This window comes from Schistocerca americana, chromosome X (genome assembly GCF_021461395.2).
Source record: "Schistocerca americana isolate TAMUIC-IGC-003095 chromosome X, iqSchAmer2.1, whole genome shotgun sequence".
In the NCBI taxonomy this organism is placed as follows: domain Eukaryota; kingdom Metazoa; phylum Arthropoda; class Insecta; order Orthoptera; family Acrididae; genus Schistocerca; species Schistocerca americana.
This window is the reverse complement of record NC_060130.1, coordinates 375,236,061-375,308,149: the sequence shown is the minus strand read 5'-3', so window position 1 is coordinate 375,308,149 and position 72,089 is coordinate 375,236,061.

Genomic DNA, 72,089 nt, shown 5'->3' with positions numbered 1-72,089 from the left:
TCGTATTCCAATGGGGAGCCTCTCTGCCACCAAAACTGACATCTGATCTACCCAGCTGGGTAAGAAAAAAAGTCAGAATACTGGAATAACGTGCAGCCTGTACCCATACACGTATCAGCACCATATCTTAAGATACACCCATAAATTAACAAAGAGACAGGCTTAACAGCACCAGCAATTTCGCGAGGTGGTACGTCCTCCACATGTCTCTCAGCTCGCCAGCCTTGCTGCGCGCACACAGAGGTGTCACTAGCGTTGACAAGGTGTGCCAGATAGCACACAAATCTTGTGTAGTACGTTATCTTTCCAATTTAGTGATAACCAAATCACATAAACTGTAAGTATCATGACATTCATGTGCGTAATAAATCCATTGATCGAATTAGAAAAACTTCGATATGCACGCAAACTGCAGAATAGTAGTTGGTTATATGCTTTTCTGATGACGCTGCATCACAATGCACACGAAATGTGTGCGCTTCAGTCTGATTGTAATTCAGCCATACGTGTACGTAAACAATGGACTGCTTTACATCGCCACATTAGGAAAAAATAGGCCTCCATCATATTTCCTCGTGATTAGACGTTAAATCTATTCTCACACCACGAAAATTCTAAACGCGCTACGTATGTGATAAATAATTATAGATCGGATGGAACGTGGCGGTCCGCAGCTCGTGGTCGTGCGGTAGCGTTCTCGCTTCCTGCGCCCGGGCTCCCGGGTTCGATTCCCGGCGGGGTCAGGGATTTTCTCTCCCTCATGATGACTGGGTGTTGTGTGATGTCCTTAGGTTAGTTAGGTTTAAGTAGTTCTAAGTTCTGGGGGACTGATGACCATAGCTGTTAAGTCCCATAGTGCTCAGAGCCATTTGAACCATTTTCGAACATGGCGGGGTAATCACAGTTTTTTTTTTTTTTTAATGCGTGTTGACATTTGCATAGCGTGGTGGACCTGTAGCACATTTACCTGCTGTAGCATTGTAGCACGATTCTAACACATCAAAAAGTAACGTCATGGTCATGTGACCAGCTTCTAACCTCTTAATAGATAGTACGGTAAGTCCGTTCGACACATTCATCCCTATATCTTTGCCAGCAAGAGAGTCACGTTTCTAGAGATGTACAACTTTTGTTTGCATTCCTCTTAATAATTTTTGTCCTTATCCTTAACACTACCAAAGAATAACCTGTGAAAAGTAGTGCTTTTAGCAACCGTAGTTACAAGAAATAATGTTTTTCAGGCTACATAACTATGGACGCGGTGTCAAATGTAACCAGCCATAAAAAGTAGTGGAGTAGACAAAAACTGGTAGAATTAACTGCATGAGATTAAAATAATACTATTAGGGGCACTATATCCACTATAAAGAAGGACAAAGTTTTAATATCCACCAAAGAGTCGGTGCATTTTATTAAAAAAAAATTAAAAAAAAAAGTGAAGTAACATACTCTGACGCCGAAGTTTGTGTGACGTCATAGCATATTTCACGAAATGGTGGTAAATATACTTTGACGTTACGGTGTGTGTGTGTGTGTGTGTGTGTGTGTGTGTGTGTGTGTGTATGTGAATTCTACAAGAAATTTTAGTCCTATAGGGTAACCTAAAAATTTAAGTCAATATTAGCATTATTAACGCCTTTTGTATCCAACAGAAAAGTACTGAATATTCTCTGTACGCACTCCACAAATATTGAGATTGTGTGACGCATATACATTAAATGCGAATGTGGGTTAGCAATCGCATATCTTAAAATGTTTGTTTGACACATAAACTGATTAGGCAGCTCACAGTTTTGCTGTCTCGAGACACGAATTTCTATTCAAGCCCCGGCTTGTCACGAAGAACATTCCGTCGACTGCCGTGGGTAACCCAGCGCCAACGCGCTCCTAGCCTCAATTAAGTGACATCAGACCCCTGTATATATAATTTAACTGTTAGTCCGACAACCCCTCTAGGAAAATTGTGTGTGACTGCTGAAAAATGGTCGGCAATATGACTGTACTTAATGAATTCGCTTCTAGCAGCAAAAGTAATTGATATTTTTCTGTAATCACGTTGCAAATTTCGAGACTATTACTACGCGTTCCCAAACGTATAAACCAGTGGAAAGCCTCTTGAAACACACCTACACTGCCAACGTATTGAACAGTTACCGTTAACAGCAAAGCAGCCACCAGGCTTGGCTAGCATAAATTTCACCCGGTGCTCTGCACATAGTTATTAGTCAGTCTTATGACCGTAAATCCACGTAAACAGCAAGCTGACGGCGGTTGCGGTAAGTTTTCCGATTCAGATCCCATACCACTTAGGTTTCTTTCAAGATACAATGGTGAAATATGTTCATATTTAACAATCATATACAGCCAGTCTCTCAATGGAGGATCTGTAACTAAAGATTGGAGAGTTGTTCATTATACACGAGGGAATCACTGAATCAAATTTGCAGTAAGAATTCGGAACATATTCCGTGATCGAAAATGATAAAACATCTCGAAGAAAGCGGCACATCGTCAGAAGATGGTCTGAAAAGCTGCTGCCGTAAATGCTGTGTTTATTTTTCTTCTTCTAACGTCCAAAAGCTGACATTACACATTGAACAAAGGAGTAGACGATAGAATAGAACACGTCAAGCAAGTTTGTATGGGTAAATTGCTCAGTAAGCATACTGACCTATCTTAAAAACTTCCCATGCCTCTTGAACAGTTTACACGTATGCCGCCTTCCCTGGTTTAAGGTAGGCCATAAGATGCATGGAATGTATCCGTCTCTCTAAAGAACACTATTACAGACATGGATTTGAAGCATCATCAGAATGCGAGTCCGTTGTGCTAAACACTGCACCACTTGCTTTGTCACAGACATGAGTTCCGTGCGTGAACCTCCAGAAATAAACCATAAGTCTGTAGGATGGAACTCCACTAGATATTTGCTTCGAAGAAGCATACTCTCACTATCTCTTGGGAGAGGGGGAGGGGGCGCTAACAGAAAAGGCGCTCTGCTGATTCAAATTATTGGCCGAGGCATAAAACCAAATGCAAACCGTGTGGTATTTTGAGTCCAAATATTGCAGCAACGAAATTCGCTTTACCATCCTCCATACAGCTCAGATTCCGCAGCAAGTAAGCAAATTATACTAACCAAATGTAGTAAGTGTAAATCTTATTGTTTTTTTAATCCGATATGGAGTTTTCCATTGAATATTATCTTTGTCAGCCAAAAATCAATTCCCATGGCTGACTGGAAAAAATTATTGCAGTGACAGTGAAGAACCATAGAGCGCTTCTAAACCCGTATTCAAAAAAAAAGCATAAAGCAGTCCAACATTACAATCTTAAACGGTTCTTGATACAAAATATATAATGCACTACGAACTGCAGTACCACATAACAAAAGCAGGGCATTGTAAAAGTAATTTCGACATACAGATGTTGCTTGATCGTCACCTCAAATAAACCATGTTACACAGTCTTTGTTAAATCAGTCACATAGCAATCCCACTAAACTGAGTAACTATAAAATAAATAACATAGATTATACACTGACGCGCCAAAGAAACTAGTCTAGTCACTCTTATTCAAATACAGAGATACACTGTGTGATCAAAAGTATCCGAACACTTGCCTGAAAATGACTTATAAGTTCGTGGCGCCCTCCATCATTAATGCTGGAATACGATGTGTTGGCCCACCCTTACTTAGCCTTGACGACAGCTTCCACTCTCGCAGGCATACGTTCATTCAGGTGCTGGAAGGTTTCTTGGGGAATGGCAGCCCATTCTTCATGGATTGCTGCACTGCGGAGAGGTATCGATGTCGGTCGGTGAGGTCTGGCACGAAGTCGGAGTTCCAAAACATCCAAAAGGTGTTCTATAGGATTCAGGTCAGGACTCTGTGCAGGCCAGACCATTACAGGGAGGTAATTGTCATGTAACCACTCCGAAACATGCCGTGCATTATGAACAGGTGCTCGATCGTGTTGAAAGATGCCGTCCCCACCCCCAAATTGCTCTTCAACAGTGGAAAGCAAGAAGATGCTTAAAACATCAATGTAGGCTTGTGCTGTGATAGTGCCACGCAAAACAACAAGGGGTGCAAGCCCCCTCCATGAAAAACAAGACCATACCATAACATCACCGCCTCCGGATTTTACTGTTGGCACTACACACGCCGGCAGATGACGTTCACCGGGAATTCGCCATACCCACACCCTGGCATCGGATCGCCACACTGTGCACCGTGATTCGTCACTCCACACAACGTTTTTCCACTTTTCAGTCGTCCAATGTTTACGCTCCTTACACCAAACGAGGCGTCGTTTGGCATTTACCAGCGTGATGTGTGGCTTATGAGCAGCCACTCGATCATGATATCCACGTTTTCTCATCTCTCGTCTAACTTTCATAGTACTTGTAGTGGATCCTGATGCAGTTTGGAATTCCTGTGTGATGATCTGGATAGATGACTGCCTATTACACTTTACGACCCTCTTCAACCGTCGGCGGTCTCTGTCAGTCAACAGACGAGGTCGGCCTGTACGCTTTTGTGCTGTACGTGTTCCTTCACGTTTCCACTTCATTATCACATCGGAAACAGTGAACCTATAGATGTTTAGGAGTGTGGAAATATCGCGTACAGACGTATGACACAAGTGACACCCAATCGCCTGACCACGTTCGAAGTCCGTGAGTTCCGCGGAGCGCCCCATTCTGCTCACTGACGATGTCTAATGACTGCTGAGGTCGCTGATATGGAGTTCCTGGCAGTAGGTGGCAGCACAATGCACCTAATATGAAAATCGTATGTTTTTGTGAGTGTCCGGATACTTTGGATCACATAGTGTATGTAAGCAGGCAGAATACGGCGTTGCGGTCGGAAACACCTAAGACCATAAGTGTGTGGCGCAGTTGTCAGATCGGTTTGCTGCTGCTACATTGGCAGGTTATCCAGATTTAAGTGAGTTTGAACGTCGTGCTGTAGCCGGCGCACAAGCGATAGGACACAGCATCTCCGAGGTAGCGAAGAAGTCGGGATTTTGCCGTACGATCATTTCACGAGTGTACCGTAAATATCAGGAATCCGATAAAACATCAGATCTCCGACATCACTGCGGCCGGAAAAAGATCCTGCAAGAATGGGTCCAACGACGACAAGAGAATCGTTCAGCATGACGGAAGTGCAACCCTTCCGCAGGGGACTGTTCAAGGTCGTGGAGGCTCTGTAACGGTGTGGGGCGTGTGTACTTGGGATGATATGGGACCCCAGATCCGTCTAGATACGACTCTGACAGATGACACGTATGTAAGCATCCTGTCTGATCACCTACATCCATTCATGTCCTTTGTGCATTCCGACGAACTTGGGCAATTCGAGCGGGACAATTCGACACCCCATAGGTCCAGAATTGCTGCCGAGTGGCTCCAGGAACACTCTTCTGAGTTTAAACACTTCCGCTGGCCACCAAACTCCCCAGACATTAACACTACTGAGCATATCTGTGATTCCTTGGAACGCGATCTTCAGAAGAGATCTCCACCCCCTCGTACTCTTATGGATTACTGAGCGTGGTGGCGCAGTGGTTAGCACACTGGCCTCACATTCCAGAGGACGATGGTTCAATCCCGTATCCGACCATCCTGATTTAGGTTTTCCGTGATTTCCCTAAATCGCTTCAGGCAAATGCCGGGACGGTTCCTCTGAAAGGGCACGGCCAATTTCCTTCCCCATCCCTCCCTAATCCTATGAGACCGATGACCTCGCTGTTTGGTCTCTTCCACCAAATCAACCCCAATCTTAGGGATTTATGGACAGCCCTGCAGGATTCATAGTGTCAGTTCCCTCCAGAACTACTTCAGACGTTAATCGAGTCCATGCCACGTCGTCCTGCGGCACTTCTGTGTACTCGCGGGGGCCTTACATGATATTAGGCAAGGGCACCAGTTTCTTTGGCTCTTCAGTGTGTTGAACTGCAGATGTTTAAGATTCGTGAATACACTCTGAAGCTACAAGAATGTCCCCAGCAGCCTGCTACCAATACTCCATTGCTGACCATTAAATATGTGAATTCATGTACTGTCCCAACCTCCATGCTCTGCAAAGATACACCTGACCATACATGCGATGTCTGCTCGGCACGATCTCTGATGGACAACTGTAAGCAGCAAAGGCCGCTTTGCCACGCGAAATAGCTCGCGTGATCGAGTTCTCGAAATTTCGCGAATGCAAACAACTAGAAATACTGAGTACACTACACTCGCAGTAGCACGAAATCGCGCATATGCGCCGACTGTTTTCGTACTATCGCGCAGCCGTAATTTTTTCTTTTCAGGACGTGAAAGATGATGAAATATGGGGTATCTGCAAGCTGACTGAAGAAGATCACGAGTAGTGTGATCTAATTTACCTTAATTATACGTATGTGCGCTGACTGCATCCGCATTATCGCGTGGGAACGAGGGTAGAGGGTAGGTGGGGGGGTCTTTGAACAGCATAGTAACACAGAAAACGTTGAGCACGCACGGTGACCGCATTATCATCAGCAGCATGAACCAAATGGATAGATGAAGTCTGACAGTAGCTAATTGTTAATCCTTTTTCTTGTTAACAAAGTCAATTTTTCTTGAGAATGGTAGCTGATGTATTCTACCACAGAGAACTATTATATGCAATCAATAACGTTATGCATTTCTCTCTTTATACGTAAGTTTTTGTTACTATTGGTACAGTCTCTGATCTGGTGCTGGAATTTAAAGGCAGTACAAGAGAGATGAATGGTTGGCTCTATCCAATAAGATGCACTCTGTGTAGTTTGAATAGTCATCATACCCTGGAATGCCATCGGTTTATGTCTGGGTAGTGATTGCTCTCCAGACAAGAAAGAACTGGAGAGTTTACAATGTATGATTGTGGGTAAATAAATATATATCCTATAAAATATGGTTCTTTCTTTTTTTTAACCACACGAGTGCTTGAAGTAGAAATGTAATGTCTATAGGTGATGATGCTCAGACTAATTCCAGAGCGCAGGTAGGCGCATTGTCTACGAGATTACTTAATGCAGCAACGTAGTCTGGTATTATCACCAATATTTTACTTAATATTGTACAGAGCTCGTGGTGACAGGTCAAGAAATCAGTTTATGCCTAGGATAGATGTACAACGTCGCTATAGAGCCTTTTCTAACATGTTAATAGACATCAATTCGAATCTATGTTACAGCCATAGACAGCAGACAGAGCAACGTATAATCTGTGTACTGAATGTGTAACATACAACAACAAAAAGTAATTAATGTAAAGCAATGAAATTTCGGGAATGCATTTGTCAAGGTAATATATTTAAGTGATTAACTTTCCAAGATCACAGGTTAATACTAGTGCGATATAAGCCATTGCAAATGTGAAATGCTGGTACATTAATGATCGGTGTAACCATCAGGACGTTGAATGGAAGCATGCAAACATGCATCCATTGTGTTGTACAGGTGCCAGATGTAGGATGGAGTTCCATGCCCGTTGCGCTTAGCCAGTCAATAGAGAGACGGTTAAAGCTGTTTGTGGATGACGCTGGAGTTGTCGTCAGAAGATGTTTCATATGTGCTCGATTGGAGATAGATCTGGTGATCGAGTGGACCAAGGCAACCCGTCGACACTCTGTGGAGCGTGTTGGGTTGCAACAGCTGTATGTGGGCGAGCGTTATCCTGTTGGAAAACACCCTCTGGAACGCTGTTCATGAATGGAGTCATAAGTCGAAACACAAGATTTATGTACAAATTTACAGTCAGCGTTCGTGAGATAATCACGAGAGTGCTCCTACTGTCATACGAAACTGCAACCAGACTATAATTTCAGATGTGGGTCCAGTGGAGCGGCCAGCATATTTAATAATGTGTACAATGATGTGAGCTGATAGCATTATTTTCATTGGACGAATTGCATGTATTTCTGAAGAAGACGAGGTTACATCCGCCGAAACCATGGTTTAAGGTTGAATAAAATAACTTTTTTTACAACTGATTGGCTGCTTTGGATTCATTTAATTTAACAATCAGTTCTGTCCCTACCTGCAAATCTTCTGGCCTAGAGCATTAGGGGAGCTCAATTTTAAGCTTTATTTCCCTCCACGACACAACTGTTACAACACTCCACATCTGTCTGGGTGTACTCTAGCAGCCCTTCTGTAACGTGTTCCTGTGGAATGTTCGTGTGGAATTTAAAGTTTACAACTTTTGCAGTAAAAGAAATACCTGCGATACCCATCATTTTCGATCCAATCTGTAATTATAGACCAAATTATACTTACAGGGACAGGATTTTAATAATACTTACAAAGCATATTTTGTGCAGACATACACTTTTTAAATATAACAATGCCTATTGACATTAACAAACTAAGAGTAGGGTAAATTAGAATGTTAATGGTGTTTGTTGCAGGTTTCTAGTGCGAGTCATTTACGAAATATCGTATTTTGAAAAGTTCCCACTCCGACATTTGCACACACTAAAGAACAGTACAAGTGCATACAATAGTTATGTGAATTCTGACCAGTAACGAGACAACTGACTATCACAACTGACCACCGGCAGCGGCGATACGCGCCTCCAGTCTGGTATGGAACGACTGCTGCACACGTTCGAGCATTTCAGCGGAGATGTCAGAGCAGACCGCAGTAATACGTCGTTACATATCATCGGGTTTAGTTGGTATGTCTATGTTAAAAGCTTCTTTCAGCTTCCCCTACACAAAAAAACTACATGCGTCAAATCCAGAGAACATGCCGGCCAATGTACGGGTCCTCTGCATCCAATCCAGCGATTTGGAAACAATTCGTGAAGAGATGCTGTAGTACGTCGTGCACTATAGGCTGGGCAACCATCATGTTGGTACCAAAGGTTCCGCCCAGTCTGCAGAGGACCGTCTTCTTGCACCCCTGGAAGATGGTGTGTTAGGAGGCCGTGATAATTGTGGGCGTTCAGTTTTCCGTCTATGAAACACGTGCATATGAGCTGATGGTTCACTATCCTACTCGACACGTCTACACTCGCTGTTGACGCTGACGATGCTGACGTTCCACCTGACGAAACCAACGGGGATTGTCAACAGACCAATAGTGCATGTTTCCACGGTTTACCTGGCTATGACTGGTAAATGTGGTTTCATCACTAAACAATACATCTGGAGAATTTTGTGTGAATGCCTATGTACAGACGTTAACACGATTCTCATAATGGTTTCCATTGAGCTCTGGATGGAGAGAGATGTGACATGGATGTCACCAATATCGATGAAGAATGCGTAGGACACTTGCTTGATTCATGCCACTTCCTCGTGCGTTTGCGCGGGAGATAATGTGCGGATCAACTACAATTTAGCAAGTCCCCATCTTCTGTCACCACTTGTTTCCTTGTACTACGTTTTCTGCGTGTTAGCTACCACTTTCAGGTAACATATTGAAGAGGTTGATAAACAATTACCGCATACACCACACAAGAACGTGCTGCATCCTTCCTATATTCTTCGTATATCATGCGCATGTCGGCTTTTCCTGCGTTGGTATATCCCATCGTCCACTCGCAACCTACTACTTGGAGTGTCACGAGCTAACTGACCAGAAAGTCGTAGTGCACTCAAGGAACACACACGCACACTGTAAGCAAACGCCGGCCGGGGTGGCCGAGCGGTTCTAGGCGCTACAGTCTGGAACCGCGCGACCGCAGGGTCTAATTCTGCCTCGGGCAGGACGGTATGATGTCCTTAGGTTGGTTAGGTTTAAGTAGTTCTAAGTTCTAGGGGACTCATGACCTCAGAAGTTAAGTCCCATAGTGCTCAGAGTCATTTAAATCCATTTGTAACCAAACATAACGACATCCTACCAAGCAACTACGGTGGTTGAATGGCACAAACAAATGTTGGTGTGGAAGCTTTTCAAAATACTATATCTCGTAAACGACTAGCACTAGACTCCTGCAATGAACACCACTGAAATTCTGATTTATCCTACTTTTAAGTTGTTGATTTCAATAGGCATTGTTCCATTTAAAAAAAGTGTATGTTTGCACAAAAATACACTTTCTAAGCATTGTTATAATCTGATATTCATAGCGGGTCTCCAGCTCGAACTTAAAGTGATCTTAACGCAATATTTCGGTGGTCGACCTGGCCGCCATCTTCAGGTGAGTAAGTCGTTATCGTAAGCCCACGCATACAGACCGATTCTTCATGCATCAAGTTGTCATTCATCGTACCAAGGCAAAAGGGTCCTGCGTACACTGGTGAAACGAGCTTAATGCCATCCCATATGAAGATAGTTTGACACAAGAACAGGATCATCCAAAAGCAGTGTTCAAACAGAATTGTTATACCAACAATCAGATCCGTCGTGCTCTACAGATTATACCTTCGCGGAAACCAACAGAAGATACAAGCAAATCGGTGGCGTTCCTATCCTTTCACGGGAAGCATGTCTTCAAAAATCGGAAGGATTTTAAAGAGATTTGATATTAAATGTCTATTTTGTCCGCCATCTAAGAATAGAGTGCTGTTTGGCTCAGTGAAGGATGATTTTTCTGCCATTGCGAGAAAGTTTACATTGGACAAACTATTCTTACGGTCCAGGGTCGATGCGTGGAGAACCATCTCCATACGCATTTATTTCAACCAAAAAATTTGTGGTCGCTGAACATTTTTTTACTGAAGGACATAAAATATTGCATCATGGGACACAAATGGTTGTCCTTGCGTCGCGTTATTTGGCCTTTGTAGTGAAAGAAGCTTTTGAAATGCAGCTGCCTGACAATGTTATAAACATAGATAAGAAATATCCTTTAACTAATAGTTGGAATCCTGTTTTGTTGGACATTAAAACACAACGGTCTTCGTTTCGGTCCTCAAAAGGTGTCAACAGTGTTTGATATGGATGTATCCTTTCCATGAGTTTTACTACCGGTGCGCTATCGTGCTTTGTTCTAGAGGGTAGTTAGTTCGCTCACGAGCAGTGGACGCACAGGTGGTGTATAAAGGAGCCGCCGCTGTGGTTCGATTTCAGTTCCAGAGTTAGTGCGACGGCATACTTACCTGAAGATGGCGGCCAGGTGGACCGCTGAAATATTGTGTCACGATGACGTCATGTTCCGGCTGGAGACCCAATATGAATATCATGAATTACTATGCCGGGAAAGTTTACGGAGACACATTATTATAATCTGTTTATGGGCTAACAGTACGATCCCCTGACTAACAATCCATTCTGCGGAAACCGCACGTAAATAGCGATTTCCATTTCCACAGTATTTGCGGTGCAAGTTTTAGGAATTTCACCCTGTATACTTCTTTCTTAGCTTGTGTAGCAGTTGGTGGTGGTGGTGGTGGTGGTCCTGTGCGTGGGTGTGTGTGTGTGTGTGTGTGTGTGTGTGTGTGTGTGCGCTCGTGCGGGCGCGCGTGCGCGCTTACAGAAAATATCATGACATCTTTATTTTATAATGACTGTACTTCGTGCGCCACTCGCAAATGGATATGAGCGAAATAGGTATTTCTCCGTACTTTGCGGCGAGGTCGTGTCTGTGCGGGCGGTGGTAGCTGGGTGCTGAGTAGCACGATATACGTCTATGAACCTAATTGCGAAAATCGAATTCATCCTGAATTTGCATCGATAGACGCAGCTGTGAGGGGGGCTGTGTGGCATCCTGGTGCTGCACAGTCCCTCTCTATAGTAATTTACAGGTATGGGTTAAGATATGCTACTGACATTACATGGATGTAGGACGCTCATTACTGCAGTACAGTGACCTTTTATTTTCCTTTTTTTTTCATTCTACCCATGTGGGGAAGGCCAGCTGGCAGTTTTGGCGGGTGAGTCCTACGGATTTCGCTTGGGTGCAAAGTGACATGGCGAATCACATTGTAAAAGTGGATGCTGGTCGTGCTTTCAGATAACGCCTCGACTCTTTGGCGGGTGGTAAATGTTTGTTTTTCTTTACAGTGAGGGCAGTGTGCCTAATTGTAGTTTGTTAACGTTAGGCGGTTACTATTTTGCGCTTGCATTTTGGTCTATTCCACCACTGTTTTACTATTGGTTACGCTCGACAAGAATAAAATGTGGTCGTGATAACGTCATTATTACACTACTGGCCATTAAAATTCCTACACAAAGAAGAAATGCAGATGACAAACAGGTATTCATTGGACAAACATATTATACTAGAACTGACATGTGATTATATTTTCACGCAATTTGGGTGCATAGATCCTGAGAAATTAGTACCCAGAACAACCACCTCTGGCCGTAATAACGGCCTTGATACACATGGGCTTTGAGTCAAACAGAGCTTGGATGGCGTGTACAGGTACAGCTGCCCATGCAGCTTCAACACGATATCACAGTTCATCAAGAGTAGTGACTGGCGTATTGTACGAGCCAGTTACTCGGCCACCATTGATCAGACATTTTCAATTAGTGAGAGATCTGGAGAATGTGCATGCCAGGGCAGCAGTCGAACATTTTCTGTACCCAGAAAGGCCCGTACAGGACCTTCAACATGCGGTCTTCCATTATCCTGCTGAAATGTAGGGCTTCGCAGGGATCGAATGAAAGGTAGACCCACGGGTCGTAACACATCTGAAATGCAACGTCCACTGTTCAAAGTGCCGTCAATGCGAACAAGAGGTGACCGAGACATGTAACCAATGGCACCCCATACCATCACGCCGGGTGATACGCTAGTATGGCGATGACGAATAAACGCTACCAATGTGCGTTCACCGCGATGTCGCCAAACACGAATGCGACCATCATGATGCTGTAAACAGAACCTGGATTCTTCCGAAAACATGACGTTTTGCCATTCGTGCACCCAGGTTCGTCGTTGAGTACACCATCGCAAGCGGTCCTGTCTGTGATGCAGCGGCAAGGGTAACCGCAGCCATGGTCTCCGAGCTGATAGTCCATGCTACTGCAGACGTCGTCGAACTGTTCGTGCAGATGGTTGTTGTCTTGCAAACGTCCCCATCTGTTGACTTAGGGATCGAGAAATCGGTTGGAAACCATCCTCATGTCAGCACGTTGTAGGTGTCGCCACCGGAGCCAACCTTGTGTGAATTCTCTGAAAAGCTAATCATTTGCGTATCACAGCATCTTCTTCCTGTCGGTTAAATTTCGCGTCTGTAGCACGTCATCTTCGTGGTGTAGCAATTTTAATGGCCAGTAGTGTATTATTAATTATGTTCTGTCTGCATACAGCTTTAATAAAATACGCTGAGTCTAACAAATGCGACACAGAAGTGCTATATTAAAGCAACAGAAACATATTCCTTCCAAAAAAACCTACAAGCAGTCTTAATCCAGCCGTGCTGCCTTTCCTATATAAATAATGTCGTAGTCTGCTTCTGGAATTATCAGGAGATACAGATATTTCTCCTCAGTAAAAAGTTACAGGTTTATTCAGGTTACAAGAGCCCACAATGGAGACAAACATGAAAGATACTGCTGAAATTCTTTATCAAAAGCCATTACTTTCCCAGAAAAGAAATGTTCTGCAAGGTCTTATTGAAACTTTCGTTAGTAATCGAAAGAATGTGATGTCCTTACAGGAAGACGATGGTGTGTGCTGCTTAGTGTATTTTAAGAAGTCTGTTGTGAGAACTTACGGGAACCCCTGACCCAATGTCAATAACACATCTTTTCGTAGTAGTGAAGGGCCTGAATACACCTTGGTTGAATCGTGGCGGTGGGTAAAGGCTGAATCGTTATTTCCTGGTTGGAAAGGGCAGGAGAGATAGTAGCATTAAGCAATAGCTTTCACCCTTCTGCCTCAGGGTAATCATCATCACCAACTACAATACGACCGCAAATGTATACCCTATACCCAGTCACGTCTGACATATCAGAGACGCAAGCAACACCGTCATTGATCTGAAACGACTGCATAAGGCAAAAGAGCAACATAGAGAGTAAGTCAAATTTGCGATCTGTGCACAAGTTTCAAATGACATATACTCAAATCAGGATGTCGAACCAGACGTAATACATATAAAAATAAAAAGAGCCAGCAACATGGAGGTCAAACTCATGCACTGTTACATGTTGCATAACGGTGTACTTTGCCATTGCAAATATCCCATGATGAGCAATGAGTGCAATTAATCTCTTGTTGTGCCAATCATACATAAGTCATGTGCCATAAATTTCTGAGGTAAGTGAGAGAACAGTGCGTACTGAACAACATATCCCTAAGATTTCCATTAATTCTATGAACCTACGTAACGTGTAGGAAGATTAAAGTCGCAGACTAGTTGAGCCAAAAGTCGTTAATGCACTGTACTCACATTTGGATGAAGCAGAGTTCACATACTCTTTCAGTTATCCCGATGTTGGCTATTTATAGTTTGCCTAAACACTTCAAGATGTTGTCAGGACGATTTCTTCGCAAATGATACGGTCGAGTCCTTTTCTCATCCCTGTTCAATCAAATTTTGTGTCCTGTCTCTACTAACCTCCTCTTCAACAGGATGTTGAAACGTATTCTTCCTTTGAGTCAGGATTATACTGCACCACTCCCTGTCAACATATACATCTACACCTACATGATTACTCTGCAACTCACAATTAAGTGCCCAGCACATAGTTCATCGAACCTCTTTCAAGATATTTCTCTACTGTTCCGCTCTCGAAAGACATGAGGGAAAAACGAACGCTTAAATCTTTCTGTGCGAGCTCTGATTTCTCTTATTTTATTATGATGATCATTTCTCCCTACGTAGGTGTGCACCAACAAAATATTTTCCCACTCTGAGGAAATGAAGTGATCATATGACATTCTTGGCCGGGCTGCTCCTTTCGGGGAAGTTCGGCCGCCGAATTGGACGTGTTATTTAATGTGACACCACACTGGGCGACTTGCGTGCCGGTGATAATGATGAAAGGATGAAGAGGGCAAGACAACATTCAGTCCACGAACGGAGAAAAATCTCCAACCCGGCCAGGAACCGGACCCGGGCCCACTGCATGGTAGTCAAACGCTTTACTACTCAACTAAGCAGGCGGACACACTCCGAGGAGAAAGTTGGTGATTGAAATTTCGTGAGAAGATCCTGCCGCAACGAAAAACGCCATTATTTTAATGACTACCATCCCAATTCGCATATCATATCCGTGGCACTCTCTCCCCTACTCCGCGACAATACAAACGAGCTGCCATTCTTAGATCTTTTTCGATATCCTCCTTCTATTCTATCTCATGCGGATCCCACACCGCTCAGCAATATTACAGAAGAGGGCGTACAAAATGGTTCAAATGGCTGTAAGCACTATGGGACTTAACATCTGAGGTCATCAGTCCCCTAGACTTAGAACTACTTAAACCTGACTAACCTAAGGACATCACACACATCCATGCCCGAGGCAGGATTCGAACCTGCGACCGTAGCAGCAGCGCGGTTCCGGACTGAAGCGCCTAGAACCGCCTGGCCACACTGGCCGGCTGACGGCGTACAAACGCGATGTACGCAGTCTCTATAGTAGACGTGTTGCACTTTCTAGGTGTTCTAGTAATAAATCGCAGCCTTTGTTTTCCCCACAACATTATCTATGTGATCGTTCCAGTTTAAGTTATTCGTAATTGTAATCCCTAAATATTTAGTTGAACTTTCAGCCTTTAGATGCAAATTGAAGGTGGAGAGGGGAAGAAAGGAAAGGGAAGGGTGGGGAGGGGATCACTGTTGTCAGCTGCGGGGAATCAGCGGCGACGAGTAAAAATGTGTATCGGACCGAGATTAGAACCCGGGCTCTCCTGATTATTGGGCAGGTGGGTTAACCACTGTGCCATCTGGGACACAGCGTTTGCGCAATTGGTCGGACTATCTCGGCACACCTCGCGGCCTACTCACATTCCCAACGAACGCCACCTGTCCGCTGTCCCTGTCCATTTCCTCCAAGTTCCGTACTCTGAGATTCCCACAGGAGGTCGGACGTTTTTGTGCATCCGCACTGAAGATGGTTAATCGATTGACCAGCTAGGGGTATCAGTTATACGAAAGCGTGGTGTCTCTTCTTTTGGACATGTCCGAAAGAACGGACACCACGCACACATATACAGCCTTTAGATTTGTATGATTTATCGTATAACTGTAATTAAGCAGATTTTTTTTTACTACTCATGTGGATGACTTCATACTTTTCCTTATTTACAGTCAGTTTCCACTTTTGCACCATACACATATATTGTTTAAATTGTTTTACAATTTGTTTTGATCATCTGATAATTTCACAAGATGGTAAATGACAGCGTCATCTGTAAACAACCTAAGATGGCTGCTCAGTGTCCTCTGTCGTCTATGTAGATCAGGAACATTAAAGGGCCTATAACAAATTGCCGGCCAGTGTGGCCGAGTGGTTCTAGGCGCTTCAGTCTGGAACCGCGCGACCACTACAGTCGCAGGTTCGAATCCTGCCTCGGGCATGGATGTGTGTGATGTCCTTAGGTTAGTTAGGTTTTAGTAGTTCTAAGTTCTAGAGGACTGATGACCTCAGATGTTAAGTCCCATAGTGCTCAGAGCCATTTATAACAAATTCTTGGGAAGCGCCAGATATGACCTCTGTTTTACTTAATGACTTTCCGTCGATTACTACGAACTCTATCTTTCTGACAAGAACTCACGAGTACAGTCGCACAAGTGAGACGATACTCCATACGCACGCTATTTAATTAGAAGTCGCTTGTGAGGAACAATGTCAAAAGCCTTCTGGATATCTAAAAATATGCAATCAGTTTGACATAAGCTGTCGACAGCAGTCATTCCTTCGTGAGGATGAAGAAACAGTTGTGTTTCACGAAAACGACATTTTCAGAATCCATGCTGACTGTTGTCAATGAATCGTTTTCTTCGAAGTTATTCATAATGATCGATAACAGTATATGTTCCAAAATCCTACCGCAAGTAGACGTTAGTCATATGGGCCTGTAATTTAGCACATTACTCTAGTTTCCTTTCTTAGGTATTGGTGTGACTTGTGCAACTTTCCAGTATTTAGGTACAGGTCTTTCAACGAGGTCGTGGTTGTGTATGATTCCTAAATATGGAGCTATTGTATCAGCATACTCTGAAAGAAACCTGACTGATATACAATTTGGATCGGAGGCCTTGCCTTTAGTAAGTAATTTAAGCTGTTTCGCTACATCAAGGACATCTACTTCTAATTTACTCCTGTTGGCAGTTGTCACAGATTCGAATTCTGGAGTACTCATTTCATCTTCTTTGCTGAAAGAATTTCGGAAAACCATGGTTAGTAATTCTGTTTCAGCGGGACTGTCATCAGTGACATCACCATTTTCTCGGCGCAGTGAAGGTACTAATTGCGTCTTGCCGCTGGTACACTTTACCTATGACCAGCATCTCTTTGGATTTTCTGTTAGATTTCGAGTTAGAATTTCGTTATGAAAACTATTAAAATGTCAGATTTGCCTACGATCTACAATTACGGCGTCTCCCGAAAACAAATTATAGACATGCCATCTTCTCATAATGCTCAATGTGCTCTTGAGGATTTCAAAGGCGAAATTGTTCGAGGAGAGAGTCGTATGAGTAATGCAGTAACACTCTGTCGAAACGGAAGACAAATCAAGCAAGACACCTTGTGCGAACGGCTCGCTGTTCATATAACGGATGTGGAAGAGTACAGTCGACAAACCCATATACTACGACCGGTTCTGCACACTTTGAGTCGCTTTTGGAGGAAAACCCACCGCAAATGGTGACTGTGGTTCCTAGGAAAAGACGGTGACTGCTGCAAGAGGCCAACGAAAGCTATTCTAAACGTGATTAGTTAGGTTGTTATGTACAACATTAACTGATCAGCGAAACACGTTAATATACAGATATGTTATCTTTTGCTCCTACGCGCAGTGACAGGGTAGCTTGATTGGTCTTCCCAAATAAGTGCAGCTCACAATGATAAAGTCCACACAATAGGACAGGTCGGTGTCAAATTACTCTCGGCCCGCAGCTATGGCCTAGCGGTTCTAGGCGCTTCAGTCTGGAACAACGCAGCTGCTACGGTCGCAGGTTCGAATCCTGCCTCGGGCATGGAAGTGTGTGATGTCCTTAGGTTAATTAGGTATAAGTAGTTCTAAGTCTAGGGGACTGATGACCTCAGATGTTAAGCCCCATAGTGCTTAGAGCCATTGTAACCAAATTACGCTCGTCAAGCCAGGAATAGATGAAAATACGAGTCTCAAGCACTGGGTTTGACGTTAATGTTCTTTCAGAATTAGGGACGTTAGGAAAAGATCATACTCTCGGCTGGAGAAGAATCAAGGCAGGAATTAATCATCGTCCCCTTGGAGAACCACCCCAGCATAACCATAAGTGCAGACAAACTACAAGAAACATAATTCAGTAGTGATGGATGGAAGGCTAGAGGCAATGCCGAGTCGACAACGAGCTCATTACAGACGAAAAATCCTCATTTACTGCCGTGGAACAGTCATTTAACCTCCCTTTTCCCGAGTAAGGGTCTGTTGTCTACAGAATTTAAGTAATGGGGTTTAACTAGCTCACATTAACAACTCGGCAATCGGAGGATCGTTACGTTGCGAAAAGTATCCCTTTGCAGACTTCATTATTCTTTAGGTTCGAGGAAAGAGTAAAAGTGGGAATAGCACTTATTTTGTTACTTTCTTCGGTAACCCCTCCCAGAGAAAAACTGGTCTGCAGGTGTCTGGCTATCACATGAACTCAAAGACAGATCCCATCAGCATTCCCGTCTACAACAAATTCAGACAGAATTGTAACCGTACAGTCCTGTAATTATGAACCAGTGGGTATTTCAGAAATTGGAGAGTCGGTCCCATGAAGCTGGAAGTTCCTGATGAGAAGGTAATTCAAGAGACCCGAAGAACAAACAAGGATGTGATAATAATCGTGAAGCAAGCAAACGTTAAAACGTAACTCCTTCTCTTGCCGCGAAGAAAGGTTAAGTACACATCCATGTATATAAACAGGCTGACAGAAAGGACCTGGGTCATTGTTTCTTCCGATCTGACTTGGGAAAATTTAAAACCTATGTTACGTTATAACGTTATCTAGGGTCTTTGTATTTGTTTCTTTTTTCTTACAGGTAATCAGCATTATATTAGTTATATGAATATTGTAGTTGTCACAGTTTTGTGCTACATTTTGGCTGCTATAAAATGTTAATTTTTGTTCTGTTTTCTCCTTTTCATCTTTTGTTGGGTTACGTTCTTGGTATGAGGAAACGCGTTTGCTTCGTAACTTTTGTGCTATTTGAGAATTTTGTTTTTAATGTGTGGTAGCTAAATTATCACAATCAAAAACGTTCATTTTGTAATGACGAATGGATGACCGCAGATAGATGTCTTAAAGTTAAAGTGTCAGTTCAAGTAGCATTCAGAAGTCTGTATTACATTCAGATGGAAACCGGTGACATACTTAAATCTCAAGCCTTATATAAAGAGCCGTGACAACTCTTTTATATAGTAGGGAGCGTTAAACGGCTTTACAAATTTTCGACATCTTCCCGTCATTTGTTTATCCTACTTTGATAAAGAGAGAGTTGGAGGCGGAAGGAGTGAGATGAGACCGTCAAGAAATATTCGGCAGCTGTATTGTACAGTGTTGCATGCATCAGCTCTTTATTGAAATCGATTGGCAGCCCAAAGGGAGCGCCACAGAAAACCGGTGAATAGGGGTCTTCCGTCGGCCTGTTCTATTGAAGACTGAAGACTGGAAATGCGGCAAACCGCATACAAAATGACACCTTACAGCACCATCTGAGCGAATAGAGACACGAGAGCCACGGCTTTCAATCGGTTCGGCTGAGAGATATAAGGATGATGCTTGAATGTGTCTTTATTTATTTATTTATTTAGCAACAAGCTGTGCAGATTAGTAGTCTGACGAGGAGAATGGCTCTGAGCACTATGGGACTTAACATCTGTGGTCATCAGTCCCCTAGAACTACTTAAACCTAACTAACCTAAGGACATCACACACACCCATGCCCGAGGCAGGATTCGAACCTGCGACCGTAGCAGTCGCGCGGTTCCGGACTGCGCGCCTAGAACCGCTAGACCACCGCGGCCGGCACGGGGAGAATCTTACAGAAATGTAGTCATATATAATATTACTCTGGCAGAAGAATGAATTTCACTGTAGGTTCGAGAAGAGACCATACACAGTACAGTCAGCACAACCTTCTCTTTTACGAGTGAATTCCACAATTTGGCGATTTCGCAAGCACTCGCGGCAGTAAATACAAGCCTTTCACCTGAACCTCAGAAAGTTTACTGATATTAACCTCACGTTAACATTTTATTTAAAAATTGTCTTGCATTAACAATAAGTCTGCTACTTCTTACAATCAACCAGAAAGACTATTGTCCTCACAAATTAATGTAGAAAAGAACTCCCAGTCATCCATCATTACAAAACGTTTGCAGGCCGTTTGGACAATAGGACTTTTAAAAGAAGAACGGCATAATATCCCATCAGTTATTTGATTTTATATAACACTGATGAATGGGTGCTTCTGATATAGATCAGTTGTTGCCGATAAAAATGTTCGCCGTTCTACATCAACATCTATACTCCGTGAGGCCCCTGACAGTGTCTGGCGGAGCGTATTTCTGCTAGCACTAACTAATCCACCCTTCCCTGTTCCATTTGTGAATGGTGCGTGGAAAAATAATTGTTGGCAAACTCCTGTATTAGGACCAATTTTTCGAATTTTCTCGTTGTGGTCATTCCGCGAGACGCACCTGGGGGGACGTAGTATGTTGTCCGATTCTTCCTGGAAAGTAATCTCTCGAAATTTCGCTAGTAAAGCTCTCCGTATGGTTTTCTAGTTTTGTTTTGGAAAACTTTTTATCGCAAGATCGGAAGGAAGATACAATGATTACTAGTTTTGGCCAGTTAAATGGCCATCTTCAGATCCAAATGCATACAGAAGGCTAAAGGCGAATATTCATAACATAAAGAATGGACGAAATTAATGGATCCATGATACACTGCCAGGAAATAATTAGTACTCCCTGTTAGAGGTTATTGTTACAGCAGAGCATATGAAGTATATCAAGTGATTGCATTTTCAGATCAACAGCACAAGCGGTTCAGGGGTGTCAGGTATCGAGCCATGCTAGAACACCCATATTAGTATGTGGTGTAGCTTCCACAGACTGTAATGAAGGCCTTAACTCTGGCAGTCGATCGTACAGATGACACATACTATCCTCGTATACGTTATTCCACACCTGCCCGACCTGTTCACGTAGTTCTGTAAGAGTTATTAGTTGACTTGTCACACGAGTCAGTTCTCGTCCCATCATATCCCACAAGTGCTCCATTGGATACAAGTCTGGAAATCGTGCTGGCCAGAGAAGTTGCTGCACATCTTGCAGAGCACGTTGAGTTTCACGGACAGTGTGTGGGCTAACATTATCCTGTTGGAATAACACGTCACCTTCCTGTTTCAAGAACGGGCAGAAGAACGAGTCTAACAACGTTCTGCACGTACCTGTAACTGGTCATCGTCCCTCCAGAAATACCAAAGGTGAACGAGGGTTGTAGCTTATAGTACCCCAACCCATAAGGCCTGAGATGGGGCCAGTGTGTCTTGAACGAATGCACTCGACGAGACAGCGCTCACCAGGTCTACTTCGTAAGTGCAAAAGACTATCACTTGCTTGCAGGCAGAATCTGCTTTCATCGCTGAAGACCATGGCGCGCCGGTCCATCTTCCAAGTGACCCTCTGACGGCACCAGCTGAACTGTGCATATTGCTGTTGTGGAATGAGTGGAAGACAGGCTAGCGGTGTGCGTGCCTCTAGTCACACTGCTAATAACTTGTTCGGAACATTTCGTGAGGTATGGGCTCACAAGGCCTTTTATCTGTGCAGTGGTAGCTGTATGACCCGCCACTGCTGTAGAGATGGGCAGTCTGCTCCTGAACTAATTCGAAAAGCCAGATCCTTCTTAGGAGTGGGTGATGGGTGATTCAGAAAAAATGAATGGTAGATCATCTGATTTAATAAAATGCGTCTCTGGTAGCTGTAATGAGCACAATGAAAATTCTCCAGTAGGCTTCTGCAATGGCGCCCCACGCCATGTCCTCAAGAAAACTGTGGTGTCACCGCCAGACACCACACTTGCTAGGTGGTAGTCTTTAAATCGGCCGCGGTCCGTTGGTATACGTCGGACCCGCGTGTCGCCACTATCAGTGATTGCAGACCGAGCGCCGCCACGCGGCAGGTCTAGAGAGACTTCCTAGCACTCGCCCCAGTTGTACAGCCGACTTTGCTACCGATGGTTCACTGATAAAATACGTTCTCATTTGCCGAGACGATAGTTAGCATAGCCTTCAGCTACGTCATTTGCTACGACCTAGCAAGACGCCATTATCGGTTGCTACTGATATTGTAAACAATGTACAGACAAGAGCTATGTTCAACATTAATGGATTAAAGTTAAGTATTCCACCAGCTACATCCTTCTTTTTCTAGTCTAACTTCCTTGTCCTGTTCCAGACCTCACGCCAGCCGGCGTGAGCTAAAACGCGTGCCTTTGGGTTTCCTCTCATAGTGGGTTGGCTCTCTTGCCAATCCACAACAAAAACATTTCCCAAGCTACAAAAAATATGTTATAGACCATCAGCACATGTAGATCTGTGTACCTTGCTTGTACGTGAAGCTTCTCTCATCCATGAAAACAACAGAAAATAAGGAAAGCTGTACCCATTCAGCTACCTCAATAGTAATGCCAATTATAACGGTACAAAAGTCAGCGAAACACAACAAAATACCCAGTCCAGAACTGTGAAAATTTTTTTGACCTGGCCAAGGAAAGAATCTATGTTCTTTCCTTTCGCAATCCACTGCTCTGACCATGCAGCTACCGAAGCTAACGAGGACTGCGTCTTTAGACCTGTACATTAAGATAGAAAACACTTCCTACATCATATATCTGCACTTCATTTGAATAGAAAATCTCAAATTTCAGAAGCCTAGTAAATTTTTACATACTTTTGAGTGAGTTGTCACTTCTTCAGCACCTCCAACAAGATCCTTCATATTCTTAGCTTTTGACTTAGCATCGCCCTCGGAATGTGTTGTTAGCGATCATATAAGCTGCAGTCTTCAGCCATTGCGCTGTAGGAGCGTAGCACAAGGCGATCCAGGCATCACCCTCCCCCCCCCCCCCCCCCCCCCAATAACTCGGCGCTCCCACCACTGTCACCCTCCACTAGCTCACTGCTCCCCACCACTCTCACGGATAGGATCACAAGGTAGTTCACTAGCTCAAGCTTCCCATCATTCTCAGGGATTGGGTCACAAGGTAGTTCACTAGCTCACTTCTCCCCACCAGTCTTACAGTTCGGATTACAAGGTAGCTCGCTGCTCCCTGGATAAGATCGCACGGAGCAGATCACACAGTGACTTTAGGTGTCACTTTGTGCTCTGCGCTCTTGGCACACTGATTCAGCTTGCAACTCACATTCCTGACTGGCCACCTCTCCATCTGAGTTCAGCTTTTTATAAAGTAGCGGTATGTGTAACACACAGTTATTTTAGCATACATGATAGGCCATGTTTACAGGTAGCCTCAGGAGGAATAGTCAATATTCAGGGATATGACAGGAACGATCATTTGAAACAAAAAACCAAATTTGAAGATATGCCCTGTTCCAAAGTGTTTCTGAGACAGAAAACATTTAAAGTTACTTTTGTACATCTTTCTTGAATAACTCGAAATCCACAGCCCATAGAAAAAAAGTGTTGTGGCACAAAATTAAAGTACATTAAATTTCCTGTAAAAAGTCCTATTCATTTTTTCTTTTGAACTTATAGTTTGCGTGAAGAGAGCAAAAAAGTAACGAAAATCTCACGAGGCGCGCATGCGCTGAGATATAGGTAGGTCTTGTAGGCCAATTTAAGTTAGTTTCCCGACTTAATAACCCACATACCCTATAGTAAATTATTCATCTCGACTTCATTTACCCTACTGTGGAACGTTATAAACAACGACAATGTACTGAATAATAAAGGAAATAAAGAACTATGCACATTAAATATGTTCTATCTCAGAAACCATTTAGAATAGCGCATATGTCCATATGAAGTTTTCTACTTCAAATGATCGTTCCTGTCATCCCTGAATGTTGAACATTCGTCCTGGGACATCCTTATGTAGTGTTTAATTTTTTAATTATTCGTTCAATCTGGCCTTCAGGACCCCTCTTACACCAAACCAGAGTTTTATATGAAATTAAGCAGCTTATTAAAATCACAGTTACTTAAAAGAAACATAATATTTCTTATATGGTATCTCTTCTTTTTCTCTCTGCATGTATTAGGCATTTGGCTGTTACAGCCACTTGGTTGAAATTGTTGATTTTCCTCTGTCTTCCTAAATATTTTCTGCCCACTGGATAATAATATCATCAAGAATGTACCCAGCTACCCTTCTTAGCAATCGGATGGATCCCTAATGCTTGTATTCTGATGGGAGCGAGTATTTCTGCTGTGTTGTGCAGCCAAGAGCTTCAAGGTCCAGGGAGCAGTAGTTCTTGTGATCGGTAGTAGGTTAACAATAAGCTTGATCATTTGCAATGTGACGTCATCCTGTACAGTAAATGCTGATCTGCAGGATTTTTCAACGGCGTTGTCACCTCAAGACACAATTTTTCGCGACTACCATCATTTAGCTTCGTGAAACAATCAGTAAATCTATGTTTTCTTTACAGTTCAATGATGGTTATTACTAAAGTCTACTGGCCTAGTTCCTTTGTTGGGACAAATTAATCAGCTGCAGCTTCTACTTTGCCCGTACTTCTCTAGATCATACAAGCTTTTCCATAGGGCCTCTCGTCTTTATGTTTCAGATTAATGTATTGGCATGTTTTAGTTATCGTTTCTCTCAGACTGATTAACTCTGTTTGTTTTCTGTTTGTAATCATTTTTGTTTTCAATGCTAGGAGGTAGTTTGTAAGTCCGATGTGCATTGTCTCCGAGATACATCAACTGTTTTAGCTCTTCCGTTAGCCAAGGTCCAGATTTTCCCTTCAGGTTTACGGTCTTTTGGGGGGGAGGCGGAGCGTATTTAATGTGTAATAGAGTTAGTTTGTTAGTAAGTCCATTGAGCTCATCTTTCAAGTCCAGGAATGGAATGGAAGTCGTCTCCCAACTTATCTCTTGCTCCTCTGATGCAAGTTCAGGTACACTGATACATTTAAAGTCTCTGTATGTTGTCAGTTGCAGTTTGTCCCGTGGATATTTTAGAGAGTAAGCCATGAATATGATGTGAGCTGATTCCAGGTACGAATTTCTTTGCTTGGGGATTTCGTGGCAAATATATGTATTAAGAGTATGACTACAGGCTGCATTATAGGTAGGTGCCAACTGAAATATCGTTCCATTTGAAGAAAAAGCTACACACGTGAATTTGAAAGTGAAGGGGCATAATATTTATGTGTTACTAGTGTGCTCCTAAGCATACTCCTAGTATGTTCCTAAGTCGAAATGAATTTTTAAAGGTCAGTTTTGAAACACGCTATCTCGCCTACTTTCGGGTGTCTGTTGGAGACGGAGATTAGGCAAATATTGTTGAGGAATTTGATATTTACAAACGTATTGATATTCAACTTGTTTGAAATTACATTTAAATCAGTACCATTAGCTGCTGACGGGCGTTGATATACATCAACGGGGACAGTTGAAAACGTGTGCCCCGACCGGGACTCGAACCCGGGATCTCCTGCTTACATGGCAGACACTCCATCCATCTGAGCCACCGAGGGCACTGAGAATAGCGCGACTGCAGGGATTTATCGCCGGCACGCTCCCCCAGGGTCCCACATTCTTAACTAATAGTCCACACTCTACATTCGTAGTGTCCCTGCCATTATACCCATTACTCGCGGCAGACAATCCACAGAGTCCCATAAGAGTTCAGGCAAATCGTGTGCGTCCGCACTGAAGAAGGTCATCACCCGGTTAGCCTTAAACGATATGAAGATGGCATCTGTTCTTTCGGACATGTAGTGACAAATACAAACCAGTTTGTTGATACCGTCATTGTAGAATGTTTGAATTTGATGACGGAGCCAAATTCCTACCTCTGCTTGCACCGATTCATCACTATGACAATGAAGTCCTCGAAGTTGTTCCTTAAGTTTTAGAAACAGATGAATGTCGGGACTATTTGGAAGACTCTCGATCATAGTGGATCCAAGGCGTCGGATTATTGCAGGTGTCGTAGCGCTCGCGTGTGTTCTGGCATTATTGTCATGCTGAAGGACAGGGTGAGCCATGTATGGACGAACTATTCGAATTCGTGTTTTCAGTTATCTTCGGTTAGTAATTTGGTTGCAGCACGCTGTTTCGCACGGATCGACATAGTTGTGTTACACACCTTCATGGTACACGCTGCAATTTGGAGCGCTCTAGCAGCAGAGAGTTGCAACTTGCATCAGCGAAGCGGGGAAAGTCGACCAAGTAATATGCGTGATATTTAATACCTCAACCGATATTGAGAACATTATTAAAAATCCAGAGGCATTACTTTTGAGCACACCTTGGTAAATCTTTCACCACGAACTTCGACAAGAACATTTATAATAAATGGATACATCAGGAGAAACAGCCACCTTCATAATTACGTTTGGCTCTTAACACAATGCATTTGACGATGAAGTATTGTGTATTTGCTGTAATTACGTCTTCTGAATGAAAAATGTTGTTCGCGTGCACAACAGATGTCTATTTCATTCCTAGATCGTTAATCACGAGTCTCGTTACTGAAGGTATTGTGATTTGAAGCGAATAAAAAAGTTTAATTTAACTGGATACTATTACAATCTGTGCAGTGCTTGACCCTTAGACGACCCTTCTGCAGGGAGCGGGCAGTGGTGGTTGGAGTGAAATTATATACACCATGAACCTCTCAACAAAGGAGAAAACAAGTAATGTGAGGGAAATTGACTGCGAAGAGCTCTTCAGTCGGTAAGGCATTCAGCACAGAGATGAATGGTTACTTAGTGGTCATTAGACGGTGTTTAGCCTCGGAATGGACAAGGATGGGGAAGGGGTTCAAAGAAATCACGGAAAATCTAAATCACGTATCCATAACAGGATTTTTTACGGGTGTGTCTATACTCCGCAAGCCATCTTACAATGTGTGGCGGCGAATACGTCAAGGTCGACTCCCTTTTCCCACCTTCCAGGTAATTGCAAAGGCGGTTGTTTCTCTTCGTCAGTGGTGCGTTAGAAGAATGTTTGTCGATAAGTCTCCATATTAGCTCCAATTTCTCTGATTTTTTTCGTTGAGGTCATGTCTCAATTATGCACAACGCCTCTCTTCTATCATTTACCACTGGAGTTTGTTGAGCATCTCTATAAAGCCCTCTCGCCGACCTTACAATTCCGTGACGAAATGCGCTGCTTTTCGTTTGATCTGTCTCTCCTATTTAAACTGATTAGGAGTCTAAACTGACGAGCAGTATTTATGAATCTGTCGAAAAATTGTTTTGTAAGAAGCTCTTTCGATGATATGTTACATTTCCTTAGGATTCTGTCCATGGACATTAGCCTGGCATTTACTTTTCCTACAACTTGCATATGCGGTCACTCCCCACAGTTCCTCCTAGATATTTTGGGGTTGTTGTTATTTCCAGTGATGTGTCGCCAACAGTGTAATGGACCAGTAGTTCATTTACACTGCCAGAAAAAAATAGTGTATCTGGAGATACGACGTCGTTTTTGATCCAATTCTGGCATATGCCATCTGGAGGATAGTGTATCTACTAATGTTAGTTTCAACATCGTCCACCAACAGATAGCATAGTGGCATAACTACCAAAGGGCCATCTGTGTCTGCCCTTTATTAGAGACTGCTCACAGCCAGAAGACCCAGTGTAGTGCAAACGTGTGAAGCAAGCAAGCAGAAATGACACGGAGACACACTCGTGCTTCCTACAACCATAGAGTGTGTTTACAAGGGGTCAAATCGTGGCCTTCCGAGTGGCGGGATGGTCATTTCAGAAAACTGCCATACAAATCGGACGTGCTGGGTCAGTTACGCAACGGTGCTGGTATCAGTGGTCACGTGAACATTCTCACACGGGTAGACGAGGTTCTGGACATCCGTGCAGCACAGACGCCCGCTGGGATCGTCGTATTGCAAGGGCAGCAGTGGCAGGTCCTGCAGCTACCACAGCACAGATACGAGGGCTTGTGAGCCCAAACGTGTCAACACGAACTGTTGCAAGCCGGTTATTAACAGAGATTCTACGGACACATACACCTCGAGCCCGTCTTCCACTCACGCCACAGCATCGACGTGCACGTCTCGACTGGTGCCGTCAGAGGATCAGTTGGAAGATGTAATGGCACGCAGTGGTCTTCAGCAATGAAAGCTGATCTTGTCTGCACGCAAGTGAGGTCGTTTGCGCGTATGACGTAGACTTGGCGATTGCTGTCTCGTAGAGTGCATTCGTCCAAGATACACATGCCTCACCCTCGCCCTTATGGTCTGGGGTGCGATTAGCTACAACTCTCGTTCACCTATGGTGTCTCTGGAGGGGACGCCAATCAGCCATCGGTACCTGCAGAATGTTGTTAGACCCATTCTTCTGCCGTACTCGAAGCAAGAAGTTGATGTGTTATTCCAAGAGGATAATGCTTGTTCATCCATTAATAGTGATTCTCAACGTGCTCTGTAAGACATGCAGCAATTTCCCTGGCCAGCACGATCTCCAGACTTGTCTCCAATCGAGAGCTTGTGGGATATGATGGGACGCCTGGTGCAACTCGTCAACCAACAACTCTTATAGAACTACGTGAACAGGTCGAGCAGACGTGGCATAACGTAACCCAGGACAGTATTCCCTATCAGTACGGACGACGGTATGCCAGATTCAGCGCCTGCATTGCCGCCAGTGGAGGCTACAACACGTACTAATATGAGTGTTTAGACATGGTTCGACACTGTTACCTCGGATTCTCTTGTGTTATTGATCTGTAAATGGAATCATTTCATGTTCTCCATATGCAACAATAAATCTTGAGTGAACTGGAAGCCTCTATAAGGGTGCACAAATTTTTTTTCCGGCAGTATATTCCCCTCATCATGCTCAATAATAACATTTATTCACGTTCAGGATCAACTGCCAGTCCCTGCAGCAATCACATGTTTTCTGTGGCTACAGTCTTCTGGCGGAGCTGCTCCTTATAGACAACTGCATCGCCTACGAGTAAGCTCGTAGAGCATCGACGTTATCTGCTACATGGTTGACATATATTCCAAACAATGACGCTCCTATTGTACTTCCTTGGGGCACTCCTAACATTACCTTGACATCTGTTGATTTTTCTCCGTTGAGAGCGACGTGTTGAAATATGTTTGCAAGAAATTCCCGAATCCATTCATAAGTCTAGTTCTATACTCAGTAATCTCGTATTTTGTTCACTAAACGACCGTGCAGAACTCTGTTAAATACTTTCCTGGAGTCAAGTCACCATCTTTCCATCGAACAAAAATCAATGACTTAACCAACATGGTTAAAAGAAGCAGGATTAGATAACAACTAATCGTCAGAGGCGATGTCATTTGAGAACAGCTCAGTTTGACAAGGTCGGATTGAAAATCGGCTGAGGACTTTTTGAAGGAACCATCTCAGCATCCCTTGCCTTACGCTGGAAGCACCTCCAACAAGACCGGTCATATTTTACGGAAAAACTATGTGAAATGTGTTTTACGACCCCCATCTAAAATTAGAGTGCTTTGGGTTCCGTTAAGGATGATCTTGGTTTGCTTAAGGCAGGTATATATCGCATACCTTGCAGCTGTGGCATGGCATCCATTGGTCAATCAGGACCGCGAAGGACCGATGTACTGAGCATAAGCGGCACGCACGAGTACAGCAGCCAAGTAGATCTGCTATTGCTCAACATTGTTTGGATACTGGTCATCTTATGTTATATAACAGTACCGAGATATTGGTATGCACGTCCAGCTGTTGGGGCAGAGTTATTAAGGAAACTGTTAAGATTAAATTAGCGAGCAACCTTGTAAATAGGAATGGAAGTTTTTGTTTAAACTCCGTTTGGATTCCTGCTCTCTCCCTCGTAAAAAAATAGGGGGACAGAGTCAATGTTACCTCACCTGCTAGTTCGTAGTCTTTCTCTATCGACACCTCTGACTTTGGTCATCTTTGGTGGCACTAGTGTTCAGTGTGTGTGTGTTGCCATCTTTCCTGAATTACCCCAAAAACCGAGGTTTTAAATTTGCTTGTACATCACATGTCCGTTGCAGTTTGTGTCTTGAAAATGGCGGGGTGTACTCCCGCCGAAATATCGGCGGTCGTTGTAAATATTAGCTGGCTGAATTCCCGTAAGTTGTTTGACAATCTCAGCATCCGCCTGCAGCGACTGAGGAAATTTATAGAAAAAGTAAACTAGAAGTCCAATTTCAGCCTTACTACTCCTGAAAACAAATTTAGTGCCTTTAACATTGTGTCACGTTGCTCCATATTTGGTTAACTCAGTTGCCCCAAACTTAGCGATGATTACATCTTTTCTTCCGCTACCATTAATTAATCTTACAGTTACGATGTTATATGTTGGTGGCGACGTGGACAAGGAAATGAGAGAGACGGATTGCAGCGTTCATTGTGACAAGCGGACGTAACGCTTGAGCGGGCGGTCCCTAGACCTAGACAAGGCCACACGCGGCACAAGGGAAGAGCTAATTGAATCAGCCAGGAGCCAAGCCTGGCGCTATAGTTGCGTAAGAGGATTACTGGCCAGCTCGTTAGCGCTGTCATGCTTCCGGCGCGCCGCCCTGCCGCCGGCCTATCTGTCTCGCAACCTTGACATGTTGTTCAGTCCACCTTACTGCCGGTTCCACCTGTATCCTGGCTACGGCACTGTCCTTGCAAATTTGACCCCGTCTAGACCCACTGTTACACCATATTTTATATTGTTTTTGTCGTACCACGTAATCATGCTCGAATGTCCAGCAATCATTGAAAGTAAAAGACATAATGATTGTCGCGCAACCACAAGCCCCTTCCGTCCTATCTGATTCAGATTTCCCATGATTACCTTCAGCCACATATGGCAAGTACCAGAGTAATTTTATTCTTTGTACAAATCGAACTTGGGTTCCGTTCTAGTAGTTTACTGATTAACAGTCTATTTAGTTGGATTGGGTTCCAACTAATGACTTCCAGAAACATCTCTATATATCGCAGGTGCCTCCTGACCACTTCCGTGTCATTAAAAGAAAGATAAAACGATTGGTGAAGTCCACACACCCACACTTACAACCTCCATATGTTAATTTATCCCGGAACAGTTATCCTGGTGGAGGTTTTCCGTAATTACTATAAATCACTTGTCCTCAGTCCTTGTTCAAGTAAACTTGTGTCTGTCTCTAATAACACTGACGTAAAAAAGAAGCTAAACACTAAGTAATCATTCAGATCAGCACGCAATTTCTAACGGATTCCTTGAGCTCATCAGTAACCCGTTTCAAAACATTTGAACTTCAGAAATCGATCCGTCGGACACAATCTTTGAATTAGATATTTCAGGCAGTATTCGTTTTCAAGGGAAACTAAATATTATTTCTAGTGGTACCCGACTCAAACAGGGGTGCAGCAGACTGCCCGTTGAGTGAGGTTAAGATTCGTCTACCCATTCGTCCCATAAAACACGATGGAAGACTTTCGTGGGGTCTGAGGGCCATAAAAAGAGAGACTGTCAATTCTTCGGTGTTCTTCAACTATTACATTTGGTGATACTGCACTATGGAGTTGGAAAGCGCGACCGCTACGGTCGCAGGTTCGAATCCCACCTCGGGTGTGGATGTATGTGATGTCCTTAGGTTAGTTAGGTTTAATTAGTTCTAAGTTCTAGGCGACTGATGACCTCAGAAGTTAAGTCGCATAGTGCTCAGAGCCATTTTTTCGGACTCGGAAAAGGCAGCTTTCTAATCCCTGAATTACATAAGAAGAACCAATTATACTGAGGTGACAAAAGTCAATAGGGAAATCTACATCTACATCCATACTCCGCAAGCCCCCTGGCGGTGTGTGGCGGAGGGTACCTTGAGTACCTCTATCGGTTCTCCCTCCTATTCCAGTCTCGTACTGTTCGTGGAAAGAAAGATTGTCATTATGCCTCTGTGTAGGCTCTAATCTCTCTGATTTTATCCTCATGGTCTCTTCCCGAGATATACGTGGGAGGGAGCAATATACTGCTTGACTCCTCGGTGAAGGTATGTTCTCGAGCCGGCCGGAGTGGCCGTGCGGTTCTAGGCGCTACAGTCTGGAACCGAGCGATCGCTACGGTCGCAGGTTCGAATCCTGCCTCGGGCATGGATGTGTGTGATGTCCTTACGTTAGTTAGGTTTACGTAGTTCTAAGTTCTAGGCGACTGTTGACCTCAGAAGTTAAGTCACATAGTGCTCAGAGCCATTTGAGCCATTTATGTTCTCGAAGCTTCAATAAAAGCCTGTACCGAGCTACTGAGCGTCTCTCTTGCAGAGTCTTCCACTGGAGTTTATCTATCATCTCCGTAAATCTTTCACGATTACTAAATGATCCTGTAACGAAGCGCGCTGCTCTCCGTTGGATCTTCTCTATCTCTTCTATCAACCCTATCTGGTACGGATCTCACACAGGTGAGCAGTATTCAAGCAGTGGGCGATCAAGCGTACTGTCATCTACTTCCTCTGTTTTCGGACTGCATTTCCTTAGGGTTCTTCCAATGAATCTCAGTCTGGCATCTGCTTTACCGACGATTAATTTTATATGGTAGTTCCATTTTAAATCACTCCTATGCCTACTCCCAGACAATCGATGGAACTAACTACTTCCAGTTACTGACCTGCTATATTGTAGCTAAATGATAAAGGATCTTTCTTTCTATGTATTCTATGTATTCTCCTAATATCGTGTCGGGTCTCCTTTTTCCCTGCGTAGTGCAGTAACGTGAAGTGGCATGTACTCAACCAGACGTTGGAAGTCCCCTGCAGAAATACTGAGCTGTGCTGCCTGGACGACCAAATCACCTCCTCGAATTGTCCACAATGTTCTTCAAACCAGTCGCGAACAATTGTGGCACGGTGACATTGCGCGTTGTCATCCATAAAAATTTCATTGTTTTTTGGGAACATGAAGACCATGTATGGCTGCAAATGGACTCCAAGTAGCCGAACATAATCATTTCCAGTCAATTATAGGTCCAGATGGACCAGAGGACCTAATCCATTCCATGTAAACACAGCCCAAACCACTACGAGCCACCATCAGCTTGCGTAGACCTTGTGACAACTTCGGTCCATGGCTTCATGGGTTCTGCGTCACACTCGAATGCTACCATCCACTCTTATTAACCGAAATCTGTGCTCATCTGACCAGGTCGCGGTTTTCCAGTCGTCTAGGGTCCAACCGAATTGATCACGATCCCAGGTGAGGCATAGTGTCTACATCTACATCTACATCTACATCTACATCTACATATATACTCCGCTAGCCACCAAGCGGTGTGTGGCGGAGGGCACAATTCGCGCCACAGTCATTCCCCCCCCCCCTCCCCCCCTCTGTTCCACTCGCGGATCGCACGAGGGAAAAACGACCGGCTGAACGCCTGAGTACGAGCTCTAATTTCCCTTATCTTTGAATGGTGATCATTGCCCGATTTGAAAGTTGGTGGTGATAATATATCCTCTACATCCTCGGTGAAGATCGGATTTCGGAATTTAGTGAGCAGCCCCTTCCGTTTAGCGCGTCGTCTATCTGCAGGTGGGTCCCACTTCAAACATTTAATGAGATTTGTAACGCTCTCGCGATAGATAAATGTACCAATTACGAATCTTGCCGCTCTTCTTTGGACCTTCTCAATCTCTTGAATCAGATCCAACTGGTAAGGGTCCCATACAGACGAACAATACTCTAAGGCTGGACGAACTAACGTATTGTAAGCAATTTCCTTTGCTGAAGGACTGCATCGCTTCAGGATCCTACTAATGATGATGGCGTACTGTTAGTAAAGGCAGTCGTGTCGGTCGTCTGCTGCTATAGCCCATTAACGCCAAATTTCGTCGCACTGTCCTATCTCATACTTTCTTCATACGTCCCACATCGATTTCTTCGGTTATTTCACGCAATGTTGCTTGTCTGTTAGCACTGACAATTCTACGCAAACGCCACTGGTCTAGGCCGTTAAGTGAAGGGCGTCGCTCACTGAGTAGACCGTGATGAGAGATGATTCCTGAAATTTGGTATTCTCGGCACACTCTTGACACTCTGGCTCTCGGAATATTGAGTTCCTTAACGATTTTCGAAATGGTATGTCCAATGCGTTTAACTCCAACTACCACTCCGCGTTCAAGATCTGTTAACTCCCGCTGTGTTTCCATGAATCATCTGAATACAAATGACAGCTCTGCCAACACAATATCCTTTTCATACATTTTGTACTCGATACTACAGCCATCTGTAAATGTGCATAACTCCATCCCATGACTTTTGTCATGCCAGTGTAATTTTTAACCATAATTATACCAATTTCTTAACACTTCTTTGCTCCCGATGAAACTTGCTCTAACTGAGATATACTTTTCACTAGAAATTCATTTAATAGCCGATTCCGAACCGCTGTTTATTACATTAGTTTGCTACTTTTATGCTTCCCCATCAGCCGAGAAGATCTGGCCCATCATACACCCCATTTATCAACAAATTTTTATAGTTCAAAAATATTTCAAAAAGTGAGATTAGTAGGCCTACCACACATGTAGCTGTCCGCAGTAGGAGCTTCGTTATAGCTTTACTACGCTGACGTGGTTGATTCGTTTCTCCAACAGACCTCTATTGAAAATAACCTCGTGACATTGCAAAGTAGGGAAGCCACTGTTCCCGAGTTCAATACGAGTAGCTTCCAGATCCTCGTTCAGGTATTCTAATTTACTTTTTCCGTATTTTTCCTGCAGTTTTCCCTTCACCTTGGATAGCTCGATTCTCATTTCCCACAATGAAGTTGCTGTCACATATTTTTTCAAAACCTGCCCGTTGGATGTGATATGTTTTTATCTTAATGAGAATGTCGTCATGTGGAACGTTCACATGGTTTCCTATTGCTTGTAAATATGTCCTCAAACAACGATAAAATGTATCCGAAAGACGGGACATCAGTTTCTAGCAGATTAACTATAATAACTATGGAGTAGAAAATACTTAGGTTACAGAGGAATACTGGACACGCTTACAAAACTACGAACAGAATACTTTAAAAGTAGCTGAATGAAAGAATATTTCTAAAAGTGAATCGTTTGTACCATAACATAGACCACATTACGTGACAATCAACTATCTTTCTAACCAGAGGGAGATGATTCTTTGTGAAATTTTTTCTTTCAGATGCCACCTTGTGCCAATCGTATATAACACTGTTAGAGGATTTATAGCCTTTCCTTCTAAAAAGGTGTGCAATATGAGATTTTATGTTATGGTATTACGATTATTTTGCTGTAGTCCAATGTGATTTTTTGTACGATAACGTTGCACTACGGAATGTACGCATCGGAACACTAATGTTTGCTCACTTCCAATGGTTTTCGTGTGGAATGCTGATGTAAACTGCGTCTTCTATCTACGGCCATATTTCTTTGATACATATTCCATTGATAGTAGTCGGAATGATAGAATTTTTGAGCGGTAAGGTACAAGTCGAAGAAAGATGACGAGAAATAATACAGACCAGAGGCTTCTGGTTAGGCGCGGTTCACGAAGAGACGATACGATATGCATATGATATACGATACAATACGTGATACGATGCAGAAGCAACCTGCATCGGTGAATCGCATAGAAACATAATGGAAGTGACTTAACTGTTCACACTGGGACCACAGCGATACGACACCGACACGTATCCCTGTCGTATCGCCCAGTGCAAAACGGAGGGCTGGTCGATCCACGCAACTCGTCTCATGCGATACGTGGGGAGTGAAATTTCAAGCCATCTGATTTCCCTTAGTAATTGTTTTATGTAGATGAAGCAAAACTACATCCGCCTGTTAGTTTCTCACTAAAGCTTTTACTTTTCGCGTACAAAATGAAAACCACTGTTTTGGGATCTGCGCATGTTTTCTGCTACGCAGTCTTTCTCATTCGATTTTGAGGAAACTATTCGGTAAAAAAAGTATTTTTCATCATCTTATAGCCACACATCACGGCTTGACACTGAACTGGTTTTCTCTTCGTTATTTCCAGTAGCTATAGTGACACTTCAAAGTAAAGTACAGCACCGCGCATATTTTGAAAAGTTTGCAGTGAAAATGTTGTCGCTTGCCAGTTTACGTTTGGTGCATTTTACAACAGGTATTGCTGAGAAGGAAATGTAGCTAATATATCTAAACTGTATGAGTGAGTTTTGTCTGTTCTTTCGGACATGTACGAAAGAACAGACACCAGCGAAATCCGGAGCTATGATACGTACTATGTAAACTGAGGGTGGAAAGGGGATTTAGTAAAGGAAAGGAACTAATGATATCAGCTGCATCGGAACTCTATGCAGAATCAGCAGCGACGAATGAAAATGTGTGCTGGACGGGGACTCGAGCCCTGACTGGTTCAAAAATGGTTCAAATGGTTCTGAGCACTTTGGGACTCAACTTCTGAGGTCATTAGTCCCCTAGAACTTAGAACCATTTAAATCTAACTAACCTAAGGACATCACACACGTCCATGCCCGAGGCAGGATTCGAACGTGCGACCGTAGCGGTCTCGCGGTTCCAGACTGCAGCGCCTAGAACCGCACGGCCACTTATTCGTCTCAGTATTCTGTAGAACCCGGTCCTTCATATCTGGTGTACGCACAGTCCACCGCCTCCTTGCACGTTCGTTGTCTGAAAGGGTCCATGATAACACAAACGCTCAACAAGGGCTTGAAATGTTGTGTGATGTGGTTGGTGTCTGTGAGTATACTTGTTTTGGCATAGCTTTGCTGCTCCTCGGCCCTTTTTCATCTGCTTAGCGGAACACAAACACGATCTCGGCTTGTCCCCGACATGAATACCGGACCATTCTGCTGCTAACACTATTTTGCGTCAATCACACATCCTGCAACACACAACGGCACGTGATCAGAGGAACTGTCTTTCATCAGCGCCATCTACCGTGGCAGCGATACATTTCCTGGCGCATGTTCTTAAGACTTTTTTGCCTCCATTTCAAGTCACGAATCCGTCTGTGCAGTTTGTCGGTTTCTCTTCTTTCGTTTCACCCTCTTTGGGGTACGCTGGATCAATCATTTCCTTGTGCGTTTTTCTTTTCTTAGGGCCCAGTATTTCTTCATTCTTTCTGATCTTCTTCTCCTCTCTTCTTCCGAGATGAAGGATTTGGACTTTTGTGTGGATTTGTCTTGGAACCTTATGTTTTCATCTTTAGTAATTAATTTAGCAGTTCGATCAATAAGTGAATTTTCTGAAATATTTAATTCCACTAGGTCTTTCTCAGTTTCTTTAAACCAGTTGGGTTTCGTTTTTCGGTTACAGAAGAAGTCAAAGATTTGTTTAGTTAATCTGTTGGAATTCATTCTGAGAAGATCACCATAAAAATTTATTCTCCTTTTTCGCATAGAATCTGAAAGTTTTTCAATTTTCTTGTAGAGAGTTTCATTTTTGATGTATATAATCTTATTGTTTTGAAATTTTGGCCCAATGATTTTTCTTAAAATTTTTCTTTCCTTTACCTCAAGTTTCTCCATTTGGCCTTTGAAATTCATGTTAGGTGTTTCTGCTGCATACAGTGCTTCTGGCTTAATCACTGTCTTGTAATGTGTAATTTTGGACCCCATGAAAGGGATTTTTTGTTGTATGTATTTTTTGTTAGTTGGAAGGCCAATTCAAGTTTATTTTTTCTGTATTCCATTGCTTTACTTTCCTCAACATTCCAACTAATCCATTCTCCGAGATATTAGAATTCTTTTACTATTTCAATCATCTGTTCTTGAAATTTGAGGTATTTACATGAGTGCTTGATGTTTGTCAATATCTTAGTTTTTTCAGAGGAGATGTGAAGACCAATTTTAGCTGCTTGTTTCTTTAGTTCAAGGATTTGCTCCCGTGCTTCTTCCATTGTTTCAGCAAACAGGGCCATATCGTCTGCAAAAGCAATGCAATTTACTTTAAGGTTCTTCTTTTTGCAACCCAGTCTTATACCACTCTTAATATTTGTGTTCCATTCTCTGACTACTTTCTCAAGCGCACAATTGAACAGCAACGGTGAGAGCCCATCGCCCTGTCGCACTCCCGTTTTTATTTCAAAGGGTTCCGATAGTTCGCCCATAAATTTAACTTTCGAAAATGTATTTGTAAGGGTCGCTTTTATAATATTAGTTGTTTTCTTATCCAAACCCATTTCTTCCAGGACTGATAACAGAGATTCTCTATCAATCGAATCATATGCTTTTTTGAAATCAATGAAGGAGATTACGTATGTCTTTGCCCTTGATTTTTGGTATGCCATAATGTTTTTGAGGTTTAGTATTTGTTCCGAACATGATCTACCCTTTCTAAAACCTCCCTGGTATTCCCCGATTAGCGGATCAAATTGCGGCTCTGCCCTGTTCAAAAGGACTTTAGAAAGAATCTTGTACGTTATATCCAGCAGTGACATTCCTCTGTAATTGTTGGGGTCTGTCTTCAAACCTTTCTTGTGGATAGGGTGGATGAGAGCTGTTCTCCATTCTACGGGGATCTCTTCTTCTTTCCAGATTTGATCGAAAACGCACTTTAGGGATGTAACTGCATTTTTGTCATCCTTTTTCCATAGTTCGGCCACTATTTGATTTTCTCCGGACGCCTTGTTGTTTTTAAGTTCTGAAATGACCTTCTGTAGTTCTTCAGTCGTCGGTGGTTCTGAATCCGGCATCTCACGGTTGTTTGGGATGGATTCAAATTTTTCAAGGATGGATTCACAATTCAAGAGATTCTCAAAGTAGCCTGTTAGTATTTTGCAGTTTTCCGTGTTGTTGTGAGCGATGGTCCCATTTACATCTCGAAATTGGAGGGTGGGTGCTTTGTATCTTGATAACCTTTGTTTGAAAGTTCTGTAAAAGCTCCTTGTGTTGTTTTTAGCAAATTCTTCATCAGTTTGGAGGAGAGTTTTGTTTTCATGTGTCTTCTTAATCCTTTTTATATTTTTATCTACCAGTTTTCTAACTGTAATGAAATTCAGTCAACTTTCTTCTGTTTTCTGTGATTGCCAATTTTGCCATGCCTGTTTTTTTGTTTCAATGAGGTCATCACATTCCAGCGACCACCAGGCATGTTTTTTACTTTTTTTGTTAGATGCTATCCGTTCAGCTGTGGTAATGAGGTTTTCCTTGATATCCCCCCAGCTTTGTGTCTGAATGGTTTCTGCTGCTTTTGTGAATTCATCTGACTTTAATATCTTTTCTGTGCTATACTTCCGACCCTTAATTTGTTTCATGCTGCGTTTCCTGTTGGGGATGCCTTTGAACTTAATTTTAGAAAGGTAATGGTCTGAATCCAAGTTTGCTCCCCTGAGTACCCTAACGTTCATGATTTCTTTGCTAGAAATCTTCTTGATTGCCACATGATCAAGTTGAAATTCCCCAAGGCTAGGATTTGGGGATACCCATGTCTTTTGTCTTCGTGGTAGTTTCTTGAAAGCTGTGGATTTAAGAATTAAATTGTGTGCTTGGCAAAGTTCTATTAGTCTCACACCATTTCTGTTTGTTCTCTTGTGTGTAGGATAGTTTCCAACTATTTTCTTATATCTTTTTTCTTTACCAATCTGTGCATTAAAATCTCCAAGAAGAATGATGACGTTTTTATCTGGAATTTTCTGAATAATGTCATCTAGATGATTCCAAAAGGCCTCCACTTTTTCTTTGTTTTTCCTGTTATCCTCGTTTATAGGGGCATGTGCATTGATAATTGTGTAGATTTTGTTTGTGCTTGTGAATGTAATACTTGAGATTCTTTCTCATTGGGAATCAAAGCCAACTATTGAGTTCAAGATTTGTTTGTTGATTAAATAGGCTGTCCCAAGATGTGGTACATTTTTCATTACTCTCGGTTCCACTTTCCCTATGTATATCCTAAAACCTTCGGAATCGAAGGTATCTGTATCCATGTATCGCGTTTCTTGAATGGCTGTTATGAGTACGTTGTGGTTCTTTAGCGTATCTGTTAGATGTTTTAGTTTTCCGGTTTTCAATAATGAGTTTGCATTGAAAGTTGCTTGGTGCGTTGATTGCCTATATTGAAATTTGGATGAGATTCCAAGACACTTCGACTTGTCTTTGTGCAATGTTGCAGACTCCCCAGAATCCGAATGTCTGCTGACGTACTGGCGTACGGTGGATCGTCCACCTGGGGTAAAATAGTTTACATCACACACTTCCATGATTGATGAAAGTTATTTTGGGTGTGGCCCAAAGGCCACAAAATGTACAACCAGGATTGTGAGTCCTGGAGGTAGTTCTTCCGCTCTCTCCGCCGTTGGGAATCTGAACTTCCTCTTCCGCCTTTGAGATCGTTGACCAGGTTTCACCTAGTAACCCTAGGCAGGGGCCCTTACAGGGTGCTACCATCCGGAGCCAGATGGACCCAGGTTTTTTAACGAGGTGTTACTCCTCCCCCTCCTCCTTCCTCATCACTTGCGAAATGAGGCCCCGGACTTGGGACCGGCAGTGGTGGAGTTTTTGTCGGTTTCATTAATGTGCCTCCTGTAAAAACTGAACAAGCCCCTATTTCAGTGCATTCGGGATGACGACGGTTCAATCCCGCGTCCGGCCATCCTGGTTTAGGTTTTCCGTAATTTCCCTGAATCGCTTCAGGCAAATGCCGGGATGGTTCCTTCGACAGGGCACAGCCGACTTTCTTCCCTAATCCAATGAGACCGATGAGCTCGCTGTTTGGTCTCTTCCCCCAAATCGGTCCAGTCCAGTCCCTATTTCAGTACCTTTAAACATACAGCTTTTCAAATAGTATTCATTATTTTGTATAAAATGATAAGCCAAAATATTATGACCACTGCTCACCACGATGATGGATGTCGCATGGTGGTGGCGCAGGCACATGACGCGCTGATAAAAGTATGTAAGCGGAGCAGAAATGGACGGGGGATCACCCCAGCGAAGATGGGAAATCCATTGAGATAAGCGACTTTGACTAAGGGCAGATTATTATCAAGCAGAGCCTGTGGACGAGTATCTCGAAAACGGCGAAGCCGGTCGAATGTTCGCGTGCGAAACTACTACTAGGCACTAAATGGCTGGCCGTCCACGACTCCTCACAGAACTTGCGGTTCGGACACTTGCCTGCTCTGTAAACTAGGATAGATGGTGATCTCTCTACCGAAACAACGCAATGATGGTGCACGCACAAGTGTTTCGGAGCGCACCGTTCATAGTACACTGTTGAACATGGAGCCCCGCAGCAGACCACCCCTACATGTTCACACGTTGACCGAACGATATCGTCAGTTACGATGGCATTGGACACGGGACCATTGGGATACGACAGTCGCTCAATAGGAACGTGTCGGGTCTTCGGGTGAATCACATTTTTCCTACACTAGGTCGATGGTCGCCTCCACAAACGCCGTTATCGAGGTGAACGGCGGCTCGAAACGTGCAGCGCGCGGCGGACGCTGGCTGATGGAAACAGTATTATGCTATGGGAGACATTCTTCTACACTGGCATGGGACCTATGGTAATAATCGGAGACATGCTGACAGCTGTGAACCATCTGCATCCCTTCATGCTTGATATCTTTTCCGACGGATATGTCATCTTTCAGCAGTATAACTGACCGTGTCTCGGAGCCAGAACCGTGCAACAGTGGCTTGAGAAACGTTATAGTGAACTCATGTTGATGTTCGGCGACCAAATTTCCCTGATGTAAAACCTACGGAACCCATCTGGGTCGCTATCGGGCGCCATTACCGCGTACGCAGATCTGCGTCCCATTATTTAAGCGAATTACATGACCTGTTCGTAGATATCTCAAGCCACATACATCGCCAAACCTACGAACAAACTGTCCGATTCCCGATACGCAATATCAGTGAAGTATTTCGTTCGAAAGACGGACAAACAAGCTACACTACTGGCCATTAAAATTGCTACACCAAGAAGAAATGCAGACGATAAACGGGTATTCATTGGACAAATACATTATACTATAACTGACATGTGATTACATTTTCACTCAATTTGGGTGCATAGATCCTGAGAAATCAGTACCCAGAACAACCACCTCTGGCTGTAATAACGGCCTTGATACGCCTGGGTATTGAGTCAAACAGAGCTTGGATGGCGTGTACAGGTACAGCTGCCCATGCAGCTTCAACACTATACCACAGTTCATCAAGGGTAGTGACTGGCGTATTGTGACGAGTCAGTTGCTCGGCCACCATTGATCAGGCGTTTTCAGTTGGTGAGAGATCTGGAGAATGTGCTGGCCAGGGCAGCAGTCGAACATATTCTGTATCCAGAAAGGCCCATACAGGACCTGCAACATGCGGTCGTGCATTATCCTGCTGAAGTGTAGGGTTTCGCAGGGATCGAATGAAGGGTAGAGCCACGGGTCGTAACACATCTGAAATGTAACGTCCACTGTTGAAAGTGCCGTCAATGCGAACAAGAGGTGACCGAGACGTCTAACCAATGGCACCCCATACCATCACGCCGCGTGATACGCCAGTATGGCGATGACGAATACACGCTTCCAATGTGCCTTCACCGCGATGACGCAAAACACGGATGCGACCATCATGATACTGTAAACAGAACCTGAATTCATCCGATAAAATGACGTTTTGCCATTCGTGCACCCAGGTTCGTCGTTCAGTTCACCATCGCAGGCGCTTCTGTCTGTGATGCAGAGTCAAGGGTAACCGCAGCCATGGTCTCCGAGCTGATAGTTCATGCTGCTGCAAACGTCGTCGAACTGTTCGTGCAGATGGTTGTTGTCTTGCAAACGTCCCCATCTGTTGACTCAGGGATCGAGACGTGGCTGTACGATCCGTTACAGCCATGCGGATATGATGTCTTTCATCTCGACTGCTAGTGATACGAGGCCGTTGGGATCCAGCACGGCGTTCCGTATTACCCTCCTGAAGCCACCGATTCCATATTCTGCTAAAAGTCAAAGGATCTCGACCAACGCGAGCAGCAATGTCGCGATGCGATAAACCGCAATCGCGATAGGCTACAATCCGATCTTTATCAAAGTCGTAAACATGATGGTACGCATTTTTCCTCCTTACACGAGGCATCACAACAACGTTTCACCAGGCAACGCCGGCCAACTGCTGTTTGTGTATGAGAAAATGGTTGGAAACTTTCCTAATGTAGGCACGTTGTAGGTGTCGCCACCGGCGCCAACATTGTGTGAATGCTCTGAAAAGCTAATCATTTGCATATCACAGCATCTTCTTCCTGTCGGTTAAATTTCGCGTCTGTAGCACGTCATCTTGGTGGTGTAGCAATTTTAATATCCAGTAGTGTATTAAGCAGGTGGTCATATTGTTTTCGCTCATCAGTGTTTACTCTTCATTGAAGAAAGTATCATATTATGTGATCTTACTAAAAATACACTTTTCATGGTGGCATTTTAACGCCATTCATATACTTTTACCAACTTTAGTTAGTGTAATGAGGAGCCGGTTGAAGTGGCCGTGCGGTTAAAGGCGCTGCAGTCTGGAACCGCAAGACCGCTACGGTCGCAGGTTCGAATCCTGGCTCGGGCATGGATGTTTGTGATGTCCTTAGGTTAGTTAGGTTTAACTAGTTCTAAGTTCTAGGGGACTAATGACCTCAGCAGTTGAGTCCCATAGTGCTCAGAGCCATTTGAATCATTTGTAATGAGGAGCCTCTTAGCAGGAGAAATGGTAAGTCGAAAAGTTTTGTCCTGCTTTGTCAGAGTAGCTTACACTAGTCGCGCCAAAATGCGGAGACTGTTTGGACTCATTTTGGAGAATTCGTGGAATTTGTGTTCGTCTGGAGAGAGCTCACGAGAAACCACAGCCGAAGTATATTTGATATTAATAGCATTATACGGGTACACCTGGTACTTCTTTTTCTTTTTCAGTTGTTTGAGCTTTAAATATTAAGCCACAATAACGTCCTGTTCAGAATTGCTCATTATTGCTGCTGAGCCAGAAACATGATTCGTGCTGTCTTGCTTTTTGTCGTAATGCAGGTCGCATCGTCTATCTGTCGCATATCGTATCACCTATATGACGGCTTGAACTCTGCTGGAGGCACTTTCAATACTGTGTCTGAATATCTATTGAGGAATGGCAACCCAGTCTTCCTCCAGAGCCAAAACTAAAGAAGACAGTGATGCTGGGCGCTCCAATCTTCTGCCAGAACCGTAACCAGAACAGGTAGTGAAGTTGGACTCTGAGGTCTCGAGAGAAGTCAAGGTGTTCCATTGGGTTCAGGTCGGGACTCTGGGCAGGCCAGACCATTTCATTTTATTTTCCCAAACCATCGTTTATGTTAGGGTGCACTGCCACGCTGATACAAGCATCGTCCCTTAACTATTTCTGTACTCTACGTAGTACACAATGTTGCACAATGTGTACATATCCTTCTGCATTTAGTGTTACCTCAAGCGCAATAAGGGGACCACGACGTAACAACGAAAAACACTTCCATACGGTAACACCACCTCCTCTGCACTTCACAATTAGCAGGACACAGGCAGGTAATTTTCTCCAGGCATTCCCCAAACCCAGACCCTACCATCGGATTGCCACAGTGTATACCTTGATTCATCTGACCAAATCACTCGTTTTCAGTCAGCTACTGTGCAGTCGCGCCGCTCTTCGCGCCACTCCGAGGGTCACTTAGCTCTGCCGACAGAAATGTCAGGCTTATGAAGAGCTGCTCGACCATCGCACCCCATTGTTTTTGACTCCCTACGCACACTCGTTGTGCTGGCTGGACTGGTGATAGCATTTTGGAACTCACGGGTGATTCCTTCCGCTGATTTCATGCTATTTATTTAATAAAAAGGCACTCTCCAGTCTCCGCAGTACTCGACGGTCGCTGTCCACCAGTACATGAAGTCAGTCTGGTCTCGGTTTAGCTGTGGCTGTTCCTTCACGTTTCCACTTTACAATCATATCACCAACAGTCATATTGGGCAGCCTTAGAAGGTTTCAATTGACTCTGACGAATTTGTTCCTCAGGTGGAATCCAATAACGAATCCAGGTTTGAAGTCATTGAGCTCTGCTGACCGACCCCTTCTGCTGCTACTGGTTCTCTACTGACAACACAAGTCTCCTCGCCCTCTCTTACACTGGCGGTTCGCCTCTCGTGACATCTAGTAGTCAATTTCGCGGTAAAGCAGATGCCAGGCTGAGATTCATTGGAAGAATCCTAAGGAAATGCAGTCCGAAAACAAAGGAAGTAGGTTACGGTACACCTGTTCGCCCACTGCTTGAATACTGCTCTCCGGCGTGGGGTCCGTACCAGATAGGGTTGATAGAAGAGATAGAGAAGATCCAACGGAGAGTAGCGCGCTTCGTTACAGGATCATTTTGTAATCGCGAAAGCCTTACGGAGATGACAGATAAACTCCAGAGGAAGACTCTGCAAGAGAAACGCTCAGTAGTTCGGTACGGGCTTTTGTTGAAGTTTCGAGAACATACCTTCACCGAGGAGTCAAGCAGTATGTTGGTCCCTCCTACGTATATCTCGCGAAGAGACCATGAGGATAAAATCAGAGAGATTAAAGCCCACACAGAGGCATACCGACAATCTTTCTTTCCACGAACAATACGAACCTGGAATGGAAGGAAGAACCGATAGAGCTACTCAAGGTACCCTCCGCCACACACCGTCAGGTGGCTTGCGGAGTATGGATGTAGATGTAAATAGATATACGTGCTGGCACACTTGTGATCAGATAGTGTATATTGGAACTGTTGTTGTTGATTAACGACCTGCGAGACAGTGTTAATGGTAACCTCATTATTTTCGCAGGTGACGCAGTTAACTAAAAATAAATGAACTGTCTGAAAATGTTGCATAAATATTCAGTCAAATATTGATAAGATTTAAAAGTTGTGCTAATAGTGGCAGCTTGTTTTAAGTAAACTGAAATATAAAATTGTGCACTTCGCTAAAAGAAAATATGTAGTATCGTATCACTACAATATCAGTTAGTCTCAAATGTAATCACTCAGTTCAAACTAATACCTAGGTGTAACGATTTTCAGAACTAAGAAAAGGAATTATTACATAGGCTAAGTCGTATCTGAGGCAGATGGCGGTTCATTGGCAGGATAATGAGAAAATGAAATCAGTCTACAAAGTAGAAAAGTTACAAAGCACAGAGCGTCCCCTCTCTGAATATTGTTGAATTGTGTGGGTTCCATACTAAATAGAACTAACAGGGGACATTGAACGTGTACAAAGAAGGGCGGTACAAATCGTTACAGCGCTGTTTGATTCACAAGTGAGTGCCATGAAAATGTTGACAAACCTGAATTGCCATACCCTTAAATATAGACGCCAATTATCCCGCAAAAGTCTGCTTACAATGTTTCAAAAACCAGTACGAAAGCAGGCCGCTGTGGACGAGCGGTTCTAGGCGCTTCAGTCCGGAACCACGCTGCTGCTACGGTCACAGGTTCGAATCCTGCCTCGGGCATGGATGTGTGTGATGTCCTTAGGTTAGTTAGGTTTAAGTAGTTCCAAGTCTAGGACTGATGACCTCAGATGTAAATTCCCATAGTGCTTAGAGCCATTTGATCAATGTTGAACCAGTATGAAATGGAGACTCAACCCCTGTTTATAGCTCGCGTAGGGACTGTGAAAACAAAATGAGAGTAATTAAAGGCCGCTCAAAGGCATTTAAGCAGTCTCTCTTCCCGGACTCAATACGCGACTGGAACGGGGAGAGAACCTAACATGTGGCAGCATGCTATGTAGCCCCTACCACGCACTTCACACTGGTTTTCGGAGTATGTATGTGAATGCAGATGTAAAATAAAACGCTACCTCTTTACACTCCTAATGCAATCAAGCACACTGTAGGCATACCATATTTTCTGTAAACTATGCATGGCATTCTTATAACTTTAAGCAGTCAAAGATTCGGCCAAGTGTTTTTTATATCATAGGTAACTGTGAAAATTAGGGAAGATTCTTATGGAAACTTTTGTCTCTGGTAAAATTACGTTAATATGATTACGATATCGCAGTGCCTGTGTTGTTAAGAAAAACGACGCAATGTTCCTATGGACACGCATGCATGTCCGAAGGAATATCGCATCGTTATTCTTAACAACACAGGCACTGAAATATCGTATTTAGCCGGCGATACTAGGCAGCGACGTTCAATTAAAATGACTTCCCCTGCATAGGAATTACATGATGTGTGTACGAGTACAGGCTGTGACGCAGGAACGACGACATATGGAAGTTTAGGTCTGGCCGTAGATCGTGCAGGTATAGCTAAAGCTGTTAAAGTGACCATTCTCTTGAAGCGGGAAATGTGAGTTCGGGTCGCTGTTCTGTACAAACTTTTATTGTTATCATTCCCTTATCCTGCTGATAGCGCTTCGTATCCGCAACTGCGAGTACATTGCATGTATTATCTTAGAACATTCTATATTATTAGGGTAGAAAGGTGTATTCTGTACTACCATTTCTGACTACAGACAGAATTTGGTCTGTACGACAGGCTGGATACAAGAATCAAAACAATTAGGTTCATCAACCAAATACATCTGATGCTGTAAATTTAGAGTAACATTTGAGCAAATGTAAATTCTAAGCAAAAGATTTCTAAATATCTCAGTTACAAACGTTTGGGTACAATGTTTTAAAACTGGGTAACATTTTATTAAAGTAGCTTGTACAAGATTTTTCTTGTTAACCTCTTTTTGTTTGGATTATATGTTTACTGTATGGGCAAGAACATAAAGCTTGTTCCCGCACTTTGCTGCTGTGGTTTCTCGGCACCCAAAATCAAAACGAAGTGCTCACCCGAGCCATCGTTCATCTCCTGAGATTAGTTCACAGGTTGTCAATGCTTCGCCTTCACTGAGTCTGTAGCTCACATTATAGTCTGAGCAATGAAATTCTCTCTCATGCTTAGGATATGTCAAGCCGCGTTTTGTAAATCTCTATCCTTCTGCCCTCTGCCTTACTCCAGATTTATAGCCTTCCTTCAATACGCCCAACGGCCCTGCCTCGCTTATCTGAAAGTTATCATCGGAACGTGGTCTTGCTGTTCAACAAATATGATCCCCGTACCCTTCAAGATATTTTCCCTTTACAGCTTCACTCAAATCGTGTTCTGCGAGTCGTTGTCTGCCATCACGGCTTCGTCTGCTTCCCGAGGGTAAAGATCTGGGCCGGCGGGGGTGGCCGAGTGGTTCTAGGCGCTTCAGCCTGGAACCGCGCGACCGCTACTGTCGCAGGTTCGAATCCTGCCTCGGGCATGGATGTGTGTGATGTCCTTAGATTAGTTATGTTTAAGTAGTTCTAAGTTCTAGAGGACTGATGCCCTCAGATGTTATGTCCCATAGTGCTCAGAGCCATTTGAACCATTTTTTAAAGATCTGGTGCATGCTTTGTTCATTTACCACAGCTCTTCCCCATCTTAGTAGTGTAAAATGTGAAAGGGCTTGTTTTTTGTAGCAGCTAAATTAATATCTTCTTCCGGTAGTTATGCTGCATGTTTTACATACTGTTTTATTTTTTATTTTTTAAATCACTTCACGTGGACGAGTCCTTTCACAAGTCCACGGCCTATTGCGTACAACATTTTCCTCCAGTTAGTGCTCTGTATCCAATGTTCTCGATGTCACCGGGACTTTAGACTCTAACTTTTTCTTGGTTTTTCTTAGTAATTTCACTCTATTTTCTCTTTCTATTTGTTTCTGTCATGGAAGAGAGCGTTTCAAACAGTTCCATTTTCCTTTGGTAATTTAATTCCGTAATTTCTCCATTGATGCAATTATTTACTGCGCAGAAATCAAAACCTTGTTGGTCGACACTGCTAAGTTCAAAGATTTTAGAATACGCGAAAGAACTGGCACCAGTTTGTCATGAGTCGCAGAAACAAGCGGTGCGACTCGTGTGATTGGAAAAGTGCGCAGTTCGTTATACATTCTACAAATGGTCACAGGACAGATGCACTGAACTACAAGCCTCTCTCTCTCTCTCTCTCTCTCTCTCTCGTCAATTTCTATTCACTGTTCATACTGCAGATAAGGGACATTTCCTTTTTTTTTTAACTTTAAAGCAGGGGTAGATTTACTAGACCTTACAATTGGTTTCAGGCTGAAATGGTTGTCATACATAAGGGATTGCAAGGAGTACTAAATGTTTTAAAATGCATTACTCACAATTCGTGGAGAGAAAGCTGTTCCAAGTTTACAGATCCTTGTGCGACTCTGCAGTTAGTCTTTAGTGTGTGGCGACCACGTTTTCTAGACCACCTTAATTAACGGACGCGGTTCACCATGGTGTAGTAAGGCTGGCAACCAAAGCCTTCAGGGCAGGCCTATTCCGAGCGTCTCCTCTGAGATCGGTAAGCCACCACTTAACATCAGGCATCGACGCCGCATGGTGCGACATATTTACACCAACATCTGCCCTCCGCAAGTCACCACACAGTGTGCGCAATGTCGTGTTAGCCATGTAGCAAGAATTAGCAAATACAACGGGCAACGAGCATTAGGGGGTCTCGCACCTGGGATAAAAAAAAAATCTGTCAAATTAGTTATGAGTGGTAAGCTACCCACCGCCCAGTGGAAAGATAGCGGTATCCAAATGTACAATGAGTAGCAACAAATTTAACTCATTTCTAAAAAAATGAGCACTGACCACACCATACATTCTGCGTTGTAGGTTGACAACACCGCAAAACCTACAGGGCAATTAACTAATGTTGTCCGAGCTGGTCGTAATAATCCGATCAATTAGAAATATCAATAAGAAAGTAATGAACGGCTACCGTATTTACTTTTGTAAGTCTACTATTACAGTCATTTATTCCTTCTACAGTGTATTTACTTTTCTTGTAGTTTTATTTATACGAGCCATCTAGAATGGAGGTTGCTTTCTTCTTGGTGGACTATTGTCGCATAACGTAGTTTCGCGGTTCCTGCGTTTCCTTTGTCTTGTTGTTTCTTTGCCGCTCGCTGTGGACTAATGGGATATAATCCTACTGTTTAACAGCAGTAGAAGATTTTAAGAGAGGGAAATATAATTTTATCTAATGTCTGCAAAATTTTCAACAGGAAAACGAGAAGCACGAACAATAAGGTAAGCTTTTTTGTTTTGTTCATGTGCGCTACCTAGTTAAAAAAGTATGTTCTATGTGCAGCGTACGTAGCAATATAGTTATCAGTTATCAGTGTCTGATCTGACGGTAAAAAGTTGTCGTTATTTTTTATGTACATCAGAATACACTAAAGATTTATTTGCCATTGAGATACCAGGGGTGGCATTGATTTTTTAAACAATCCCGTACAGAGATGACCACTAAACCATTAAAAACAAGCTGAACTTATCCAGTAGCTCTGTAGCGTAACGGTTTCTGAAATTTAGTTTCTGACCCTTTAATGCTTCATTTCAGTCACAGTACCAACTTTACACAAATTTAACGAAGTGAATCTGTATAAAAAATATGATTGCGTCTATATTTCCTCATCGTGCGAAAATAATATATGTTTTAAATTTTTGAATGTGGATAACCATGCAAGAAAATGCGCATAACGTTCTGGGACTAATGCATGGCAAATGTACAGTCTGTAAAAGTTTTGATAATTGTAGCTGCCCTGGTTCCATTCGGTAGATGTCGGGAGAATTCGATAGATGTCATGTCACTTCTCACTGGTGCTAGTCATTGCGTAGATTAATTGCAGACACGCTCAGTTTCACTTCACATTTACTACCGCAAACAAGTGTCACATATGTACATGGACTTCTTTCTAATAAGCTTTGACGAAACCTTGTAACTTCCGTGTGACATTCCTATCATAGAGCAGATGGTCATCGTGAAACATATGTTGTTTGCCTATACGTAACAGCTTCCTACCCCCCCCCCCCCCCCCCCCCCGGCCCCTTCCCACGCCGGCCGCGGTGGTCTAGTGGTTCAGGCGCTCAGTCCGGAACCGCGGGACTGCTACGGTCGCAGGTTCGAATCCTGCCTCGGGCATGGATGTGTGTGATGTCCTTAGGTTAGTTAGGTTTAAGTAGTTCTAAGTTCTAGGGGACTGATGACCACAGATGTTAAGTCCCATAGTGCTCAGAGCCATTTGAACCATTTGAACCCCTTCCCACGGCAGCGCTTATCACCTCACAGAAGTTTATGTACTCCTTTTCCAATCCCCGTATACTCTGTAAATATAATGTTTCGTCTGCCATGTTTAAATGACAGGCTGGTAATTTTTAAAAATTTAAGTGTTACGACGGGTTAATAAAAATACCGTAATGATAATGGCATAAGCAAAGATTTCAAACAAAACAAGATTAACAGGAAAAAAATGTAGAGCAAAATAAAAAACGCCATACTATGATTGAAATGCCATGGGCAAGGATTCAAAATGAAATAAAAAATAATTATATTTAAAAACAAATGCATACGTATCGTAAAAATATGTACGCCCTCAGCAACAGCACCGCCCTGGCCCGTGCTGACAGCTAATGCCATGTAACAGCGCTGCTTAGTCGCTCCTGAAGTAGTGCATATTCTTCGAGTTTTAATGTCCCTGTTAACACGTACTGATAAAACGGATAATCTTAATATCGCACTGGACTAATTTGGCACCACTGTATGGAATGGGCTCGAGAAATTCCGTTTTAAAAATCATTTTTTTCGTAATAGGAAACAGACCTACGCGTTCCGTCGACGATGGGCAGCATTCGTTTGGGCTGCCTCCAGCTACACATTGCAAAAACGAAACTGCAACTATCTGCCGAAACACCAGAGAAAATTCGCCTGACAACTCTTAGGAGAGACACCCTATATACTGTATGTGTGTTCCACGTCTGCTAAAAAATTTGACCGATTTCAACCAGTCTCGGTACGCACATCTCTTACGGTCTGAAAAGAATTACTGTGCGGTTAAGAACCACCTACCTGTCAAACCAGTGGGAGCAGTGGCGAAAAAGTACTTTAGGCCACGCCACGCGAATACCCAATTTTTATTCATCCGGTATTTGAGAATAAGAGCATTTAGTGACTTGCAACAAACTTAACACATTACTTCAAGCCTTTACGAAACTTTTTCTCGCTGACAATCCCCACAAAATCATGAAATGAAAAAATTTTATCGGTTACTACATTTCCACTGTTCATGAGGTAAAACTGCAGCGTGAATTTTGACGTTTTAATTTATTATTTCTTTACTACGTATTGGTTTCACAACGTATTTTGCAGACAGTATTCATATATAACACTGAATGCACCAGCAAAATGTATCACTGTATGACAGATAGTTCAGGAGATATGACTCTAAGCACTGAGATGTGTCAAACTGCCGCATTGGGCATGACGTTTAAATTAATTACTTCTTAGCTGCTAACTGTATTCGCAACACATTTCTCGGACAGGATTAAGTGTGCTGCTGAATGTACCTAGAAAAATATCATTGTACGACACATAGTGCAAGACATATGACGTAATAAACACTGAGGTGTGGAAAAACTGTCACACCATGCATGATGTTTTACTTTATTACTTCTTTACATCTAAATGTATTCACAAGACATTTCGCAGACAGTAGCCACATGTGGATGTACCTGCCATGTTATATCATTGCACGACACATAGTTGCGATACGACGTCATAAACTTTGCTCTGTGTGAAAATGAAACTACGGATCGAAATTCGCTAGAGATACAGGCGAAATATGTGCACAAATAAATGTTAAATATGTTAAATATATGCGAAATGTGTTTGAAATGTGTGTAAGTGGGCAAAGCCACGCTTAAAATTGTTATATCCTAGCCAGTAATGCCACCCGAGCCCGCTGCCAAAAAGGTTGGCAGCATCAAAGTCCGGACGCCGTCCGCATAAGCAGCGCCAGCGAGACAGGAAATCGCCGCAAGTCTGCGCGCACCACCGCTGGCTTCTGGTTTCTTAAGCGCTGGAGTCGCGAGCGCTAGGACAGTTCTGTATTCGCCGCTCAGTTGTATACTCGCCACCGAATTGTGTACTTGCTAGTCAGTTGTGTGTTCATCGCAGCAGAGTTGTTGTTTGTCGTCAGCCGACGCTGACCTAGCCGCTCCGACTCGAACTAGACAGATTTCTGTAGACACGGAGTTCACTACTGTGTTCCTGTATCTTCGTTAATAAAGATAAGTACCGACTTTTGTTTAATCAGAGTGTTTGGGTTTTCATCTTTCTGTTCACTGTTCCAGCGGACCGGTCGGCCCGCTATTAAAAGTGTGGCGGTGACTTCGTAAGCCGTTTCTACAGCGAATTGCTTGTCGCTACGAACGCCGCCACAAAAAAAATGCCAATACTAAACCCCTGGAACGATTTCAACCAAATTCGTTACGTATTTTAGTGGGGTAAGAACCATCATCCTCCTACTGGAGTGTTGGTGATAAAGTGGAGAGAGAATGGAGAGAGAAGGGGGAGGAGAAGACGGACAGCAGAGAGAGAGACAGAGAAAGAGGAAAGATATGGGGAGGAGGAGATGGACAGAGAAAGGAAAGAGGAGGAGACTGACAAAGACAGGGAAAGTAGAGATAAGCAGAGAGAGGAGGAGAGGAGACGGACAGACGGAAGGTAGGAGAAAACGGCATAGAACGGGAATACTAGGTGATGGACGGAGAGAGGGGAGGGGAGAAGATGAACAGAGGAATAAAAGAGGAGGTGGGTAGAGAGAGAAAAGAGGAGATGAACAGCGAGAGAGGGGTGGAGGAGATGGTTAGAGATGGGGGGGAGGAAAAGATTGACAGAATGAGAGGTGAGGACGAGATGGGTGGAGGGAGGGGGGCAGAGGAGATGGATAAAGAGATGGGGAGGAGGATATGTAATTAAAGGGGGAGTAGGAAATGGACAGAGGGGGAAGAGGTAGATGGACAGAGAGAGGAGGGATGATCAACTGGGCAGATGTAGATGTAGTTGGAGATGGACAGAGAGAGGGGATGGTGTAAATGGACAGAGAGAGGGAGAAGGAAGAGAGGTACTAATAGAAGATTGGAATAAATACATACCCAGGCAACGGCGGATACTAAACTAGTTATACAGATAAAAATAAGGATCACAGTCGTTTCGACTAAGTTGATTTAAAAAAATTAGCACGCTACTGGAACCGAGCCCGTGACTTGCAGTTTGCGATTGTAGAGCTTTGGTCGCTTTTTGAAGTGAAACTTCTTTGTGTGTGTACGTGTGTAAAATTTCAAGATCTTAACGCTTTTGCGACACACGCGTTACAGGCAGGGTGGGTCACGTAACTACCAAACAGAAAAACTGTGATTGTACGTAAACCGATTAAGATAAATATATGTTGTCATAGACTGTTAAGTAGTAGCCGGCCGCGGTGGTCGAGAGGTTCTAGGCGCCACAGTCTGGAACCACGCGACCGCTACGGTGACAGGTTCGAATCCTGCCTCGGGCATGGATGTGTGTGACGTCTTTAGGTTAGTTAGGTGTAAGTAGTTCTAAGTTCTAGAGGACTGATGACATCAGCAGTTAAGTCCCATAGGGCTCAGAGCCATTTGACTCTTAAGTAATTCTTTTTGAGATCTAGAATTTGGTGAATAATTTAGTACCTAAGGGACCACAACGAATAATCTTGTCGATGTTAATATATGAATTCGGAGAAAATTTTACTGCCTGTGCAGTATTTTACAGTATGCAAGCTAAACTCTAACAGTTACATCAAAATGCTGCAATTCTACAATGCTGATCTCAAAAATATGTACGTAAAACACCGGGATAGAACATAAGATATTATACAGTTCACGCACAATCATCAGTTCATTGTTTTGTATTTACTGCGCACAGTGGCTTCAAATGACCAAAATGGTGCTTGCAGGTAAACTGTAAAGTATAAACAGATATTTTCAGGTGTTTTATGTGCGGTACATTCTTTCGGATACATATCAACATAGACATCGCTCTACTATATATAACATTCCAAAGAGTGAGTTACCTTTATTTTCACAAAACAAATAAACAAATTAATTTTCGAAAAGTATTCTTTTTCATTTTTTTTAAATTATTGACACTTGTTCTCATAACTTCCAAGTGCATTGTTCTCCTCTCGAGAGCTTTTCTGATATTTGTACTTGCTAGTGATTGGGCATATTTTCTTTCTTTGTAAGGACGTCGTTCAACGAATGTAACTTTCTGGTAGTTTCGCGCAGTGCACTGTAGATTCGGAATGAATAATCGCACGTGTCCGCGTACGTGTCACTGTGTCCACAACTGACAGGGTGTGGCCTTTCTTCTCCCTGTTGGCGGTGCATTCAAACTGATTCCTAAAGTTAGTACTGTGTACAGCAAGACTATGGCAGTACCTATGACATTTTCGAGGATTTTCTGTAGCACAAGAAATTATTTTGCGCGTATTTTTCGCAGAGGGTCCACCAGAGCGATCAGCTAGAGGTTCTGAAACCGGAACGGAACGTTACACAGTTGTGTAGGTGCTTTCAGAAAGTCGATTCCACCTCTTCGCTCTGTCCCGATGAGAATTTATTGGCTCTCACACCTGACGCTACCAATTAGCAAAACAAGCAGAAATCGAACCAAGGTTCTATTAATAATCAAGTAAGTTGTAATTACGTAAAAGAAAACGGTCGCCAACCTAATTAGACAAAGTTACACCAAGTACTAGCAAGGTTCATACAGAGAGTTAATTAGTGGAACAGAATTTACTCGACACTTAAATTCGGTTCTCATGACAAGATACAGGGCAGTAGCGCAATTTAGCAAGTAATGTACCAGTAGTTTGACATGAACTACACACGAGGAGTATTAATACGCTTAGGCAACAACTGGCTCTCAGTAACACATACTATCTGTACATTGCAGCAGGAATCTAATGATCATTACAGTTAAATGATAACTAAGGGTGGAGCACTACTAACTTGGACAAGGGGTTACTTTGTCAGTTTAATTATTGTAAATTGCTACCGCTGAAATAGTTTTCGAGTAATTGCGTCATTTGTACTGGTTATTATTTGTATTCTCAAAGGACATTCACTTCCTTATATTATTTAGCTCAGATGGGACATGTGATACCTGAATCAATTATAGTTTTAATATTATTAGTTATTTGCTTACTATAGTACACACACGTTGTAATAATGAAAGTTGTAGTTTTTGGTTACTGTTATCATAATTTAAAACGTACATCTGGCTCAACTATTAGCTTGAGGACCCAGAAACTAGTCTATCAGTAGACTACTATCTAAGTTGAACATTTTGGTCACAACACAATATTAGAAACACTGTTAACTACATAACACATGAAATTATACACACTGTTATTTCAGTAAGGAGAATCATTAAACTGAATACTTTAAATCTTCTCTTAGTAACTACTTTGATGAAACTTTAACTATCCTCTTAAGAAAATTAAGTAGATTATTTCAAAATTTACGCTCGTTGAATAATTATGTGGTTTACAACTCCACAAAGTTTATTAACTTTTGTTAAGAAACGTAATTTCTTTTCAGTTCAGTAAAGTAGGAGGGGACCCTGTCTAGGTAAACGACTAAGGATAAAATACGGTGACTCTACACACAGTTTACAAAACACTAACTTCTTATTGATAGAGAAACCACATACTTCGTCCATGCAATTATACAGTAGTCAATAGTTAATTTGAGATTATTGTGGTGGCAGTCTCACTCTCCTGTGCTATTCTAAAAAAGTTGACAAAACTATCCATGGCTCTTGCTGTGTAACTATCTTTGAGAATTCTCCTCTTCGCATCAGATTATCGTAGTACACAGCCATGAATAATAATCCATATTACCTCCAATCTGAGGCTATGTTAAACAATCTTGCATTTCTTCTGGCCGCTTTCAGTTCACCAGATGTGCACTCTTTGCATGCTACCCGCCAACTGATTCATTCCACACAGAAGGCTTGCAGTTCGACCGCCAGGTCACCCTTTTCTCTTCCCACCTTGCCAGTTCTGTTGCGGAGGAACTTCCCTTCAAGTTTTACGTGGTTACAAACCCACTTTCCCTATGCATGAGCCAGTATTTCAAATAAGGTTTTAACGTTTTCATTCTCTTACAGTATACTACTTTTGAAATTACATCCATAGATTAATTACAATAACGTAAATAAAGAATAAAACATTAAAGAGCTTGGTGATACGTAAGCCACGTGGAGTAAAAAGAAAACGCAGGCAAAGCAATTAGATATGACCATTATAGTTAGTATCGATAATAGTGTTAGAATGTACAATATCGATGTGTAACGCCAGCGGATTAAATAGTAGAATTCCATTTTATCTTGTAATTTATTTCCCCTTTTATGCAGATGGAGGTAGCCAACATAAGCACCAGATTAGAGCATCACGGCCGGTTCTGGCCAGAATCGCTGGCATCAACATCAGCATTCCTGGAACTGAAGACAGTAGCAGCAGCTCTTTTCCCGCAATCGCTGACGCCAGCATCCGGTGCTCTGTCAATGACATTATCGCCGGAATTACATCCGGCCTTCCCCTTCCCCCTTGTGACCATTGGCGTTATAACGCGAAGGCGCCAATGGCGTAAAGACTCGCTCCCCTCTCCCCCCCTCCCCCCCCCCTTTGCCTGCCCCTCGAGTAGTTTTAATATTTATTGCTTGATTGCCCGAGCGCTGCCACTTACCGTCTGTACGTCCACCCAGTATGAAGCGTTTCCCAGCATCAGCGATCAGCTGGGAAGATGAAGACTATCAGCAGGCATTTGCCAATTCCTTTGCTATAACATAATGGTTATTATTAGTAAAAAAATCACCAATTTTGCGAGCACATGTCTAAGCACTTCGACGTGGCGCTAACGTTATATTGCTTCCATGCATGTGTGTTTTACAGACAATCTGGCCTATTCTGATAAATTAATAACATTCATACTTAGGATTTTCGTTGTCACCGTTACAGACGAGGACATACAGAAGTTCCTACCTGACGCACAGCAGCAGCGGTCACTGTCCATAGAGTGTCTTCTTCTCGACTTTTAGAAGCAAGTGTCGTTCAACTATTCAATGTCACAAACGCAGGCAAGCGTCACAACGGACTGATTCTCACCAACACTTATAACGTGACTACAAGTGGATCTAATGTTGGTCTGTCACCGGACTGTGGCTTTGACGTGGTAATAGAAGTGGAAAAAGCACAACACATTGGTACTAAAGTTCAATACTCACGATCCCTCTTGCTGTAGCGATGCCATGTACCGTCCGTTTCACACTTATGTATGAGGGAATCCATATCACTTAGAAAAAGAGCATGTTATAAATACTATCCGCAGTGTTTTTAAAGAAAACATATAAACGTTTATACTTGCATTCCTGGAGGAAAGTTATATTTTGTTCATCAAAGAGTGCTGACGGTATATCGGCACCAATCAATAAATGAGGACGCTTACCCAAATAGTCTCCATATTTTTCGTGGTATGAAAGCAGCCACCCTGCATATGTATAATTTGCAGGCCTCAGATCACACCACCAGTGTTCTTCAGTCAATTTGTGGATACCGCATATTTCATCATTTTAACAGCTCCTGCAAAGAAAAAAGTACGAAAGCTGTCAGTGCGTATATGTGTAATTTTCAGGAAGCTGTGCGCATGCCTGCGGTTTTCCGGACGTCGATCGTGGCACAGTGCCTGCACATGCATTTTTGCAATGCAGGCAGCTTCGCGTGGCAAAGCGTCTGCGGCTGCAGTTGCTCATCGGCGACCGCACTGAGCACGTCACACACGCGTGCTCTCGGGCTAGTCAATGCGGATTATGGAAAAAAGAATTCACTTCCAAATGAGATGTGTACATCGATTCATGTATTGGACGACTGGCATTTTACAGTATACGGGGAGGCCCACATTGGAACGTGGCAGCAGGCTGCTGTGGTCCCCCTCTGATTTCAGCGTCGATTTGACGAAGTTTCTAAGCATATTTTCCCAGTCCTTCAAGAGCAGCGGCATATGTTAAATACTTACCTGACGCCTAAAAGAGAAATAGCGGGAAAAAATATGAACCGAATAAATAAATACACAGGTAATAAAAAAGTACAACCCTACTTGAAAGTATTTGTACATTTTCTTATGCACACGTATAACTGCTGCTGTAGACATACTCGGCTCATAGAGAAAAGGGTTCAATTCCCATATGAGTTGTGCTAGAACCTGCAGGATAACGGTGTAGGGTGGTATGTTAGATGCTTCGTCTAAGTGATTTACTGTGTTGGAATGGTACGTGTGAATAACACGCTAGAGACTTCATCTGTATTGCATAGAGTACTCTGCAATGCTAGTGGCTTCTACGAAACGTCCCGCTCTATAGAAACACCATTTGAAAAGACGATTCCGCAGTGGATATAAATTCTTCTAGCTAAGAAGAATTTTTACTGTAGGGCTAGCCTCTCCCGCTTAAACACATCACTCATACACAGCTTTCAGTAGTGCAGGTTCTATGTCGCTGACAATCCGTATCTGCAACGCCGTTAAAAATCTAGACTCGCTCACTTGTCGACGACATCGACAGCTTACAAGCAAGTTTTAATACATGATATAAACCTTTTTTTTAAATCTGATTGGACAGTAATTACGTGCTGATATTTATCAGACACGGTCAGTCTAATCTGCTTATTCGCCGCTGCATCTGATCAGTACGGAGTCTGGTCAAGCGAATTTCTTTGTGATAATGTGGGGACTCAAAATACCAAGCTTTTTTTACCTGTGTCAGTAATTTTATTCAGTAGATTATCTTTCCTCTCCCAAGAGATGGTTACTGGTAGGATAACTTTGGTACCAATGACCTAGACTAATAATAATAAACTTACTTTGTTTCTGTAACAAATAACCACACCCTGATTCTCTCGCTACAGAGCACACATCTAGAACGGAGAGCAAATTCACTGAGAATGGTGGGGAAACGAATGTGTTAGGCCGGGAGCGTGATGACGTCGATGTTTCACAATTGGCTGAGAGCAAAATGGGGGAAGGAAGATCAGTGACGTTGAATATAACGAGTGCAATTGCCTCAGCATTGACAATGATGGCACTGGAATGTGCTGAAGTCAGTGCGATTCCTGGAACGCTGTCACCAGAAAGTGCTGACATCAATTCAATTTCTGGAACACTGACGCCAAAAACTGCTGATATCAGTGACTTTCGGACTGAAACTCGTAGTGTCTTCCTCTTCCGACCACCGCGCTTTGTTCACTTTTTATTGTTGCAAATCTGGCTGTAAGATCGCTACATTATTTTGGCTTAAGCAGTGCATTGCAAATACAATACTGGCTGCATTCATCTGGAATGGATTTATTTTTCGAATGTTATACCTATGCATAGTACACCTTTCACTTTTCCTTAGCCTGTTGATTGAAAACAGAACGCAGTTCTTGGTGAACGGTTTGAGTGGCGTACCAACATGGACCAGGACATCCATGCATTCTATAGGCATCCATGTTCATACTAGGTACTAAATGCTCCTCTCACTCGGTAAAAAGTCAGTCACTTTTTGACTCCGTTATTTACGATGCTGATCAATAACCTTCACCATACACCTGCTTATTCTGTAAATCGGTACTTTATGTAGTAGAGCTAGTTGTCAAATTATTAGTAAACTTGCTATCCACATAGTTTTTTTTTCAGTACTTCCTTTGTTGTCTCTCTATCACAAGACTATGTAAGACCAGAGTCTGCAGCACACCATACTGTGATCCCATGCCCTGTTTAACTGAACCACTACCGACAGATACCTTACATATTCCCCAACGTTACAAGTATTATTACATATCGTCTTATTTTCAGCATTTTCAGGTAAATCATCGTATTGGAGACTGTAGATGCAGCATGACAGCCAGCATTCACTACACATGGATTCCCACCAAATGCTCGGGTAAAGTCGTTTTGTATTCAGAAATTGTCTACTTAAGTAACGTTCAGAGTTGTTACAGATTATGTCAACTACACTAACATGTACGTGGCACAAACAGCTTCCTATTAACAGATCTTCATTACACTAAGACTCCGTAATCTGAGCACTCCATAGAGTGCTTACTTTTTTCATGGGAACAATAATCATCCTTACAATGAAAAGATTTTCTTCTGATACTCGAGAGCCTGTTTTCCGTATTGCTCGCGAATGTTAACCGTTGTTGCCTCATAAATACACTGTTTCACAAAAAAAATGAGGCACCCAGACGGGGAGGAGGAAATGAAATGATACTTCAGAGGCTGCATTAATTAGAAAGTCGGGTCAAATTTACAAAGAGCTTGAAGTACGAGCTCATTTATCAATATAAAGTTAAGCGCCCCCTCCCCCCCCCCCCCCCCCCCCCACCACCGCTCTGGTGTGAATGCCTGCACTGATTTGGTTGGGAAAAGTGTCATAACGCCGTTTCGTCCTATCCTGAGGCAAGGTGGCCCACAATTATTGTAACTGGTCCTTGACATCCTGAGCATTGGCGATGGGACAGAGTTGACATCTTTGCTGGTCCCACACATGTTCTGACGGGGACAGATACGGGGCTCCAACTGGCCACAGGAGTACGTCAAAATCAAGCAAACCGTTCATAGATACGCGTGTCATATATGGAAGAACAATCATTACATTGCTGAGAAATGGCTGGCAGCACGGCACTCTCGTATGAGAGGTAACACATCAGGATGCAAGATGTCCGTGACGCCTCATTGTGCGTCAGTTCCCTCAGTCACTACCAGCCGTGACCTGAAGTCATACCTGATGGCTGCCCTCACTATAAAGCCAGGAGTAACACTGCTGTACCTCTCCAAAACTTTGGGACAATGGAACTTCCAACCAAGTCGCCGTCAAGCTCGCCGACCGTGGCCATATGGGATAGTGCAGAACAGCGATCCATCGCTGAACACAATGCGACGCCATTCATCAAGAGTCCATGCTTCCCGGTCAGAGCAACGTTGCAAACATAGCCGTTTGTGGTGTGGTATTAATGGCAGCTTATGCGTGAGTTGGTAATTCCTTAGTCTCCGACCAATGGTGTGGAATGACACAGAATGTTGCAGGTAATTCATTTCTTTTTGTCGGATGGTAGGCACAGTTGTGATGTGCTTGGTGCACAGTACGGTGATCCTCCCTTGTCGTGGTCAGGTGTGGTCGACCGAAACCTTGACTACGTACATGCTTGCCCTTACGCTGATTGTCTCATACGACTTCGAGGCAACTCTGCGTTCTCGGCAGTAATCACTCAACACCTGACACCGTTCACCCCCCTTATATTCTTTACGACACCTGGTAACAACACTACACACGAACAACACCTATATACTCAGGTGCCCGTTCTACCTATCACCGAGAATTTCTACTCTAATCATTTACATACCCGCTGATGGTGTTTTCGTGTACGAAGTTCCACTGACATCCCACCATATCTCATTTTTGTCTCAGCGGTGTAATAGTCAGACACATGGTTACACGGGCATACCCCAAAACTAGGCCGGCCGGGGTGGTCGAGCGGTTCCAGGCGCTACAGTCTGGACCGCGCGACCGCTACGGTCGCAGGTTCGAATCCTGCCTCGGGCATGGATGTGTGTGATGTCCTTAGGTTAGTTAGGTTTAATTAGTTCTACGTTCTAGGGGACTGATGACCTTAGAAGTTAAGTCTCATAGTGCTCAAAACCATTTGAACCATTTTGAACCCAAAACTAGCTGTAAACTACTTGCAAATAGCACTCATTTAGGTCGAGTTACTAGACTTTGAAGATTACACTTAATCTGAACCCAGTGGCACGGATCTGGGAGCTATCTGGCGCCAGCTCCATGCTCACAACCATCGACCATAATTTACTAGACTTCCGTGACCCTTACGCACGTATCTGGTGCTACATACCTCCGGTAACCTACCAAGGACTCGTCGAGTTATTGTTGCCCATATTCGTAACTGTATTACGTTCCAAACGTGCACCAACGTACTATAAAGCAGGTGGTCATACTCAGTACTGAGAAAATTGCTCACCAGGTGTTGAATGTGTGATATATTTATAATAACATGTTTGGGACTACGTTATCTCATAATCAAATGCTATAAAACAAGGAAACACAAATCAGTATATCACAATACTGCGCATACTGACAGCCACGTAAATAACTACACAACAGGAAAAAAATCGCAACACCAAGAAGGAGTTGCGTGACATAAACGAAAGTTAGTAGGCGTGTTTCTACATCTGAAAAGTGATGTCTACTCAAGGTGTATAAGAGCGGCGCTAGTAGCGCCACTAAGAGGATGCAAATCAGGTTTTCTTTAAATGTACCCTGTACCCGTCATGAACGTTGATCACCTTTGAGATTTGATTAGTGATGTTAGTCAGGAATGTCTTTAAGGCGACAAAGACGCCATTATCAACACCTCTCTGGGTTTGAACGAGGTCGCGCAGAAAGACTTGGTAGGAAATTAACCACTGTACATGATTTGCTGGGAGAGGTGGTCACGGTAATGTACAGTCGGAAGAAGACGCGCCTCCGGATGGCCACGTGGCACTACCGAGAGGGACGACCTTCGTGTAACTTGTTGGGCATCGAACTGCAACTGCTTCAGTAGTTTGAGCAGCAGTTGGCACCATAGTGAGACAAAGAACTGTTACCAATCGGTTATTTCAAGCACAGCTCCGACTCTGACACGCTAAAGCGTGCATTCCACTGATCCCAAACCACCGCTATTTGTGTGTTCAGTGGTGTCAAGCTAGAGCTCATTGGAGACCAGGGTTATTCTGATGAATGCTGGTTCTGTGTCGGTGTTAGTGACGGCCGTGTGTCGGTTATAAGGAGGTCAGTTGAGGGCCTGCAATCAAACTGTCCGCGTGCTAGACACACTGGACCTACACCTGGAGTTATGGTCTGGGTTTTTACGACAGCAGAAGCACTCTCATGGACCGTGAATGTCCGTGAGCTGTTGTGCTGCCATTCGTGATCACCATTCCAGGGGGTGTTTTCCAACAGGATAACGCTCGTCCATCTACCGCTGTCGCAGTCCAACATGCACTACAGAGTGTCGACATGTTGCCTTGGCCTACGTGATCACCAGATCTGTCTCCAACCGAGCACATATGGGACATCATCGGACGATGACTCCAGCGTCATCCACAACCAGCATTAATCGTCCTTTTATTGACGGACCGTCTGCAACAAGCGTGGAACTCCATCCAACAAACTGATGTCTGGCACCTGTGCAACACATCGCATTCGCGTCTGCATGCTTGCATTTACATTCTGCCGGTTACACAGCTTAATAATGTACCAACATTTCACATTTGCAATGGCTTATCTCGCGCTTACGTTAACCTGTTATCTCGTAATGATAATCACTTAAATATTTTACCTAGACAAATGTATTACCGAAATGTCATTATTCTGCAAATTATTTTTTGGTGTTGCTAGTTTTTCCGTCAGTGTATATAGTCCTGTAGTTTAATATACCTTAAAGTCACTATGCCATTAGGCATCTTCAAAAGCAGTAAGCCAGCAGCAAATACACATTTTCAAACAGAAAACTCTTCCTTGAACATCTCATGTTGGCACATAATGCTCTCACCAACTTAGCTTTAAACAAAACGCCTTAACTCACCAAAAACAGTAATCTTGTAACGTATACAGTGTGTCACAGAAATGTTGCGCCAGACTTCCAGGGGAGGTGGGGTGCATCATAAGGATTAAGAATTCCGTAGCAACCCATGTACACGAACGTCAGGGCTCAGTGACAGCAGAGGGTCGAAGATAAGAAAGGAATGGGTAGAGTGAGTCATTTGAAACATTTCTTTGCCTATTTGTCTTTGTGTTAAAATACAATAATTCCATATTTTATCAGTTTATGATTTCTGTAATACGCGCATGAATAAATAGTTGTTACTAACAAATTCTGAATCAGTCAGTGCCATGCAGTCAAAAGTTAACTTCTAAGATAGTAGTAGCAAGCGTCCAAATACTTCAGACTTTTTTTCGTTTTATTAACTCCGTAATGAGCATTCAGAATACAGTTATTAAGCTGATGTGGACAAGCTTGCAATCAGAAAGTTAGTTGATTTACACCACTAGTTGGGTGGCTTGCGGAGTGTCAATGTAGATGTAGATGTAGATGTAGATGTAAGCTTTGTGAAACTTTTGTTAAATGAAGTAGCTTATTGACCTGTGTTTGAATATTGAGACTCCTGCCTTTTACAAAGCTGAATCATAGAAATGGGACTCAATGTCAGTAAATGTGAGGAGATCGAAAAATAATTTCTGCAGCGATGTGTAACTTATTTAACAACGGTTCGTCAAATTCATTAACCGCAGGACGACGATCAAAGAAGAAATGCCTTTATCTGTCATTTTCATATCAGCTCGACGATCTTACTTACAAGGGAACCTCCCCATCGCACCCCCCTCAGATTTAGTTATAAGTTGGCACAGTGGATAGGCCTTGAAAAACTGAACACATATCAATTGAAAAAACAGGAAGAAGTTGTGTGGAACTATGAAAAAAATAAGCAAAATATACAAACTGAAGAGTCCATGGGCAAGATATGCAACATCAAGGAAAACGTAAGCTCAGGTGCGCCGTGGTCTCGTGGTTAGCGTGAGCGGCTGCGGAATGAGAGATGCTTGGTTCAAGTCTTCCCTCGAGTGAAAATCTTACTTTCTTTATTTTCGCAAAGTTATGATCTGTCCGTTCGTTCATTGACGTCTCTGTTCATTGTTATAAGTTTAGTGTCTGTGTTTTGCGACCGCACCGCAAAACCGTGCGATTAGTAGACGAAAGGACGTGCCTCTCCAATGGGAACCGAAAACATTTGATCGCAAGGTCATAGATCAACCGATTCCTCCACAGGAAAACATGTCTGATATATTCTATACGACACTGGTGACAGCATGTGCGTCACATGACAGGAATATGTTGTCGACCCACCTAACTTGTACACTTGGCGAATGGGTAAAAACATTCTATCTTGACCGATTTAGGTTTTCTTGTGGATGTGATAATCACTCCCAAAAAATTAAATTTATCACTCGAGGGTAGACTTGAACCCAGGACCCTTCGTTCTGCAGCTGCTCGCGCTAACCACAGGACCACGGCGCTCCTAATGTAAGGCTATCCTTGATAGTTGCCTATCCTGGCTCTGGACTACTCAGTTTGTATAATTTGGTTATTTTTTTCATAGCTCCACACAACTTCTTCCTGTTTTCTCAATTGTTCTGTCTTCAGTTTTTCAAGGCCTATCCACCGCGCCAACTTATAACTAAATCTGAGGGGGGTGCGATGGGGAGGTTCCCTTGTTAGAAACTGTGCTGTGATTTTCTTAGAAGATATGCCGGCCGCTGTGGCCGAGCGGTTCTAGGCGCTTCAGTCTGAAACAGCGCGACCGCTACGATCGCAGGTTCGAATCCTGCCTCGGGCATGGATGTGTGTGATGTCCTTAGGTTAGTTAGGTTTAAGTAGTTCTATGCTCTATGGGACTGATGACGTCAGATGTTAAGTCTCATAGTGCTCAGAGCCATTTGAACCATCATCGATGAGGTAGTTTCGAAAAATAGAATTTAGTACTGCGAATGTCATTTTATTCGTTTTGGTTTGTAATTTCTCTAACACCGACAGCCGGGACCGCAGCCCAGCAACCAAAATAAGATCGCAGTTACCAGCCAATGCCCTGCTAGCCCACAAGGTCACTCTAAGAATTTCCCCTTACCGACATGATTTATATTGACAGGGTGTCCAGGGCACGACTAGGACTTCAATATATATAAACAGGAAGACGCAACTCTCAGTCGTTTTCGAGAAAAACTAGTGTGAAAATTTTTGGCCTGCTTCTATACAGTAGTTTGAAGGTTCGCTTGTATTCAAGAAGTCCGTATCCGACCGAGTAAACACTTAGTTCCTGAAGTGTAAGGTCACGGGATAGAATCTCGGCGCCAGTGTTTCGATTTTTAATCCCACGTAGTTCTAACAACAGATTTATTATGGCTGTGCAAATTATCAATATCTAGTGATCCATTTATTATTTTCCTAATCTTCATCCTGAAATAAAGCAGACATTTCTTTTTTTTAACTAAGCTGGAAATAAGAAAAGGATACACTAGGACTTCCAAATCAGTATAGTCAGCAGCTGAAAACTGCTCCTATCGAAGCACAAGAAATGCAAATATGTTCCTGTTTGTTCAAAAGACAATGACCGAAAATTTGGGTACCAGCTGCCTCATTCTACCTTCCTGAGCACCTTCAAAATTTTCCCACAAATTTTGTCATGCGAACATATTCGCGCTTTTTTTAACGTGCAACTCACCTCAAACTCCCACAAACTCCCCTAATTTAACATACACCCAATAGTCCATCGCCGTAAGTGGTTCATACCAATCCACTCCCAGTTCCCCGTTTTCACTCACTCATTCAGCCCAACTCATTGTCATTATCTCTCAGTGTTTCTCTGTCATTATCTCCTTTGTCATGGCCACAGTCCTCTTCGATCTGCCCTACTACGCTGTCACGCTCTCTCTTGCTGCTAATATCTCATTCCTTCCTTCCTACAGCTGCTGTCTCTTCTCACTGTCACTATTTTCCTCCTCGTTGTCATTGTCATATACTCTGTCTCTCACCCAATTCCACTGTCTCTCTCTCTTTATTTCCCCCTCCTATGGCACTGTCTCCTTCACTCTTCTGCCAGCACTATTCGGTCGCTATCAACTATGTTCACCCGTCACTGTCTTCCACTCTTTCTCTCACACTGTCACTGTCTCCTGCGCTGTTTCTATAACACAAGCACTGTCTAACATCTTCCAGCATTTATTACTTTTCCGTCTCTTTGCCACTGCCACTGTCTCCTTCTTTCTCAGCATAAAAAGGCGAGAATATTTTCGCATGCCAATATTTTTCGTAAAATTTTTGAAGGTACTGAGGAAGGAAGAATGAGGTGGCTGATACGACTCTTTTCTGTCAGTCGTTTAAATAAAGAGGAACATATTCGCATTTTTTGCCCTTCGGTAGGAGCCTTTTTCCGCTGGTTCTCCTCTTTTCCTTACTGCCCTTTAAGGGAGTGTATGGAATTTGAAGAATATTTTAAATAAGAAAATTTTTTGCGTACACTGAATTTTTTAAGCCATCAACCAGCTCTCAAACAAATACAAAAACGTTTTCTCACAATGAGTTTTCAATCTTTTTTTCCAAATTTGTACCTTCGGTACGATTAAGGGCCTTGTTTCCTAATTCGTACACCCTACAGCCCAAGTCGCACTAAGGACAAGACGTCAGCGAAGATATACTAAATCCATGGAATAATTTCTCAAAACGTCACAATAACAAATTGGAAATAATAAACGTTAGATTACTACCATATTTTCTCGTAATGAAACTGCACATAGGAATCGAAATATACATTCTTAAGAAATTGCTTGGACTGGCATATCGAAAATCAGTTGGTTTGAACACAGATATCACATAAATACTTCTTAATTTTATTTCCCACGCCAGCGGGTAGGTCATGTTCCCAAACTTTACATTTCATACACTTAATAAGATCTTCTGCTCTATCTTCCCCACACAACTGACATAACCAATTCACTAAACGGCCTAAATCAACAATGTAATTAACACAAAGTCCTTACAAAAAGAAAATGTAAGCGAAAGAAAAGGCAAACGAAAAGAAGAAACCTGTGCACAAAACCTATAAAAAAGAGACAGGAAGATGAAAACTTTAACAATAAAAAACTAAAGAACAAAGTGAATTGGTTATATCAACTGTGTACGGAAGATCGAGCAGAAGATCTTATTACGGATATTGTAGAAGTTCCAGACTAATCATTGAGTGGTGATGCAACGCTAAGCGGCCGTCCAGATTTTCACGTCGTTGCTCCAGATCCATCAGCCGATTCTTGTTCTGATTGATCAGCAATATGTACAGTAGTAGCTACACAGTCCTCTTCTTTAACGACATTTCTGTTATATGGCCACAAGCCTGTTGCCTTAAAACCATTTAGTGTTACGTCCATAAAACCGATCTTATCTTAGGTCTGCATTACCCAGGAGTTCTCTGATGTTAGATCGTTTTATGACACTGCCTGGACACAGATGCCGCTTGATTGTAGTTGATTTTTAGTGTTTTAAAGCACGATCATTCCGATGACTGCAGGTGATGAATCGTGTGAGCGGGAAATGATCGCATGATTATACCATAATCACGAGCCAGCTGAATTGCCCCTAAATTTTTGGTGTGTGTGCTATATCCATCCAGTAAAACTTCCGTACATTTTACGAAATGTTCTACCCATCATAGAAACAGTTATGGTGTTATCCAGCCCTCTGTCGAGCATCCAAATGCTGTGTTTGTTGGAGCTCCTCTCCTTTTTAAGATTTTACTCATTCTGCTGCGCTCAAGTTTTAAAGTCGGGCGTATGAAATCCCCAGCTGCGTTCATTGCATATACATATGTCGTTGTTATACCCATTTCCCCGTTTGTGACTGCGCCCACTTGATGTTTGCCTTTTCGGGCAATTACTTTAGACGGTTTGTGAACTGTGGGTAATGCAATTTCATCCGCGTTATATATTTTATCAGCAGTAAACTTATGTTCATCTAGTATTTCCTCATATTTATCAAAAAAACTCATTAAGACGATCTTTATTAAACCCCTTCCTTCCTGCCATCTATATTGCTTCAGGAACTCGCAACGACAAATTGGTAACATCTTTCATAAACATTTAATACCATATGTTAGTGGCTATCTTTCTGTTTCTGTATCTATGCAGTAGATGTTTCTCGGCAAGTTGGTATGTAAGTTTCCTTAATTCAGCAACAATTACTCCGAATAAACTGGATCTAAATTAATTACATGCTGTGAAAACGGATCTCTTATTTCTGCTGTCATATCATTATCTTCCAAATTTTGATGTTTCATTAAAACCCTTCAAATGGCAACGCAGTGTGGGCGTTGGCATATTACACTGAACAGCCAAAGAAACTGGTACAGCTGCCTAATATCATGTAGGGCCCCCGCGAGCACGCCAAAGTGCCGCAACACGACGTAGCATGGACTCTTGTCTGAAGCAGTGCTCGAGGACATTGACACCATGAATCCAGCAAGGCTGTCACTAAATCCGTAGGATACGAGGGGATGGAGATCTATTCTGAACAGCACGTTGCAAGGCATGCCAGATAATGTTCATGTTTAGGAAGTTTGGTGGCCAGCGGAAGTGTTTAAACTCAGAAGAGTGTTCCTGGAGCCACTCTGTAGCAATCCTGGAAGTGTGTGGGGTGTCGCATTGTCCTGCTGGAATTGGCCAAGTCCGTCGGGATGCACAACTGACACGAAAGGATGCAGGTGGTCAGACAGGATGCTTACGTACATGTCACCTGTTAGAGTCTATCTAGGCCTATCAGGGATCCCATATCACTCCAACTGCACACGCCCCACACCATTACAGAGCCTCCACCAGCTTGAACATTCCCCTGCTCACATGCAGGGTCCATGGATTCATGTGGTTGTTTCAATACTCGTACACGTGCCCAGGCGAGGCATAAAGCTTTGTGTCGTGCGGTCATCAAGGGTACACGAGTGGGCCTTTGGCTCCGAAAGCCCGTATCGATGATGTTTCGGTGAATGGTTCACGCGCTGACACTTGGGGATGGCCCAGCACTGAAATCTGCAGCAATCTGCAGAAGGGTAGCACTTCTGTCACGTTGAACGATTCTCTTCAGTTGTCGTTGATCTCGTTCTTGCAGGATCTTTTTCCGGCAGCAGCGATGTGGGGGATTTGTTGTTTTACCGAATTTCTGATATTCACGGTACATCCGTGAAATGGTCGTGGGGGAAAATCCCCACTTCATCACTACCTCGGAGATGCTGTGTCCCACCGCTCGTGCGCTGACTATGACACCACGTTCAGACGCACTTAAATCTTGAAAACCTGCCATTGTAGCAGGAGTAACCGATCTAACAACTGCACCAGACAATTGTTGTCTTATATAGGCGTTGCCGACCGTAGCGCCGTATTCTGCCTGTTTACACATCTCTGTACAAGAATACGCATGCCTATACCAGTTTCCTTGGCGCTTCAGTGTATACCTTCAACACGCTTCATTAAATTCAGTTTGTCATTCTAATGTTTCAGTAAATCTCCGTCCATATCCTCTTGCTTCCACTTATTGTACGCCCTCTTCGTCATATTGATCAGCTGAAACAAACGATTTTTAGTTGGTATGCAATATCCATCAGCGCCCGAGTCGTACAATTAGCGTATTCTCCACAGGTACGACCTAGGCAGTAAGAGCTTTAACTGCAAGCACAGCCTAAACAATATTACTTTATTATTCTCTGAAACACCTTAAAAATAAGAGACAGAATATAATAAAAAGTCAAATAAATTTATTTGATAATTATTTTTCTGGCACTATAGTCAGAAGTCCCCTCACTTGTTTTTGCTTACTTGCACAGCTATTTAGTTCAGTTTTAAACCACTTATTGTCGCATTTTATACTTGTGGGACCAGATACTACTGGAGCAATACTTAGGCTGTGGTACGACTAACGCAACTTAACCCTAACTCATATGAAAAGAAATATATTGCTTTGTAAAATTTGGGTAGTTTACTTATGTGAAACTGAAATAACGCAAAACTAATTTTACACCTCAGGTCGGATTTCAAGTGCAAACAAATTTTCCATGTGCTTCAGTAGAACAACATGGGATTTCCAGATGATAGGGGAGACACTTTACAGCATATTTCTGCGTGCTGCGTCACTTTCTAATTATGTTTCCGTCTCACGACGGATTTTACGTGTGTATTTTACGTGTACAAGTAGGATAACTTTGAACCTCTGTATGCTGGAAACGGATAAAGATACCAAGAAAATTTTCAAGGTTGTTCGAGATCGGGATCTCTGGAATATATCG